Source organism: Triticum aestivum, chromosome 5B (assembly GCF_018294505.1).
Source record: "Triticum aestivum cultivar Chinese Spring chromosome 5B, IWGSC CS RefSeq v2.1, whole genome shotgun sequence".
In the NCBI taxonomy this organism is placed as follows: domain Eukaryota; kingdom Viridiplantae; phylum Streptophyta; class Magnoliopsida; order Poales; family Poaceae; genus Triticum; species Triticum aestivum.
Genome location: NC_057807.1, coordinates 75,540,808 through 75,612,896, shown reverse-complemented (window position 1 = coordinate 75,612,896; position 72,089 = coordinate 75,540,808). Strand labels below are relative to the sequence as shown.

At 45.7% G+C, this 72,089-nt stretch overlaps 3 protein-coding genes across 5 annotated transcripts; 2 read left to right on the top strand and 1 right to left on the bottom strand.

The window, feature by feature from the left end:
- The first annotated feature begins 7,849 nt into the window (after positions 1 to 7,849).
- Positions 7,850 to 11,459, top strand: LOC123110494 (protein FAR1-RELATED SEQUENCE 5). Of its 3 annotated transcripts, XM_044531026.1 has the most exons (8): positions 7,850 to 7,966; positions 8,061 to 8,330; positions 8,415 to 8,679; positions 8,750 to 8,835; positions 8,917 to 9,440; positions 9,518 to 9,975; positions 10,072 to 10,359; positions 10,480 to 11,459. In XM_044531026.1, the coding sequence occupies exons 1-6, from the start codon at positions 7,938 to 7,940 to the stop codon at positions 9,868 to 9,870; spliced, it is 1,527 nt and encodes a 508-aa protein (XP_044386961.1). In that variant the 5' UTR covers positions 7,850 to 7,937; the 3' UTR covers positions 9,871 to 9,975; positions 10,072 to 10,359; positions 10,480 to 11,459. The 3 variants fall into 3 exon arrangements, with proteins under 3 accessions (XP_044386961.1, XP_044386960.1, XP_044386962.1); XM_044531025.1 differs by having other exon boundaries at positions 8,750 to 9,440; XM_044531027.1 differs by lacking the exon at positions 8,061 to 8,330 and having other exon boundaries at positions 7,870 to 7,966; positions 8,750 to 9,440.
- Positions 11,460 to 36,524: 25,065 nt separating this feature from the next.
- LOC123115718 (uncharacterized) lies at positions 36,525 to 37,612 on the bottom strand. Its single transcript, XM_044536820.1, has one exon. The coding sequence runs from the start codon at positions 37,285 to 37,287 to the stop codon at positions 36,733 to 36,735; it is 555 nt and encodes a 184-aa protein (XP_044392755.1). The 5' UTR covers positions 37,288 to 37,612; the 3' UTR covers positions 36,525 to 36,732.
- A 189-nt stretch (positions 37,613 to 37,801) lies between these two features.
- On the top strand, positions 37,802 to 38,674 carry LOC123115717 (uncharacterized). Its single transcript, XM_044536818.1, has one exon. The coding sequence runs from the start codon at positions 37,939 to 37,941 to the stop codon at positions 38,512 to 38,514; it is 576 nt and encodes a 191-aa protein (XP_044392753.1). The 5' UTR covers positions 37,802 to 37,938; the 3' UTR covers positions 38,515 to 38,674.
- Positions 38,675 to 72,089: the final 33,415 nt, after the last annotated feature.

Sequence of the window (72,089 nt, the reverse complement as noted above, 5' to 3'; positions counted from 1 at the left end):
GTCAATCATCAACACTTGATGCTCTTTCTTGATTTCTACCTTCGTCGATTTCAACATCACGAAGAGCTCGGGAATCGTTTTCGTCATCCCTTGCATACTATAGTTCATCACGAAGTTCTAGTAACTTGGTGATGGTGACTAGAGAACTCTGTCAATCACTATCCTATCTGGAAGATTAACTCCCAGTTGATTCAAGCGATTGTAGTACCCAGACAATCTGAGCACATGCTCACTAGTTGAGCGATTCTCCTCCATCTTTTAGCTATAGAACTTGTTGGAGACTTCATATCTCTCAACTCGGGTATTTGCTTGAAATATTAACTTCAATTCCTGGAACATCTCATATGGTCCATGACGTTCAAAACGTCTTTGAAGTCCCGATTCTAAGCCGTTAAGCATGGTGCACTAAACTATCAAGTAGTCATCATATTGAGCTAGCCAAACGTTCATAACGTCTGATCTGCTCCTGCAATAGGTCTTTCACCTAGCGGTGCATTAAGGACATAATTCTTCTGTGCGGCAAAGAGGATAAACCTCAGATCATGGACCCAATCCGCATCATTGCTACTAACATCTTTCAACACAATTTTCTCTAGGAACATATCAAAATAAACATATGAAAGCAACAACGCGAGCTATTGATCTACAACATAATTTGCAAAATACTACCAGGACTAAGTTCATGATAAATTTTAGTTCAATTAATCATATTACTTAAGAACTCCCACTTAGACAGACATCTCTCTAGTCATCTAAGTGATCACGTGATCCAAATCAACTAAACCATAATCGATCATCACGTGAGATGGAGTAGTTTTCAATGGTGAACATCACTATGTTGATCATATCTACTATATGATTCACGCTCGACCTTTCGGTCTCCGTGTTCCGAGGCCATATCTGCATATGCTAGGCTCGTCAAGTTTAACCTGAGTATTCTGCGTGTGAAAAACTGGCTTGTACCCGTTGTAGATGGACGTAGAGCTTATCACACTCGATCATCACGTGGTGTCTGGGCACGACGAACTTTGGCAACGGTGCATACTCAGGGAGAACACTTCTTGATAATTTTAGTGAGAGATCATCTTAAAATGCTACCGTCAATCAAAGCAAAATAAGATGCATAAAGGATAAACATGACATGCAATCAATATAAGTGATATGATATGGCCATCATCATCTTGTGCTTGTGATCTCCATCTCCGAAGCACCGTTGTGATCACCATCATCACCGGCGAGACACCTTGATCTCCATCGTAGCATCATTGTCGTTTATGCCATCTATTGCTTCTATGACTATCGCTACCGCTTAGTGATAAAGTAAAGCAATTACAGGGCGTTTGCATTTCATACAATAAAGCGACAACCATATGGCTCCTGCCAGTTGCCGATAACTTCGGTTACAAAACATGATCATCTCATACAATAAAATATAGCATCACGTCTTGACCATATCACATCACAACATGCCCTGCAAAAACAAGTTAGACGTCCTCTACTTTGTTGTTGCAAGTTTTACGTGGCTGCTACGGGCTTAGCAAGAACCGTTCTTACCTATGCATCAAAACCACAACGCTAGTTCGTCAAGTTAGTGTTGTTTTAACCTTCGCAAGGACTGGGCGTAGCCACACTCGGTTCAACTAAAGTTGGAGAAACTGACACCCGCTAGCCACCTGTGTGCAAAGCACGTCGGTAGAACCAGTCTCGCGTAAGCGTACGCGTAATGTCGGTCCGGGCCGCTTCATCCAACAATACCGCCGAACCAAAGTATGACATGCTGGTAAGCAGTATGACTTGTATCGCCCACAACTCACTTGTGTTCTACTCGTGCATATAACATCAACGCATAAAACCTAGGCTCGGATGCCACTGTTGGGGAACGTAGTAATTTCAAAAAAATTCCTACGCACACGCAAGATCATGGTGATGGCATAGCAACAAGAGGGGAGAGTGTGTCCACGTACCCTCGTAGACCGTAAGCTGAAGCGTTATGACAACGCGGTTGATGTAGTCGTACGTCTTCAAGATCCGACCGATCCAAGCACCGAACGTACGGCACCTCCGTGTTCAGCACATGTTTAGCTCGATGACGTTCCCCGGGCTCCGATCCAGCAAAGCGTTAGGGATGAGTTCCATCAGCACGACGGCGTGGTGACGATGATGATGTTCTACCGGCGCAGGGCTTCGCCTAAACTCCGCGACGATATGACCGAGGTGGAATATGGTGGAGGGGGGCACCGCACACGGCTAAGGAACGATCCGTAGATCAACTTGTGTGTCTTAGGGGTGCCCCCTCCCCCGTATATAAAGGGGGAGAGGAGGAGGGGGCCGGCCAAGGGGAGAGGCGCGCCCTAGGGGGGCAATCCTACTCCCAGTAGGTTTGGCCCCCCTTTCCTATTAGGAGTAGGAGAGGGAAGGAAGAGAGGGGAGGGAAGAAGGAAAGGGGGGGCCGGCCCCCCTCCCAATTCGGATTGGGCTTGGGGGGGCGCGCCCCCTCCTTTGCTCCTTCTCCTTCCTTTCCACTAAGGCCCAATACGGTCCATATACTTACCGGGGGGTTCCGGTAACCTCCCGGAGCTCCGGTATAGTCCCAATCTCATCCGGAACCTTTCCGGTATCCAAATATATCCGTCCAATATATCAATCTTTATGTCTCGACCATTTCGAGACTCCTCGTCATGTCCGTGATCACATCACGGGACTCCAAACAAACTTCGGTACATCAAAACTTATAAACTCATAAGAAAACTGTCATCGTAACATTAAGCGTGCAGACCGGGTTCAAGAACTATGTAGACATGACCTAGAACTGTTTCTGATCAATAACCAATAGTGGAACCTGGATGTTCATATTGGTTCCTACATATTCTACGAAGATCTTTATCGGTCAAACTGCATAACAACATACGTTGTTCCCTTTGTCATCGATATGTTACTTGCCCGAGATTCGATCGTCGGTATCCAATACCTAGTTCAATCTCGCTACCGGCAAGTCTCTTTACTCGTTCCGTAATACATCATTTCGTAACTAACTCATTAGTTACAATGCTTGCAAGGCTTAAGTGATGTGTATTACCGAGAGGGCCCAGAGATACCTCTCCGACAATCGGAGTGACAAAACCTAATCCCGAATTATGCCAACTCAACATGTACCTTTGGAGACACCTGTAGAGCACCTTTATAATCACCCAGTTAAGTTGTGACGTTTGGTAGCACACAAAGTGTTACTCCGGTAAACGGGAGTTGCATAATCTCATAGTTGTAGGAACTTTGTATAAGTCATGAAGAAAGCAATAACAACATATTAGACGATCAAGTGCTAAGCTAACGGAATGGGTCAAGTCAATCACATCATTCTCCTAATGATGTGATCCCGTTAATCAAATGACAACTCATGTCTATGGTTAGGAAACATAACCATCTTTAATTAACGAGCTAGTCAAGTAGAGGCATACTAGTGACACTCTGTTTGTCTATGTATTCACACATGTATTATGTTTCCGGTTAATACAATTCTAGCATGAATAATAAACATTTATCATGAAATAAAGAAATAAATAATAACTTTATTATTGCCTCTAGGGCATATTTCCTTCACCGGTTAGTGGGACGAACCGGGACCAATGACCCTCGCTCCTGGCCCACCACCATTGGTCCCGGTTTGTGGCTCGAACCGGGACCAAAGGCTTCCCTTTAGTCCCGGTTCATGCCACAACCGGGACTAAAAGGTTGGTCCTCGTCGCGGCCAGAGTTTAGTCCCACCTCACCAACCGAAGGGGAATCAGACCGGTTTATAAGCCCCTCCCTCTCTGCCTTATTGAGCTCCTCTAAAAATGAAAATAGATGCCCTTATATAGGGAATTTAGCCTAAACTCATACGAATTTCTCTTGAAATTTGTTATGAATTTAAGTTGAATTTCCTCTATAAGCGCATCTATGCTCATTCTGAGTAGTTTTTTATATAGTTTTTTTTCTTTTCTGCTATATTTATTTTTTATTTTTATTTATGAGTTGTAATAAGTCATTAAAAATAAGCATATATGCTCATTTTTTAGTTAAGTTAATCGTAACTATTTTTTCTTCTATTTATTTTTGAATTGTAATAAGTCATTAATAATAAGCATCTATGCTCATTTTTTAGTAAAGTTAATCACAACTATTTTTTTTCTTTTTATTTCTGAGTTGTAATAAGTCATTAAAAATAAGCATCTATGCTCCTTTTTTAGTACAGTTAATCACAACTATTTTTTCTTCTATTCATTTTTGAGTAGTTTTTTATATTGTTTTTTTCTTTTCTGCTATATTTATTTTTTTCTTTTTATTTCTGAGTTGTAATAAGCCATTAAAAATAAGCATATATGCTTTAGTACAGTTAATCACAACTATTTTTTGCTTCTATTCATTTCTGAGTAGTTTTCTATATAGTTTTTTTTCTTTTCTGCTATATTTATTTTTTCTTTTTATTTCTGAGTTGTAATAAGTCATTAAAAATAAGCATCTATGCTCATTTTTTAGTACAGTTAATCACAACTATTTTTTGCTTCTATTCATTTCAGAGTAGTTTTTTATATAGTTTTTTCTCTATTCTGCTATATTTATTTTTTTATTTTTATTTCTGAGTTGTAATAAGTCATTAAAAATAAGCACCTATGCTCATTTTTAGTAAAGTTAATCACAACTATTTTTTCTTCTATTCATTTCTGAGTAGTTTTTTATATAGTTTTTTTCTTTTCTGCTATATTTATTTTTTAATTTTTATTTCTGAGTTGTAATAGTCATTAAAAATAAGCATATATGCTCCTTTTTTAGTACAGTTAATCACAACTATTAAAAATAAGTCATTAAAAATACAAAAGAGGCGCAATGCTCGTTAATTTGCTTCAAGCCTTTCGGAATAGTGTCAACTGCACTGCACATAGCTCTATGCAGTCTACCGTATTCCTCAAGGCTTGAAGCTAACCAATGTGCAGGAGCAATGAGCCTCTTTGTCATCGTCTCTGCACTCAGGGCTTATAAACAGCTGCGAGTGCCTCTCGCTTGGCGAGGTGGGACTAAAAAACAGCTGCATGAAGAAACAACAAAAAAACAGCTGCAGAAAATAAAAAAAGTAGTTAGACGGGTCCATTGGTATCGGTTCATGGTACCAACCGGTACCAATACCACTCTTTGGTCCCGGTTCATGGCACCAACCGGGATGAATGCCGCTCTTTAGTCCCGGTTGAAGCCACCAACCGGGACCAAAGGTCTTCGTTTCACGCCCTTTGGGCTGCTGAAAACAGGCCTTTGGTCCCGGTTGGTGGCACCAACCGGGACTAAAGGGGGCATTAGTCCCGGTTTGTGCCACGAACCGGGACCAAAGCCTTTGCTATATATACATCACTTAGCGCGACTTCGATCTCTCCTGCTCCACTCCCGTCGCCACGCGTCTCCCTTCACCTCGCCGTCGCAGCCCCGCCCCGACGGCGTCGCCGCCCCGCCCCGACGTCGTCGCTGTCCCGCCCCGCCCTGCCATGCCCCGACGCCGTCGCCGCCCCGCCCAGCCTCGCCACGCGTGCCGTCGCCGCCCGCGCGCCCCGTCCAGCCCGACCGCGCCGCCCCGATCGACGTCGCCGCCCCGGCCCGCGCCGCCTCGACGCCGTCGCCGCCCCGCTCCGCACCTCGCCGTCGCCGTCGCCGGTCGTACGTGAGCATTTTTTTATTTTTGTTAGATTTTTTAGATTTTTTTTGTAGTTCATAGATTTTTTTTGTTAGGTTTGATGTGAAGTAGATATGTAGTTCATAGATTTTTTTTGTTAGATTAGATTTTTTTTGTTAGATTGCATGTGTAGTAATTAATTTGTTCATATTATGTTATATTTTTTTGTTAGATTAATTAGATTTTTTTGTTAGATTAGATGTGTAGTAATTAATTTGTTCATATTATGTTAGATTTTTTTAATAGATTTTTTTGGTGATATTATTATTGAATATGCATGTTTGGTGATATTATTGTTAATAGATTTTTTTGGTGATATTTAGATTGTGTAATTAATTTTGTTCATAGAATTTTAATGATTTTTTTATCATAGTATTTAGAAAAAGGAAAAAAATAAGTAGTTTATATATAGTTGAACTAGCTAGTTGGTTTAATAAACTAATTTATTTTACTATATATAGAAGTAGTTTGTTTTTAGTAAGTACTACTTATTTATATTTATAGTAAGTGCTTAGTAGTTGAACTAGATAGTTGATTTAATTAATAAAACTACTTTTATTTAACTATATATAGAAGTAGTTCCCGCGTCGACGTCGGCGATGCCTATCCCGCATCCTCGTCGTCGTCGACTCGGCGGTGGAGGCCTGCTTGATCAGGGCCATGTTCGGGACTGGGCTCCACCGGGCTGGTATTGGGAGGTGCTACCTTTCGGGGGACGTAGGTTGGTGAGGAGGCAACCCGTTGTTGACCCGATCCTTGTTTGGTGGCGGTCGAGTGGGCCAGTGACGGTGGTGAGGCATCCGAACACCGCGGAGGTGGTACGTCACCGTGTCAGCGAGGAGGACGAGCACGTCCGTCGCTACATGGTTGCATTGGAGGGGAGGTTCGACAATATCTGGCAGGTTCTTCAGGGATCTCACTGGAGCTATGATCCTGTGATGGTTCCTTATCTTTGGGTGTCCACCGCCTGCGTCGATACCCGTCGGGCGCTATGGTTCTAGTTGTATTAGTGATAATATTCAACGATGTACGGACACCAAGAGATGATGTACTTTTGCTTATAATTATTGAATGCATGCTAATTTGAATACTATAGTTTATTTTATGATTTGGTTTTGCTTATTTTATGATTTGGTTTTGCTTATTGAATGCTCATATTGGATAAGTTCTCCTTCATTCCCGTGTGCTAAACAATTTGGTATAATAATGCATTCGGGAATGAAAGGAGGCCTACGTACATCGATCATCGATAGTCAACCCGTGATTAATAATAATGATCTAGTTTAATATTTGAATTATGAACGTAGGCCGGAAATGTCATACTCATCGGACGATGAAAACCGCTCGGGGGAGTGCGACTGGTGCCACGATGACCGAGATATCTGCGACAGGTTCAATGAGCTGGACGAAGATCGGCGCTTCAGCATTAAGCTCGAGGAGACCTGCGATGTTCATACGGTACGCAACGACGACAATAGTTTTTTTCGTAATTAAGCACGACTTCAACTATTTTAACGTGTATTTTTCATCTTTTCCAATTCGACTAGCTTATCCCATGCTTTGCAAGACGCTATGTCTTGGAGAGGATGGGTTTTGAAGACCATGAAAGTTTCGAAACCAAAAAAATATCCTAAGTACCCATCATGGTGTGGATTTTCAAGTAAAGTTGTATAATGCTCAGAGTGTAACCCATTTTGGTTGCAAAAATTGGGAAGCACTTTGCAAGATGTATGGTCTTGATGAGGGTATGCTTGTCACCATGGATCTTGGTGATCCTACAATCGAGCAAGAGAGACCTTCGATTTGGGTCCTTGTGGATACACCTCCAATTCTTCCCCCATGTGAGCTTAACATAGTTATTAAGTAATTTATAATGTTTATTTCGGACACGAATTTTTAGGACATGCCCCCACGCAAGGTCTTTATCTCGTGCGTCCGTAACGCGCCGTGATTCGCAGTTAAATTAGCGCCACTCCCCCCTCCGCAAATACCGCACAGTGTTTTGCTTTTTTTGTCTGCGAATACGCCGGCTTTACATCCTGGTAAGAGGGCCACGAGCATTTATGCTCGTACAAATACGCGCTTGTCGTTTTGTGGATACACCGGTGCGGCACTGGGGTAATAACTGCCCTGACGTTGGGCGCGTCGTCATTTAGCACGCATGCTAACGCTTCCACCGGTGCGGCACTATACATCTTCTTGAAGCCTCACGCTCACAGGGCCGCAGGCGGAGCAGAGGGGCATGGCTTCAGCTGAAGCAGGGGAATCCAGGTTAGTCCGTGAGGATCTATATGTGACTTTGTTTTAGCAGGAAGATAGTATTAGACGCCCTCTAACAGATCTCCCCCGCGCCCTCCTTACATAGCATGGCTGCGTTTGTGGCGGAAAGGAACGAATCTGTCTCCTCGTGGGGCATTTCTAACTACCCTGATTCCGCTGTTTTTGGCATCGATTCGGAGAGGCTGAGCGTCCTACGAGAGGTTGTCGAGGACGACCCCAGCGGCGGATTCGCTGATTTGTTGGATTCTGTCGACGTTAGGACAGAAACAAACACCACGGATCTAGAGGAGAATAGGGCTTCGAGGATGGATAATAGATACGCGTCCCTTGATGACAAAGTCGGGTGGGTTACAAGGTAATTACTTGCTACCAGAAGTTATCAACTGCGTCCAAGTCACTCTGATTAATCATACAGTCTCGTTTTCTTTGCTGGTTTCAGGAACAGGAGGGTTGCAGTGCCAGACGAGAGAGCAACAAGTGCTGACAGGGTGACAGCCCTGGAAACAGCACTGACAGGATTTGCTGAAAGGAAAACAGACACCGTAGTGACGCCATCAGTTGGACTGACGTTCGATTCTATAAACGAGGCCTACGATTTTTACAATCTTTATTCCTGGGAGACAGGGTTTGGCATAAGATACGCAAAGAGCAGAACCAATGTAAAAGGCACGAGATGCATGCAGGAGTTCGTGTGTTGCTGCTCGGTGAGTAACCACCATGTAATTGATTCGTGCTCTTTGATGTTTACAAATTTTAATCTTCGTTACGAAACAGGGCAAGCCAAAAGAGGCGAACTCAACATCATCACGTTGTCAATGCCAAGCTATGATAAGACTTTTGCGGACAGAGGACAATGGATGGTACATCAACGAATTCAGGTCAAACCACAATCACCAGATGTTAAATACATGTGCTGAGAAGCTGCATTTCCCTTTGCATAGGCATATCGACAAATATACAAGAGAGCTAGTATCTCAGCTTAGAGAGAACAATGTGAACCTGAGCAAAGTTTACAACATTCTTGCAACTTTTTTTGGGAGGGTTGAAAATGTGCCATTCACCAAAAGGTGCCTGAGGACACTGTGTGGCAAGCTGAGCAGGGAGCAGGCCGACGACGATGTACGGAAGACGATGGCAATTTTTTCAGAGATGAAAGTACAAGACAGCGATTTCACCTACAATGTTCAGGTGGATGAAGAAAGTAGAATACGCACTCTCATGTGGACGAATGGGCGTAGCAAAAAGCAGTACCACCATTTTGGCGATGTGGTGACGTTCGACACCACATACAAGACTAATCTGTACGATATGCCATTCGGTATTTTTGTTGGCGTGAATAACCACTTTCAAAGCGTGTTGTATGCTGGTGTGCTCATGCGAGACGAGACGGTCGACACTTTCAAATGGATTTTTGATGAGTTTGTTAAGATGATGGGAGGAAAAAGACCAATTACCATTTTGACAGGTAAATAACAATGCATCTGATCTAGCAATTCAAGCTGTGTACAGATGGATAATTAACTTGTGCACCATTCCGTGCAGACCAAGCCAGGGCAATGGAGGTCGCTATTGCGGACGTATATCCAGATGCGACACACAGATGGTGCAAGTGGCACATCCTCAAGAAGGCCAAAGAGAGCCTGGGGTCTAATTACACCAAGAAGTCTGATTTCAGGGCAGAATTTCACAAGCTGGTTCACGAAATGCTCACTATCGAGGAGTTTGAGGACGGGTGGGCAGCGTTGCTTGAGAAGTATTCACTGAAGAATAACACATACCTGATGCAAATTTACAAGACAAGACAGAAATGGGCCAAGCCATACTTTGCAGGGAAATTCTGTGCGAGGCAAACCAGCACCGGGAGGAGTGAGAGCGCAAATCACATGTTGAAATAGTATGTTCCACCTTCTTGCTCAATGAATCTGTTTGTAAAACAGTACAACAAGCTGCAGTTTGACCGTGAGCAAGAAGAGGGGTACCAGGAAAAACGAACTAGGCTGGTATGGTATATTGCACAGACTATGAGCACACCTAGCAAAATTTCCCAAGGGATTTAACTGACGACTTTGTTCTCTCTTGTTATTCCTTTCTCGCAGAGTGGAGCTGTCTTGAAGGCCAACACCCCACTTGAAGTGCATGCTAGCAAAATGTACACAAGAAAGATGTTTGAGATTTTCGGGGGAATATTGTACGAATCCGGAAGCTATGATGTAGAAGAGATCATACCAAAAAAGAAATACGTAGTAACACATGTGAAAGCTGAAAAGCGAGAAAAATGGTTCAAATGCCGCTACGAGGTCAATGTCTCTGACAATCTGGGATATTTCTCCTGCATATGCGGACTTTTCGAGCACATGGGGATGGTTTGCTGTCACTCGCTGCAGGTTAGTGGTGGTGGCAATGCCACACGCATGTAGCCTCATACGTAGGTTTGTTCCTCGTGTGTATGTAGCGTCACCTGCTGTCTGGGCAATGCACCTTCTGATATAATGTGTTCTTCACAGGTCATGAATGTCCTCCGGCTTAAGGAGATTCCCTCCAGGCACATCCTGAAGAGATGGAGCATACACGGGAGAGACAATCTGCCAGATCATCTTAAGCATTATCAACAAGACATGGGGCCGCCAGACGCGCCAACTTATAGACATTCTGCTCTGTACATCACTGCCCTGGAAGTGGTTAAAATGGGTGACAGAAATCTAGAATCATACAAATTCATGTTGGATGGCTTGGTGGATCTGCGGGAGAGAGGAGCAGAAATTAGCACACCAAATGATGGACTAGGCATTGCCGAGCAGCAGGTTTCGAAGACTGGAGTTGATGGTGGTTCGAACAAGAAAACAAAATCTTGTAAGGCGGCGTGCTCTGTTAGGAGTGTTGAAGGGAATCACATGACCATCGGAGGAGCGACATCGGTGTCAGTTCATCCACCGCCAAGCCAGTGCCAGGAGTGTACAGCATCCCAAGGACTGGCATCAGAAGGATCTTGTGCAAATGCAGGTAGCTACAATTCGGACTTCTCTGAAACTGCATCGAGGCTTGCTGTCAGTTAGGACGAAAATCTGCTTGCGTCGGAGAGGGACAAGAAATGTGGCAGGCCAACAACAAGCAGGGACAAGGCTCCATATGAGAAGGGGAGCAACAAAAGATCAAGGTTCTGCTCGATTTGCAGGGGCAAAGGGCACAAGTCGAGCACCTGCCCCGATCGTGGTGACGCCCCTAAGAAGGAAAGGAAAGTTGGCACATGCAGCAAGTGTGGGTTGCCTGGGCATAGGAAAACTACGTGCAGCAAGCCATTGGTGTCGTCGATGCCTGGCGTTCCTCCGTCTCATTAGATTGCACGAACGTTTGTCTGAATTTCCGCCCTGTATTTGGCTGTTGTCTTAATAACTGTTTTCGTACCGGGTCGTCCTAAAAATGTATCTCAGTAACTTGACTTGCATAATTTTTTTCCGAACGCACTTGATGGAACTTGCTTTAGCTACGGATTGTTATTTTGCCAACATGTTGTATCTGTCCATGCACGCAAAACGCAAATGCACCGGCCAGCCGTGAGTTGGTGCGCCCTGGGTAATTTTGAAAATGATGCACGGTGGAGTAAATGAAGCATTTACGCTGCCTGCTACGTGGGGTCTGAAATTTTCAAAATTCAAACATGTCGAGCTGCCTGCTATCCGCCCAGGAGCCTATATATACACATACGGCATGGGCTGGAGGGGCGCACGAAGCATCATGTCGAGCTCGTCTTCAGCTGGTTTGGAGGAAGGAGGTAGCACCGAAACAATTCAGGTGCTCGTTTGCATCTTTGTTGCTTCTTTCAGCGCCAACATTTCCCCCCCCCCCCCCCCCCCTACTCATGCCTTTCTGTCTTTTCATGTATTACAGCATGAGGTGCGTCAAGTTAGTACAGAAGGATAGTTTGCGCGACAGGCAGTCACACCAGCTAAGAAGGATGTAAGCTTTCCGCTCATTCCATTTTCATCGAACGTACTGCTGTAGTTCGTGAACTCTCACTCAAGGGATGCGAGGGAATGGCTGGTTTCAGTGTAAAGCGTGCCCCGAAGACGTCGGAGGTGATGCTGAAGACGGCGTGGCAGCCGAATATGCAGAACTTTACGATTTAACTGAAGGGTGGGGCGAGAACGATCCTGCTGAATGTGCAGAGCTGGTGGAGAAGATAGAAGTTGAACATGCTGGGAAACGACTGTTCGAAGCCGTAGTATACAGGTGTCCTTGGGCTTCATGGGACGACGACGACGAAGTTGACAGCGTTGCATGTAAAAGGCCGAAACTGTATTGAGGCCCAATGGGCCTGCGCTGGTGTTCGGTTTGCATGTGCCGAGATGTATGCTGCTTGAGTTGGTCTGAAAAAAAGTTGTATGGCGTTGTTAAGAGAGGGGAATAAATGAATTTTGGGGTTGATTCTAGATCACATTCTTAGCTTGTTTGTGAATGAGAGCGTGGTGATCTCCTTGACATGCTAAGAATAGCAAATGGTAAGGATTATGAATGGAAGTGTGTTGCATGCAAGTTGAGGCTTTTTAGAACAAAAAACAAGATGGACATTTGAAGGTTTTGAAAAAATAAACAAAGGTTTTTTTTTAAGTTTTCAAGAACATAATACATTTTGGGAGTCTGTTATGCAAACATGGTTTGGTGTTTTCAACATCCTAGAATGCAAATTTTAGGGAGAAATTGGGTAATAGGCTATACAAATGCAAGTGTGGGACAAAAACGGATTTTAGAAGTTTTCAAAAGACAAAGGAGATGCACTTGTCATAGAACATAAAATTAACAAAAAGGGATAGGAGTTTTCACAAAAAAAAAATTGAAGTTTTGAAAAAACATATACAATTTGGAAAATTAGTATGCAAAAATGAAATTGTGTTTTCAACATCGTAGGCGTAAGAGGGAAATTGGTGCACAAAGTAGAATGCAAATTTTAAGAAGAAATCGGATACTAGGCTTTGAAAAATGCAAGTGTGTGACAAGGACGGATTTTAGAAGTTTTCAAAAACCAAACAAGAGGGGCTTATCATACAACATGGAATTAATTGTAAGAAAAAATTTTGGTTTTCAGTTGTAAAACGAACGAACCGAAGTTTCTACTCGACTACCGGAAACTAATATATCAACAATTAAAAAAAGAGAACTATGTATAGATCAAGCATGGGACGGACGATAAAGACCCCGATCAGGAAAGTACATTTGGTAGGCAGGGGGTGAACAGTGCTCGACCATCGGGGGGATCATGCGCTCCGTTCGCGTGAGCTGCCTCCGTCAGCAGAACAGTGGCTTTGCTTATTCAAAAACTAGCGGGGGTACGGGGGGTTATGGGTGGGCATGCTTCATCCGATTCGCAATGTCTTCGGCTGCATACCAATTTATTCTGCGGTTGTCATCCTGCAGTCGATTGCCGGATGGGTTGTTTCCGTTCATAAAGAGAGGTAGAACTGCATGGCTCTGCGGGAATTGATTAGAGCAAATTTGCCGGTAATTCTTTTTTTCTGAAATGACGAATGGTGGGAACGATTTTCAAACTGGCAGCAGCGGTGCTAAATGCGTGCATGTGTGGCCGGATCACGTGTGGCCGCATGTGTAGTGGCCCTGGAGACCCGGCTACGTGCGCGCAAAAGAATTGCTCGTACCGTGCGTGTAGTTTTATTTAGTACATAGACGAGGTACGCTAGGGGATCCGGACTGGATAGACGAGGTACTGCGCCTTGAAGACGTGCTGAGCGCGCGCGCACAGGCCATCATCACACTTTGCCAGCGATTTGACGCGAGTGCATAGAGCTCGCCATTACTCTTGCGTACTATCCTCCCTTCCCTCTGCGTGCATAAGAAAGAGGCCGCCCGACGCCGAGTCGTCTCAGCGACGCCATTCTCTCCAAGAACCAGAGCAGCAGAGCACTGCGACGACTCTGCTTCTAGAGGCAGCGCCTCGCCGGAGCGGCGCCCAGCGACGAGGTAAGCGCGTATCCCCTTGCTCGTCGTATTGGTTTCTCCAACGTATCGAATGCATACTGATGGAGAGTTCTTGGTTCTTGTCCCGTTTTTCCTTTCTTTGTTCTTGCTTCTTGGAGCTTAGATGTCTAGTCGTCCACGTTGTAGCAAGGTTTATGAGTCTAGGAAGAAAGGCTTGTACCTGAAAAGTGCAGTAGACAGTAGCTTCGCTCCAAAGGATGTGTACGAGGTAGCTACTCTTTTTACTGATGCACAGAGAGATGCAGTAGCCGAGATTGGCCTCGGGGGGATGCTAGAAGTAGCCAACATAACTCATGTCGATCGGGAGTATTGCTGGAGTTTATTCCTAGATGTAGATGTTGAGCGCGGCGCGCTAAAGGTAGATGATGATGTTTACGTCACGTTCAACGAGGTTGACATCCACAACATCTTAGGGATTGCACTAGGTGGAGACATAGAAATAGAGAGATCACTTGTTGCGCCTTCAACAGCCCAGTTAACGCAGATCAGAGAGTATCTGGGGTTAGCCCAGTCGACCTTTTACATAACCATAAGTGACATTAGGTGGGCTCTGAAGAAGGCATGTCAAACCCCATTCTCCGAATCGGACAAGATCAGGACACAGGTTGGTTTTGCTATGCTTTGCATGGCAACTTGTTTCAGTCCTAGGGAAAACAGGCAAAGTGTGCCAACGGAAGCGTATGCTATTTGCACGGACCCGGCTATCCTGCAGAGGGTGAATTGGGGTAGATATGTGCATTGTGAGCTCATCGGCGCAGCCGAGAAGGCCCATGATATACACAGGGAAGGGAAGAGGCCGCAGCTGTACGGGTGCCCACTAGTGTTGCAGGTGAGGCGTTTGTTTCCATCGTCCATAGGAGTCTAATTTATGTTTGGCCAGAGTAGAGTTTTATCTTAAACGAGTCATATTGTTTTGGTCGCAGGCATTGCGTTTCGACTCGATCGACACTGGTACAGCTGTCGAGCCTGAACCGCTTGTGCGTCCCAGGATAAAGTTCTACACTGCCTTTATTTTGTCAAGACTAATACACAAAGATACCGCCGTTGGTAGCGTTCCGAAGAGATACGGTGTGATGAAGGTGAGCACATGCCTGCATCGCATGTTTTTTGTTGTGTGCACGCCCGTTGTTCTGACACATGCATCCATGGAACAGGCCAAGCGCATGGCAGATCAAAGCTTGCCATGGAACAGTGAAAATCTTAGGAGCAAGATCGAGGAGGTGATTTAGTTAAATGAAGTTTTCTGTTTTAAGCAGTCTGCATAACTGACGGGCACTAAGCATTTGTACTGTCTTTCAGGCCAAGGCTTTCATAGATAGATCACTAAAAGAGCACGGGCTGGCTAGTGCGGAGCGCAACACCTTGTTCTTTCGTAACTTAAGTGCACTTAACGACGGGACAATCACCTGCATGAATGAAAACATGCACAGAGAGATTGAAAGGCACCTTGCAAACGAGAGGGTGATGACCATGCGGCACATGCAAGCTTTGCTACAGTATGTGGAGGGGTTGGGCCTGGGTGATTCAGTAATTGAGCTTAAAAACCAAGTGATTGCAAGCGCTGCACAATCAGGTAAGCAGAAGCATGCACGTACTCTGTATGTAGTACTTCGTTAATTCACTGTCTGCTCGTTTTTGGCAAAAAACAAATGATTGTTGTCTTTAATGCGCAGGCGCCTACCAGGGGAGCGGTTCCGGGGAAGGCTGCAGTGGAGCGCAAGCAGGAGAACCTGACGAAATGATCCCCATGGCTGGCGTCCTTCGTCCTGGTAAGTTTTCCTTTTGCAGCATGATATATGCGGTCCTGATAGATGTTTCCAATTTATTGATGCCTGCTGAACATGGAGTACGCGGTGCAGTTGCCGTCCGTCCAGCGTCAGAGGCGCCCGCTAGCTCTGCCCACGGCAACATTGAGCACGTCGACACAGGTGAGGTCGAACATAAATGCTGAAACCTACACAGCAGATGCTTACTTCAGTGAATTTAATGAAAATCTGGTTGCTTGCCCTCCAGGTTCATTCTTTTTGCTGCCTGGCCAATCACACGCCAACAACCGCAGCGGTCCAGTTTTGCAGGGTATGCCAATATACATGTCCATGGGGTCTTTTGGCCAGTTATATCTAGATGGTGGCTTGGAGAATGTGGTGCAGCCTGCTCGGGGTGGCCAGCACGATCTAGGAGCTGGGGTGCGGGCTGGTGATAATATGGGTTTTGTGCACCTGGGGAAGAGGAAGGAAAGGGACCGGAAGTGGCTGGCGTGGTGATGATGCATGGAACCGATCGCAGGCTGCAGCATATGCACCCCTCGCCGAGCTCATTCACAAGATCGTTAAGAAATTTTGTATTCTCATCTATCAGGTCAGTCTTCAGGGTGTTTGCGATCCTAAAAGTGGTGGCATTGTGACGCTTCATCAGCATCCCGACCCTCGAGCTTGCCTGGACAGGTGGCAAAGACATGCTTGTCATATACAGTGCGTTTTGCAAAGACAAACGATGCACGTGGCGTGGCAGAAAAATTGTGCGGGGACGGAGAAAAAATGATCGGGATTAAGATATGTTGATTGCCATACCAGTTTTGGGTAGTTGTTCTTTAGATACGTAGAAAAGTCGCCTCTGGTCGGCATGCGTGTTCTATAAATAGTAGATGGTGTGTTTGGCGTAGGTGAGGCTGCATGCGGCACTTGGGGCAGCCTGAAGGAGATCGGTTGCGGATTTGCGGTTGGGTGGATTCCGTGTGGCCCAGCTGATGCGTGTAATCTGTTGCATTGAATGCCGGTTAAGCTGGGAGCGGCACGGCCGACAGGATCTGGTGGGGTGTCCCACGCACTCCTTGTGTAGCACACCTGATCGGCCTCGCGGATCTGTACAGTTGAATTAATTGTCATTTGCACGTGGGTTCTTAATCAAAACGTGCTATTTAGACGTGAATAACTGCAAACGAAAAACAAGAACAGGACCATTGCTCTGAAGAAGTCTGTACTGCCTTTCCCCCCCACGCTGCACTGTAAAAGCATACGTCTGAACTGCGTGTCGTCGAACACAGCTATTCGAGGGAATGTAGTGTGCGGTAGGTTGAAAATCCCAAGACCGAGGTTGTCTAGGTAAAAGACCTATTTACAGAAAATAAAATGTTAAATGTGCGTATGGGGATAAATTGATTCTAGCGGGTGAAATCCCAAGACTGACCTACAAGAATAAATGGCAGGCGTGCAGATATGTGACAGGCCGTCCTGCCTTGAGATCTGTTTTTACTCTTGAGCATGCAGCCATCAACTCTTCTATCACATACTCACACCAATCAAACTCGCTAACATGATCTATCTGGACGAGTGCCCCCCAGTAATGCGTGTTCGTGTGGTCATGGCTAGTCGACGGGGCAAGCAGATGACCCATTACGAAAATGACAAATGCCATTTTGAAACGGTCTAGCTCGAGTTTAGGACTTGACTCATCTATTGATCTAACTAATATTTTCTCGACAGCAGATAATAGGTTTTTGCCGCTCTGGTTTATCATTAACACATCGCGCACATGGTTGGTCTCAGCGACCGAGGCTTTCTGTATGTGTACGGGGCCGGAGGGTACTCCAAAAACTTTGAACACGTCCGGTGCCCTGAACGACATTTGTCTTCCAGGGCGAATGTAAATAGTTCTAGACAACTCGTCAACTCTAGCCATGATCCATATACTTAATTTCAGGCTAATCCTTGGCAAATGTGGCAACTCGAGAAGGCCTTGAAAACACATCTCGTCGACAAGAGATTGTTTGAACTCATCAAATGAGTCTAGCATGGCACGTACTTTGGTTGGAGAGCAGCGTGACGTTGGAGATGGGTTGCTTGTGTCGTTCGTGCCGATGAGCTGCATGGGTTCATCCATCTGCGTAGGCACACACACACAAACACCATGTTCAATGTTTGCACCGTCACTAAACTGAATAATGAACGGCAGGCCCAACGATAAGAAGCTGATTGCCTTTGGCAGGCGATACGAGACCGCGGTGATGTCGGTGCTGTTTGCAAAGACGGGCACTCGATGGTGGCTGTGTGTTGCCGGAGGAAGGAGGTGTGTGTGTTGCTTGAGTGTCCAGCCGCGAGAGCTCAATTTATAGAGCAAGAGTGCCCTGTCGTCTTCTGTTACACTTCACGCAATATTAATTGGATCATTGAATTTTACATGGGTGGCGTTACTCTGTGCAGGTGGGCTGGGCGTATTGATGGCGCACATCGCCCTCTATTATTGCTGCATGTGTGAATGGCGGCCGGCGACTTAAATCAGAATTCACTCTCCTGTCGCTAAGTACGTGTTTGGATCTGTTTCCGGTGGAGGCCTGCTTGATCAGGGCCATGTTCGGGACTGGGCTCCACCGGGCTGGTATTGGGAGGTGCTACCTTTCGGGGGACGTAGGTTGGTGAGGAGGCAACCCGTTGTTGACCCGATCCTTGTTTGGTGGCGGTCGAGTGGGCCAGTGACGGTGGTGAGGCATCCGAACACCGCGGAGGTGGTACGTCACCGTGTCAGCGAGGAGGACGAGCACGTCCGTTGCTACATGGTTGCATTGGAGGGGAGGTTCGACAATATCTGGCAGGTTCTTCAGGGATCTCACTGGAGCTATGATCCTGTGATGGTTCCTTATCTTTGGGTGTCCACCGCCTGCGTCGATACCCGTCGGGCGCTACGGTTCTAGTTGTATTAGTGATAATATTCGACGATGTACGGACACCAAGAGATGATGTACTTTTGCTTATAATTATTGAATGCATGCTAATTTGAATACTATAGTTTATTTTATGATTTGGTTTTGCTTATTTTATAATTTGGTTTTGCTTATTGAATGCTCATATTGGATAAGTTCTCCTTCATTCCCGTGTGCTAAACAATTTGGTATAATAATGCATTCAGGAATGAAAGGAGGCCTACGTACATCGATCATCGATAGTCAACCCGTGATTAATAATAATGATCTAGTTTAATATTTGAATTATGAACGTAGGCCGGAAATGTCATACTCATCGGATGACGAAAACCGCTCGGGGGAGTGCGACTGGTGCCACGATGACCGAGATATCTGCGACAGGTTCAATGAGCTGGACGAAGATCGGCGCTTCAGCATTAAGCTCGAGGAGACCTGCGATGTTCATACGGTACGCAACGACGACAATAGTTTTTTTCGTAATTAAGCACGACTTCAACTATTTTAACGTGTATTTTTCATCTTTTCCAATTCGACTAGCTTATCCCATGCTTTGCAAGACGCTATGTCTTGGAGAGGATGGGTTTTGAAGACCATGAAAGTTTCGAAACCGAAAAAATATCCTAAGTACCCATCATGGTGTGGATTTTCAAGTAAAGTTGTATAATGCTCAGAGTGTAACCCATTTTGGTTGCAAAAATTGGGAAGCACTTTGCAAGATGTATGGTCTTGATGAGGGTATGCTTGTCACCATGGATCTTGGTGATCCTACAATCGAGCAAGAGAGACCTTCGATTTGGGTCCTTGTGGATACACCTCCAATTCTTCCCCCATGTGAGCTTAACATAGTTATTAAGTAATTTATAATGTTTATTTCAAAATATATAGTTGACAACTTCTCTCCATTGACAGCTTATTTTCATTCTTCAAAGAATGTGCGGAAGATGGTAGACAGAACGTACTACACCGAAGGCTCCGAATTAACTTATCAGGAGAAAAATCATCTGGTCGGATTTTGTACTGATCTTGAGAATTACAATATCTACAATCAAACTCCTCAACATTATGGTCAATACGTGCCACTAGTGCACGTGTTGAACTACGGTAACTACCATGGAGATACCCTGGTAAGATTATTTTTTACTATTACAACATCCATGCATCTTTTTGCACACTTCTAAAACTAGTACATCATTGCTAACTACGAAGTTATTACTATGTTTTTCAATAGATAATCCCGAATGATTGTGTGCCTCATCTGATGTATACGCATGGTAGCCTTCATGTTTTGAACATACAACCAGGTCGTCCTACGAATCTCAACTGTCCATACCGGGTTTCTAAAAGTAGTGGAGACATAACAATCAAAGAATGGAAAAAATGTATGGACAGTCGTAAGGAGCTTCTTGGAAGCAATAAGCAGCGAAGGGAAAGAATTAGAGACATGATGATCGCCATTCTTCATAATGGAGAGTCAGGGCCTATATTGTTTTATGCTATTTTACCTTAAGGGTGTTTAGGTCCTACCTGATACTGATGATCATGTGCTAAGAACAATTATGTAGGGTTGGGTTCGATGATTATGAGGATGATGATCGTATGACTTATTATTAATAACGAGTAGAAGTTGTATGATGATGCATGATTAGTAGGACTTGTTATTATATATATATGATGATGTATGATGCAAGCATGCATGAACATGTTATATCTACGGGTGCAATGAGCATAGCAGCAGCGTTGATAAACCAATGACGAAGATATAAGAGAGGACACTTCTCTCTATTAGCTAGCTATAATAACAACCTAAAAATAACCCCCAAAACCCCTAAAGCAGCCACTTTTGCAAAAAAAAATTGACTTTTGGTCCCGGTTGGAGCCACCAACCGGGACCAAAGGCCCCCTGACTGGGCTCGGCGCACAGGGCCACGTGGAGGCACATTGGTCCTGGTTCGTGTTTGAACCGGGACTAATGGGTGGAGGTATTAGTAACGATCCATTAGTCCCGGTTCATGAACCGGGACTAAAGGCCCTTACGAACCGGGACTAATGGGTGGTTTTCTACTAGTGTTAGGAGCCTTTTGTCATTTCCAACTACATTATTAGCATATGCTTCACCAAAAAAAACTAGACAAAAACCAAAAAGCTCCAAAAACAGAAGAAAACATCTAAAAGCGGAAAATGCTTGGAGAGAAAAAAAAGAAACCCAGAAGGAGCGACCAACATATGACACGTGGCATACTAGTGACACTCTGTTTGTCTATGTATTGACACATGTATTATGTTTCCGGTTAATACAATTCTAGCATGAATAATAAACATTTATCATGAAATAAAGAAATAAATAATAACTTTATTATTGCCTCTAGGGCATATTTCCTTCACCGGTTAGTGGGACGAACCGGGACCAATGACCCTCGCTCCTGGCCCACCACCATTGGTCCCGGTTTGTGGCTCGAACCGGGACCAAAGGCTTCCCTTTAGTCCCGGTTCATGCCACAACCGGGACTAAAAGGTTGGTCCTCGTCGCGGCCAGAGTTTAGTCCCACCTCACCAACCGAAGGGGAATCAGACCGGTTTATAAGCCCCTCCCTCTCTGCCTTATTGAGCTCCTCTAAAAATGAAAATAGATGCCCTTATATAGGGAATTTAGCCTAAACTCATACGAATTTCTCTTGAAATTTGTTATGAATTTAAGTTGAATTTCCTCTATAAGCGCATCTATGCTCATTCTGAGTAGTTTTTTATATAGTTTTTTTTCTTTTCTGCTATATTTATTTTTTTATTTTTATTTATGAGTTGTAATAAGTCATTAAAAATAAGCATCTATGCTCATTTTTTTAGTTAAGTTAATCGTAATTATTTTTTCTTCTATTTATTTTTGAATTGTAATAAGTCATTAATAATAAGCATCTATGCTCATTTTTTAGTAAAGTTCATCACAACTATTTTTTTTCTTTTTATTTCTGAGTTGTAATAAGTCATTAAAAATAAGCATCTATGCTCCTTTTTTAGTACAGTTAATCACAACTATTTTTTCTTCTATTCATTTTTGAGTAGTTTTTTATATTGTTTTTTTCTTTTCTGCTATATTTATTTTTTTCTTTTTATTTCTGAGTTGTAATAAGCCATTAAAAATAAGCATATATGCTTTAGTACAGTTAATCACAACTATTTTTTGCTTCTATTCATTGCTGAGTAGTTTTCTATATAGTTTTTTTTCTTTTCTGCTATATTTATTTTTTCTTTTTATTTCTGAGTTGTAATAAGTCATTAAAAATAAGCATCTATGCTCATTTTTTAGTACAGTTAATCACAACTATTTTTTGCTTCTATTCATTTCAGAGTAGTTTTTTATATAGTTTTTTTTTCTATTCTGCTATATTTATTTTTTTATTTTTATTTCTGAGTTGTAATAAGTCATTAAAAATAAGCACCTATGCTCATTTTTAGTAAAGTTAATCACAACTATTTTTTCTTCTATTCATTTCTGAGTAGTTTTTTATATAGTTTTTTTTCTTTTCTGCTATATTTATTTTTTAATTTTTATTTCTGAGTTGTAATAGTCATTAAAAATAAGCATATATGCTCCTTTTTTAGTACAGTTAATCACAATTATTAAAAATAAGTCATTAAAAATAAAAAAGAGGCGCAATGCTCGTTAATTTGCTTCAAGCCTTTCGGAATAGTGTCAACTGCACTGCACATAGCTCTATGCAGTCTACCGTATTCCTCAAGGCTTGAAGCTAACCAATGTGCAGGAGCAATGAGCCTCTTTGTCATTGTCTCTGCACTCAGGGCTTATAAACAGCTGTGAGTGCCTCTCGCTTCGCGAGGTGGGACTAAAAAAACAGCTGCAGGAAGAAACAATAAAAAAAACAGCTGCAGAAAATAAAAAAAGTAGTTAGACGGGTCCATTGGTATCGGTTCATGGTACCAACCGGTACCAATGCCACTCTTTGGTCCCGGTTCATGGCACCAACCGGGATGAATGCCGCTCTTTAGTCCCGGTTGGAGCCACCAACCGGGACCAAAGGTCTTCGTTTCACGCCCTTTGGGCTGCTGAAAACAGGCCTTTGGTCCCGGTTGGTGGCACCAACCGGGACTAAAGGGGGCATTAGTCCCGGTTTGTGCCACGAACCGGGACCAAAGCCTTTGCTATATATACATCACTTAGCGCGACTTCGATCTCTCCTACTCCACTCCCGTCGCCACGCGTCTCCCTCCACCTCGCCGTCGCAGCCCCGCCCCGACGGCATCGCCGCCCCGCCCCGACGCTGTCGCTGTCCCGCCCCGCCCTGCCATGCCCCGACGCCGTCGCCGCCCCGCCCAGCCTCGCCACGCGTGCCGTCGCCGCCCGCGCGCCCCGCCCAGCCCGCCCGCGCCGCCCCGATCGACGTCGCCGCCCCGGCCCGCGCCGCCTCGACGCCGTCGCCGCCCCGCTCCGCACCTCGCCGTCGCCGTCGCCGGTCGTACGTGAGCATTTTTTTTATTTTTTTTAGATTTTTTTAGATTTTTTTTGTAGTTCATAGATTTTTTTGTTAGGTTTGATGTGTAGTAGATATGTAGTTCATAGATTTTTTTTGTTAGATTAGATTTTTTTTGTTAGATTACATGTGTAGTAATTAATTTGTTCATATTATGTTATATTTTTTTGTTAGATTAATTAGATTTTTTTGTTAGATTAGATGTGTAGTAATTAATTTGTTCATATTATGTTAGATTTTTTTTTGTTAATAGATTTTTTTGGTGATATTATTATTGAATATGCATGTTTGGTGATATTATTGTTAATAGATTTTTTTGGTGATATTTAGATTGTGTAATTAATTTTGTTCATAGAATTTTAATGATTTTTTATCATAGTATTTAGAAAAAGGAAAAAAATAAGTAGTTTATATATAGTTGAACTAGCTAGTTGATTTAATAAACTAATTTATTTTACTATATATAGAAGTAGTTTGTTTTTAGTAAGTACTACTTATTTATATTTATAGTAAGTGCTTAGTAGTTGAACTAGATAGTTGATTTAATTAATAAAACTACTTTTATTTAACTATATATAGAAGTAGTTCCCGCGTCAACGTCGGCGATGCCTATCCCGCATCCTCGTCGTCGTCGACTCGGCGGTGGAGGCCTGCTTGATCAGGGCCATGTTCGGGACTGGGCTCCACCGGGCTGGTATTGGGAGGTGCTACCTTTCGGGGGACGTAGGTTGGTGAGGAGGCAACCCGTTGTTGACCCGATCCTTGTTTGGTGGCGGTCGAGTGGGCCAGTGACGGTGGTGAGGCATCCGAACACCGCGGAGGTGGTACGTCACCGTGTCAGCGAGGAGGACGAGCACGTCCGTCGCTACATGGTTGCATTGGAGGGGAGGTTCGACAATATCTGGCAGGTTCTTCAGGGATCTCACTGGAGCTATGATCCTGTGATGGTTCCTTATCTTTGGGTGTCCACCGCCTGCGTCGATACCCGTCGGGCGCTACGGTTCTAGTTGTATTAGTGATAATATTCGACGATGTACGGACACCAAGAGATGATGTACTTTTGCTTATAATTATTGAATGCATGCTAATTTGAATACTATAGTTTATTTTATGATTTGGTTTTGCTTATTTTATAATTTGGTTTTGCTTATTGAATGCTCATATTGGATAAGTTCTCCTTCATTCCCGTGTGCTAAACAATTTGGTATAATAATGCATTCAGGAATGAAAGGAGGCCTACGTACATCGATCATCGATAGTCAACCCGTGATTAATAATAATGATCTAGTTTAATATTTGAATTATGAACGTAGGCCGGAAATGTCATACTCATCGGACGACGAAAACCGCTCGGGGGAGTGCGACTGGTGCCACGATGACCGAGATATCTGCGACAGGTTCAATGAGCTGGACGAAGATCGGCGCTTCAGCATTAAGCTCGAGGAGACCTGCGATGTTCATACGGTACGCAACGACGACAATAGTTTTTTTCGTAATTAAGCACGACTTCAACTATTTTAACGTGTATTTTTCATCTTTTCCAATTCGACTAGCTTATCCCATGCTTTGCAAGACGCTATGTCTTGGAGAGGATGGGTTTTGAAGACCATGAAAGTTTCGAAACCAAAAAAATATCCTAAGTACCCATCATGGTGTGGATTTTCAAGTAAAGTTGTATAATGCTCAGAGTGTAACCCATTTTGGTTGCAAAAATTGGGAAGCACTTTGCAAGATGTATGGTCTTGATGAGGGTATGCTTGTCACCATGGATCTTGGTGATCCTACAATCGAGCAAGAGAGACCTTCGATTTGGGTCCTTGTGGATACACCTCCAATTCTTCCCCCATGTGAGCTTAACATAGTTATTAAGTAATTTATAATGTTTATTTCAAAATATATAGTTGACAACTTCTCTCCATTGACAGCTTATTTTCATTCTTCAAAGAATGTGCGGAAGATGGTAGACAGAACGTACTACACCGAAGGCTCCGAATTAACTTATCAGGAGAAAAATCATCTGGTCGGATTTTGTACTGATCTTGAGAATTACAATATCTACAATCAAACTCCTCAACATTATGGTCAATACGTGCCACTAGTGCACGTGTTGAACTACGGTAACTACCATGGAGATACCCTGGTAAGATTATTTTTTACTATTACAACATCCGTGCATTTTTTTGCACACTTCTAAAACTAGTACATCATTGCTAACTACGAAGTTATTACTATGTTTTTCAATAGATAATCCCGAATGATTGTGTGCCTCATCTGATGTATACGCATGGTAGCCTTCATGTTTTGAACATACAACCAGGTCGTCCTACGAATCTCAACTGTCCATACCGGGTTTCTAAAAGAAGTGGAGACATAACAATCAAAGAATGGAAAAAATGTATGGACAGTCGTAAGGAGCTTCTTGGAAGCAATAAGCAGCGAAGGGCAAGAATTAGAGACATGATGATCGCCATTCTTCATAATGGAGAGTCAGGGCCTATATTGTTTTATGCTATTTTACCTTAAGGGTGTTTAGGTCCTACCTGATATTGATGATCATGTGCTAAGAACAATTATGTAGGGTTGGGTTCGATGATTATGAGGATGATGATCGTATGACTTATTATTAATAACGAGTAGAAGTTGTATGATGATGCATGATTAGTAGGACTTGTTATTATATATATATGATGATGTATGATGCAAGCATGCATGAACATGTTATATCTACGGGTGCAATGAGCATAGCAGCAGCGTTGATAAACCAAGGACGAAGATATAAGAGAGGACACTTCTCTCTATTAGCTAGCTATAATAACAACCTAAAAATAACCCCCAAAACCCCTAAAGAAGCCACTTTTGTAAAAAAAAATTGACTTTTGGTCCCGGTTGGAGCCACCAACCGGGACCAAAGGCCCCCTGACTGGGCTCGGCGCACAGGGCCACGTGGAGGCACATTGGTCCCGGTTCGTGTTTGAACCGGGACTAATGGGTGGAGGTATTAGTAACGATCCATTAGTCCCGGTTCATGAACCGGGACTAAAGGCCCTTACGAACCGGGACTAATGGGTGGTTTCCTACTAGTGTTAGGAGCCTTTTGTCATTTCCAACTACATTATTAGCATATGCTTCACCAAAAAAAACTAGACAAAAACCAAAAAGCTCCAAAAACAGAAGAAAACATCTAAAAGCGGAAAATGCTTGGAGAGAAAAAAAAGAAACCCAGAAGGAGCGACCAACATATGACACGTGGCGACGACTGGACACACCATTTGACGCACTCCCAAATCACAAAAAATAACTCTTGCGAGAGGCTCCCGGAATGGGTAATCGTTTGTTAGCTAGTCCATGCCTTCTCTATTTTGATCCTTCATGCCACCGACATTAGGCATTCGCTACCTTGCCACGACGTCATCTTTGACATACTCACTCAAACCAACTCTAGCACAACAGTCGTACCGTCCCGGCTCATAAAATATGACAATTTTAATCTGAGTAACAACCTAACATAGTCCTCATATGCTTCCAGATCAACATAATTTATGAAGCCCGCTCCATAAACAAGCTCCTAACTCCAAACATGGAGTTTGTGGGGGTCCGTTTGGAGCTCGCTTCATTTCCAACCGCCAAAGCGGGACAGCCACTTTCTTCCTCCTCGCACCACGGTCAGGTTTTGAAGCTGCACGACCTCCTGTTGGCGATAGAAAATACAAGGTCCCCGGGGCTTTCTAAAGATGTTGGTTTGGTTAGCTCCAGGTGAAACCTAGCAGCAACTTTGTGTTGGGGAACGTTGCAAAAAATTAAATTTTTTCCTACGGTTTCACCAAGATCCATCTATGAGTTCATCTAAGCAACGAGTGAAAGGAGAGATGCATCTACATACCACTTTGTCGATCGCGTGCAGAAGCGTTCAAATGAACGGGGTTGAGGTAGTCGTTCTCGTCGCGATCCTATCACCGGAGATCCTAGCGCCGAACTGACGGCACCTCCGCGTTCAACACACGTATGGTCAGCGTGACGTCTCCTTCGTCTTGGTCCAGCAAGGGGGAAGGAGAGGTTGATGATGATCCAGCAGCACGACAGCGTGGTGGTGGATGCAGCAGAACTCCGGCAGGGCTTCGCCAAGCAACTGTGGGAGGAGGAAGAGGTGTAGCAGGGGGAGGGAGGCGCCAAGACTCAGGGGTGCGGCTGCCCCTCCCTCCCCTCCCTTTATATAGGCCCTCAAGGGGGGGCGCCGGCCCTTGGAGATCTGATCTCCCAGGGGGGCGGCGGCCAGGGGGGTGGAGTGCCCCCCCAAGGCAAGTGGGGCGCCCCCCCCCTCACCCTAGGGTTTCAACCCTAGGCGCAGGGGGTGGACCAAGGGGGGCGCACTAGCCCACTATGGGCTGGTTCCCCTCCCCACTTCAGCCCATGGGGCCCTCCGGGATGGGTGGCCCCACCCGGTGGACCCCCGGGACACTTCTGGTGGTCCCGGTACAATACCGGGTGACCCCGAAACTTTCCCGATGGCCGAAACAGCACTTCCTATATATAATTCTTTACCTCCAGACCATTCCGAAACTCCTCGTGACGTCCGGGATATCATCCGGGACTCCGAACAACATTCGGTTTGCTGCATACTCATATTCATACAACCCTAGCATCACCGAACCTTAAGTGTGTAGACCCTACGGGTTCGGGAGACACGTAGACATGACCGAGACGGCTCTCGGGCAATAACCAATAGCGGGATCTGGATACCCGTGTTGGCTCCCACATGCTCCTCAATGATCTCATCGGATGAACCACGATGTCGAGGATTCAAACAACCCCGTATTCAATTCCCTTTGTCAATCGGTACGTTACTTGCCCGAGACTCGATCGTCGATATCCGAATACCTCGTTCAGTCTCATTACCGGCAAGTCACTTTACTCGTACCATAATGCACGACCCCGTGACCAAACACTTGGTCACTTTGAGCTCATTATGATGATGCATTACCGAGTGGGCCCAGAGATACCTCTCCGTCATACGGAGTGACAAATCCAGTCTCGATCCGTGTCAAACCAACAGACACTTTCGGAGATACCTGTAGTGCACCTTTATAGTCACCCAGTTACATTGTGATGTTTGGTACACCCAAAGCACTCCTACGGCATCCGGGAGTTACACGATCTCATGGTCTAAGGAAAAGATACTTGACATTGGAAAAGCTCTAGCAAACGAACTACACGATCTTGTGCTATGCTTAGGATTGGGTCCATCTTGAACATTTTCACGAATGGAGTTGAAGCGACGCTTGATGTGTCTGGTCTTCTTGTGAAACCTGGGCTCCTTGGCAAGTGCAATAGCTCCAGTGCTGTCACAGAAGAGTTTGATCGGCCCCGACGCATTGGGTATGACTCCTAGGTCGGTGATGAACTCCTTCACCCAAATTGCTTCATGCGCTGCCTCCGAGGCTGCCATGTACTCCGCTTCACATGTAGATCCCGGCACGACGCTCTGCTTGTAGCTGCACCAGCTTACTGCTCCTCCAACATATACACGTATCCGGTTTGTGACTTAGAGTCATCCAGATCTGTGTCGAAGCTAGCGTCGATGTAACCCATTATGATGAGCTCCTTGTCACCTCCATAAACGAGAAACATGTCCTTTGTCCTTTTCAGGTACTTTAGGATATTCTTGACCGCTGTCCAGTGTTCCTTGCCGGGATTACTTTGGTACCTTCCTACCAAACTTACGGCAAGGTTTACATCAGGTCTGGTACACAACATGGCATACATAATAGATCCTATGGCTGAAGCATAGGGGATGACACTCATCTCTTCTTTATCTTTTGCCGTGGTCGGGCATTGAGCTGAGCTCAATCTCACACCTTGCAACACAGGCAAGAACCCTTTCTTGGACTGATCCATTTTGAACTTCTTCAAAATCTTATCAAGGTATGTGCTTTGTGAAAGACCTATGAGGCATCTCGATCTATCCCTATAGATCTTGATGCCTAATATGTAAGCAGCTTCTCCAAGGTCCTTCATTGAAAAACACTTGTTCAAGTAGGCCTTAATGCTGTCCAAAAGTTCTATATCATTTCCCATCAAAAGTATGTCATCTACATATAATATGAGAAATGCTACAGAGCTCCCACTCACTTTCTTGTAAACGCAGGCTTCTCCATAAGTCTGCATAAACACAAACGCTTTGATCATCTCATCAAAGTGAATGTTCCAACTCCGAGATGCTTGCACCAGCCCATAAATGGATCGCTGGAGCTTGCATACTTTGTTAGCATTATTAGGATCGACAAAACCTTCCGGCTGCATCATATACAGTTCTTCCTTAAGATGTCCGTTAAGGAATGCCTTTTTGATGTCCATCTGCCATATCTCATAATCATAGTATGCGGCAATTGCTAACATGATTCGGACGGACTTCAGCTTCGCTACGGGAGAGAATGTCTCATCGTAGTCAATCCCTTGAACTTGTCGATAACCCTTAGCGACAAGTCGAGCTTTATAGATGGTAACATTTCCATCCGCGTCCGTCTTCTTCTTAAAGATCCATTTGTTTTCTATCGCTCGCCGATCATCGGGCAAGTCTGTCAAAGTCCATACTTTGTTTTCATACATGGATTCTATCTCGGATCACATGGCTTCAAGCCATTTGTTGGAATCTGGGCCTGCCATCGCTTCTTCATAGTTGGAAGGTTCACTGTTGTCTAACAACATGATTTCCAGGACAGGGTTGTCGTACCACTCTGGTGCGGAACGTGTCCTTGTGGACCTACGAAGTTCGGTAGCAACTTGATCCAAAGTACTTTGATCATCATCATTATTTTCCTCTCCAGTCGGTGTAGGCATCACAGGAACATTTTCCTGAGCTGCACTACATTCCTGTTCAAGAGGTAGTACTTCATCGAGTTCTACTTTCCTCCCACTTACTTCTTTCGAGAGAAACTCTTTTTCCAGAAAGGATCCGTTCTTGGCAACAAAGATCTTGCCCTCGGATCTTAAGTAGAAGGTATACCCAATGGTTTCCTTAGGGTATCCTATGAAGACGCATTTTTCCGACTTGGGTTCGAGCTTTTCAGGTTGAAGTTTCTTGACATAAGCATCGCATCCCCAAACTTTTAGAAACGACAGCTTAGGTTTCTTCCCAAACCATAATTCATACGGTGTTGTCTCAACGGATTTAGACGGTGCCCTATTTAAAGTGAATGTAGCTGTCTCTAGAGCGTATCCCCAAAATGATAGCGGTAAATCGGTAAGAGACATCATAGACCGCACCATATCCAATAGAGTGCGATTACGACGTTCGGACACACCGTTACGCTGAGGTGTTCCAGGCGGCATGAGTTGTGAAACGATTCCACATTTCCTTAAGTGTGTACCAAATTCATGACTTAAATATTCTCCTCCACAATCTGATCGTTGGAACTTTATCTTTCGGTCACGTTGATTCTCTACCTCATTCTGAAATTCCTTGAACTTTTCAAAGGTCTCAGACTTGTGTTTCATTAAGTAGACATATCCATATCTACTCAAGTCATCAGTGAGAGTGAGAACATAACGATATCCTCCGCGAGCCTCAACGCTCATTGGACCGCACACATCGGTATGTATGATTTCCAATAAGTTGGTTGCTCGCTCCATTGTTCCGGAGAACGGAGTCTTGGTCATTTTGCCCATGAGGCATGGTTCGCATGTGTCAAATGATTCATAATCGAGAGACTCTAAAAGTCCATCAGCATGGAGCTTCTTCATGCGCTTGACACCAATGTGACCAAGGCGGCAATGCCACAAGTATGTGGGACTATCGTTATCAACTTTACATCTTTTGGTATTCACACTATGAATATGTGTAATATTACGTTTGAGATTCATCAAGAGTAAACCATTGACCATCGGGGCATGACCATAAAACATATCTCTCATATAAATAGAACAACCATTATTCTCGAATTTAAATGAGTAGCCATCTCGTATCAAACGAGATCCAGATACAATGTTCATGCTCAAACTTGGCACTAAATAACAATTATTAAGGTTTAAAACTAATCCCGTAGGTAAATGTAGAGGTAGCGTGCCGACATCGATCACATCGACCTTGGAACCATTCCCGACGCGCATCGTCACCTCGTCCTTCGCCAGTCTCCGCTTATTCCGCAACTCCTGCTGTGAGTTACAAATATGAGCAACGACACCGGTATCAAATACCCAGGAGTTACTATGAGTACTGGTAAGGTACACATCAATTACATGTATATCAAATATACCTTTAGTGTTGCCGGCCTTCTTGTCCGCTAAGTATTTGGGGCAGTTCCGCTTCCAGTGACCCTTCCCGTTGCAATAAAAGCACTCAGTCTCAGGCTTGGGTCCATTGCTTGACTTCTTCCTGGCAACTGGTTTACCAGGCGCGGCAACATCCTTGTCGTCTTTCTTGAAGTTCTTCTTGCCCTTGCCCTTCTTGAACTTAGTGGTTTTATTGACCATCAACACTTGATGTTCCTTCTTGATTTCTACCTCTGCTGACTTCAGCATTGAAAATACTTCAGGAATGGTTTTCACCATCCCTTACATATTGTAGTTCATCACAAAGATCTTGTAGCTTGGTGGGAGCGACTGAAGGATTCTGTCAATGACCGCCTCGTCCGGGAGGTTAATGTCCAGCTGGGACAGGCGGTTGTGCAACCCAGACATTTTGAGTATGTGCTCACTGACAGAACTATTTTCCTCCATCTTACAACTATAGAACTTGTCGGAGACTTCATATCTCTCGACCCGGGCATGAGCTTGGAAAACTAGTTTCAGCTCCTCGAACATCTCATATGCTCCGTGTTGCTCAAAACGCTTTTGGAGCCCCGGTTCTAAGCTGTAAAGCATGTCGTACTGAACGAGGGAGTAATCATCAGCACGAGACTGCCAAGTATTCATAATGTCTTGGTTCTCTGGAATGGGTGCATCACCTAGCGGTCCTTCTAGGACATATTGTTTCCTGGCAGCTATGAGGATGATCCTCAGGTTCCGGACCCAGTCCGTATAGTTGCTGCCATCATCTTTCAGCTTGGTTTTCTCTAGGAACGCGTTGAAGTTCATGTTGACATGAGCGGCGGCCATTTGATCTACAAGACATATTTGCAAAGGTTTTAGACTAAGTTCATGATAATTAAGTTCATCTAATCAAATTATTACAATGAACTCCCACTCAGATTAGACATCCCTCTAGTCATCTAAGTGTTACACGATCCGAGTCGACTAGGCCGTGTCCGATCATCACGTGAGACGGACTAGTCATCGTCGGTGAACATCTCCATGTTGATTGTATCTTCCATACGACTCGTGTTCGACCTTTCGGTCTCTGTGTTCCGAGGCCATGTCTGTACATGCTAGGCTCGTCAAGTTAACCCTAAGTGTTTTTGCATGTGTAAAACTGTCTTACACCCGTTGTATGTGAACGTAAGAATCTATCACACCCGATCATCACGTGGTGCTTCGAAACGACGAACTTTAGCAGCGGCGCACAGTTAGGGGAGAACACTTTCTTGAAATTGTTATAAGGGATCATCTTATTTACTACCGTCGTTCTAAGTAAACAAGATGCATAAACATAATAAACATCACATGCAATTATATAGTAGTGACATGATATGGCCAATATCATATAGCTCCTTTGATCTCCATCTTCGGGGCTCCATGATCATCTTCGTCACCGGCATGACACCATGATCTCCATCATCATGATCTCCATCATCGTGTCTTCATGAAGTTGTCACGCCAACGACTACTTCTACTTCTATGGCTAACGCGTTTAGCAATAAAGTAAAGTAATTTACATGGCGTTCTTCAATGACACGCAGGTCATACAAAAATAAAGACAACTCCTATGGCTCCTGCCGGTTGTCATACTCATCGACATGCAAGTCGTGATTCCTATTACAAGAACATGATCTCATACATCACAATATATCATTCATCATTCATCACAACTTTTGGCCATATCACATCACAAGACACTTGCTGCAAAAACAAGTTAGACGTCCTCTAATTGTTGTTGCAAGTTTTTACGTGGCTCTATAGGTGATCTAGCAAGAACGTTTTCTTACCTACGTTAAAGCCACAACGTGATTTGTCAACTTCTATTTACCCTTCATAAGGACCCTTTTCGTCGAATCCTCTCCAACTAATGTGGGAGAGACAGACACCCGCTAGCCACCTTATGCAACTAGTGCATGTCAGTCGGTGGAACCTGTCTCATGTAAGCGTACGTGTAAGGTCGGCCCGGGACGCTTCATCCCACAATACCGCTGAAGCAAAATAAGACTAGTAGCGGCAAGAGAGTTGACAACATCTACGCCCACAACAAAATTGTGTTCTACTCGTGCAATAGAGAACTACGCATAGACCTAGCTCATGATGCCACTGTTGGTGAACGTTGCAGAAAATTAAAAATTTTCCTACGGTTTCACCAAGATCCATCTATGAGTTCATCTAAGCAACGAGTGAAAGGAGAGATGCATCTACATACCACTTTGTAGATCGCGTGCGGAAGCGTTCAAATGAACGGGGTTGAGGTAGTCGTTCTCGTCGTGATCCTATCACCGGAGATCCTAGCGCCGAACTGACGGCACCTCCGCGTTCAACACACGTACGGTCAGCGTGACGTCTCCTTTGTCTTGATCTAGCAAGGGGGAAGGAGAGGTTTATGATGATCCAGCAGCACGACGGCGTGGTGGTGGATGCAGCAGAACTCCGGCAGGGCTTCGCCAAGCAACTGTGGGAGGGGGAAGAGGTGTAGCAGGGGGAGGAAGGCGCCAAGACTCAAGGGTGCGGCTGCCCCTCCCTCCCCTCCCTTTATATAGGCCCCCAAGGGGGGCGCCGGCCCCTGGAGATCTGATCTCCCAGGGGGGCGGCGGCCAGGGGGGTGGAGTGCCCCCCAAGGCAAGTGGGGCGCCCCTCCCCCCACCCTAGGGTTTCAACCCTAGGTGCAGGGGGTGGGCCAAGGGGGGCGCACCAGCCCACTATGGGCTGGTTCCCCTCCCCACTTCAGCCCATGGGGCCCTCCGGGATGGGTGGCCCCACCCGGTGGACCCCCGGGACACTTCCGGTGGTCCCGGTACAATACCGGGTGACCCCAAAACGTTCCGATGGCCGAAACAACACTTCCTATATATAATTCTTTACCTCCGGACCATTCCGAAACTCCTCGTGACGTCCGGGATCTCATCCGGGACTCCGAACAACATTCGGTTTGCTGCATACTCATATTCATACAACCCTAGCGTCACCGAACCTTAAGTGTGTAGACCCTACGGGTTCGGGAGACACGTAGACATGACCGAGACGGCTCTCGGGCAATAACCAACAGCGGGATCTGGATACCCATGTTGGCTCCCACATGCTCCTCGATGATCTCATCGGATGAACCACGATGTCGAGGATTAAACAACCCCGTATTCAATTCCCTTTGTCAATCGGTACGTTACTTGCCCGAGACTCGATCGTCGGTATCTCAATACCTCGTTCAGTCTCGTTACCGGCAAGTCACTTTACTCGTACCGTAATGCATTATCCCGTGACCAAACACTTGGTCACTTTGAGCTCATTATGATGATGCATTACCGAGTGGGCCCAGAGATACCTCTCCGTCATACGGAGTGACAAATCCAGTCTTGATCCGTGTCAACCCAACAGACACTTCCGGAGATACCTGTAGTGCACCTTTATAGTCACCCAGTTACGTTGTGACGTTTGGTACACCCAAAGCACTCCTACGGTATCCGGGAGTTACACGATCTCATGGTCTAAGGAAAAGATACTTGACATTGGAAAAGCTCTAGCAAACGAACTACACGATCTTGTGCTATGCTTAGGATTGGGTCTTGTCCATCACATCATTCTCCTAATGATGTGACCCCGTTATCAACGACATCTAATGTCCATAGCCAGGAAACCATGACTATCTGTTGATCAACGAGCTAGTCAACTAGAGGCTTACTAGGGACATATTATGGTCTATGTATTCACATGTGTATTACGATTTCCTGATAATACAGTTATAGCATGAATAAAGACAATTATCATGAACAAGGAAATATAATAATAATCCTTTTATTATTGCCTCTAGGGCATATTTCCAACACTTTGATCGATGCAAATGAATGGCAGTGTCTTCGGGCGCTTTTGTCCTCCTGTGAAGCGTCGTCATGGAGCTCCTTCACCGCTCTTGTCTTCTGCACCTTGATTTCTCGAGGTGAAAACCCAAGTCATTGGTCGAAGCGGGTGTCGGAAATGTATCGTCGCTTCTCAATGGGGGTGTTGCCTTAGAGGTCCTATCTTTTGACCGACAATAGTATGTTGTGTTGTCCTGCAAGTCTGCCTCAGGGCTAGTGTGAACCTCGGAGGGGCGATTTTGTTGTTGTATGGTGCCGGGTTTGGGCACTTGGATGCCAAAGTCAATTAGTTGGCGGGTGCTTGGTCATGGGTCTGCCACCCATGTTGAGTGTCGGATCTAGTCGTTCGGGTGGCAGTCTTCAACTCGGCGGGTACACGGCCTTGGGGTCGGTGTGTCTGTGTTAATAACACTTTCTAAGGTGACTCTGGGACGTGTTGTAGGGTGCCGATTTTGGTCGCTTGTGTGGCAAAGTCATTGATCCGTTGCGTATGCAGTCTCAGGGCAGGTGTTTATTGAGATATATGGTTTTGGGCCGGACGCATACTATAGCTTGAGCTCAAATGAACAGTAAAGTCCAAAAAATTTGCATTGTTTTTGCAACACACATTGATAAGTTTTTTACACTAGTCAATGTGTACCTGCAACGCACGTTAATTTGGAAGTATATTAAGTGCATGCGGATATTAAGTAGGATATACATGTTATTATGTGATTATCACTATATTTGACATGAAATTAACTGCACGTTAAACGTGTTGAGCGCTCGACATTGAAGTAGTCTATGTCATTGGATTGACATGATTCGATGGCCGAGATTAATTGGATCTGTCCCTTTGGGTCTTTTTATATTGGTATAGATGTGTGCAAAATTTTGTGACGAAATCATATTCCTGAGAGTTAAAAAAAAAACAATGCTAAAAAGAGACCCTTTTTGGAACATCAATTTTTGCAGAGCATCGCTTTTGTTTTTCCGCATCTCTATGAATGCGAATCCATCACAAAAATTTGCATACATGTGAAACTTTTCTCAATATCTGTTGCAAAATAAAAATCTTATTTTACATACTTTTTTGGATTTTATTGTTCACCGAGCTCATTTGAGCTCGAGCTGAGAAGGGTAGCTTCGTTTTGGGCCACTTTTCTTTATTAATTTATCCTTTCTCTTCTTCTTCTTTTATCATCTGATCCTTTCTCTTCTTAATGAAAAATGAAAAGGCAAAGTTGCTCACAAAAGAAAAACTGCCGAGTATATGGATGTACTCCAAGCCAGTTCACGCGATTAGAAAAGGTAGTTTCATGTGAATTCAAACTGTGAGCCTTGAGTGTTCATTCATAATCTAAACTTTACATGCGCGCTTACTAGTTTGATCAAGGCTAACTAGGAGTACGTAATAATCAACACAAGGACTCTGGTTATTAACAAAGAACTGCGGTGCGCCGGTCGTCATCCCACATGATCGACCCTGTTGAGCAGCGCGGTGGCCATGGTGGTGAGCTGGTCGAACTCGCGGTTGGCCGCGGCCATCCTCCCCTTGGCCGCCGGCGCGCCGGCGAGCGCCGCCTCGCAGCCGATCCCGGCCTGCCCCGTGAGCGACAGCAGCGAGCGCGCCCGGTCCCACGCCCGCGCCGCCGCGTAGCCGCGCATGAACTGCAGCGCCGGGACGGAGGTGGCCCCGTAGAGGATCCCGCACGCCTCCAACCCGTCGCGCGCGCCCGGGTCCCGCTCGTCGCGCGCCATGGCGGTGGCGGCGTCCCGCGCCGACGTGCCGCGCGCCGCGGCGAGGTCCGCCGCGACGAGGAGGTGCGCGTGGCGGTCCGCCGTGGAGGCGCCCGGCCCGCTGGACCGCAGCGCCGCGGCGCAGAAGGCGTAGTCCACGAAGTCGCGGATCGCGTTGCACGAGTCCGCCACCGTGTCGGCGACCGGCGCGCCGGCGGAGGGAGCGGCTTGGACGGCCAGCGCTAGCGCAAGGACGAGGAGGAATGAGGTCCGGGTCGTCATGGTTTACTGGTGGTGGTTGTTGGCCTGACGCTAACGCTCGTGAAGACTGAAGTGTGATCAAGCTCGCTCGCTCGCTCGTATTTGTTTCCTGGTGTGGTTGTGGTGGGTAGGTGAGCTGATGAATGAATGGGAGCATATGCATGCATGCATGCGAGGCTTGTGTTTGTCCCATCGGATTTGCGTTTCTCTTCTTCCGGTGGTTGATCCGCCTGCACGGCACGAGCCATGAGTGATTGCGCTTGCATGCGGCTGCGGGGCAGGCGGAGCACGGTGCGCCCCGGTGTCGCCATTAACTCATGGACGAGGCGACGGATGGGTCACATTATTCTGGCGCGCTCCATTACTGCGCGTCTCTTCGTAGGTGGCATTCAATGGGACTTTATACGTATCGATGGATAGATGATCAGCAGTGCATGTACGGTGTACCAGCAGTAATTAGTGTGTGACATTTCGAGCGACCTGAGCCCAGGCCCCAGATCATCTCGTCTCAACTCATGTTACTCAACTGGCAGCAGCATCTTCTGATGAAATGGAAAGAGGGCAGAGAGAACGTGACGCTGGTTAAGACCGTACCGGGCGTGGTCACTCACGTTAGTATCATCATTTAAGAGGGCCGAGGGGAGGGACGATACAGAGACGTCCACCACCATCATGGCCGTGGCCACCACCTCTCCTATGCTCGGCGCTCTCCTCCTCCTCGCCCTCTTCTCGGCGGCCGGCGTCCACGGCGCCGCGCCTTCTTCACCGCTGGACCAGCTGTGCGGCAGCCTGGGCAGCTTCTACGTCACGCCGGAGCTCTGCGCGTCCGCGCTCTGCGTCGACGCATCCTCCTGCCGCTCCGCGCGCGGCGCGCCGGAGCTCGCGGCGCTCGCGACTAGGCTGGCGGCGGCCAACGCCACGGCGGCGAAGGCCAGCATCGAGTCCGCGCTCGCCCTCGACGCGGAGCGCGTCCCGGCGCCGGCCTCGGCGGCGGACGCCGACGCCAGGAAGGGCATGCGGTCGTGCCTGCAGCTCTACGCCGGCGCCGTCCCGGCGCTGCAGTGGGCGGCGCGGTCCGTCGCCGCGGGGCGATACAGCGGCGCGCGGGAGGTGCTGGAGGCGGCGCAGTACGTCGCGTCCGGGTGCGCCGGCATGGCTGGCGAGGCGACGCTGCCCAAGGAGAACGACCGGTTCAGCTCCATGGCCATCGTCGCGCACGCCGTCGTTGCATCCATGTCTACCACCTGACCACTCGATCAACCGGTCACCGAATTCATTAGCCTGCCACAATGTTTTAATGGTGTATTTGTGCCATTGTGTTTGTGGGTAACAATGGGTCGGTGAGATGTAGCTAAACTCTCGTGCTGTTTACGCAATTGTTATATGAAGCTTGTGTACATTTTTGTTTTGGTTCGCGGGGGCATGTGTACATTGCTAACTTGTGATCTAACCGATCGGTTGCCATTGATGATCCAAGTAGGCACTGTACGTCGTCTAAACATCACTTTAAAATGGTCAAACCCACTTTCAGATAGCGTAAGGGGGTTAGGAATTGGTACTAGATGTTTAGATGAGATGCATCATACATTTTTCATGGGGGCTGGAAGTGACGGTTAACGATGAGGAAGTAGGTAGTTGAAGGAAGAGGATGAAGTCATGCCTACGATAAACAATGTTTACTACACCTCTTTCATTAATATAAAATGTTTTAGATGTTTTAATATAAACTACATACGAATTGAAATGAATGAACAAATAATCTTAAACTGGTCGCCCGTGAATTTCACTGGGGTGGGCCCCTTCCTTCCCTGCTTCCAATCTCAATACTCCATATCAGCAAGCACTAGGGTGGGCCCCTTCCTTCCCTGCTTCCAATCTCAATACTCCATATCAGCAAGTACGTAAAATCCTTAATTAACTTTTAATAGGTTTAGCATTCCTTAAATAACTTTTAATAGGTCTACCATTGCTCGTCTTCTAAGACTAGCCACAATGAAGAATAACATACACTAGTAACATACACATATCCTTAAACTATGTTACTACCTTCATAGTGGTTAGTAAACATAAATATGGTGTCATGCAAAGCTTCATTTATTAGGTTATCACTACTGAAATCAGAAGATTTGCCATCAGCTACTTCTTTACCGTCTGCTTGCCGTCAGCTTCCAGAAAACAGAAGACAAAGCTGTGGCTGATGGCAAAGATCATTATTTGCCATCAGCCACTTCTTTGCCGTCTGCTGGCAGACGGCAAAGAGGGAGGTTGGCCCACTAATTAGCAAACCCTAACGGGCCCCCTCTTTCCCGTCTGCTAGCAGATGAAAAAGAGCAAAACGGCAGACGGCAAAGGTGTGGCAGAAAGCAAACGTGTAATTTGACTAACGGCCGCGCCCCACCCCGTCCCCTGCTCTCTCTATTTCTCTCCCTCTTCCTCCCCGACGACCACCGCCGCCCCACCACCCGCCGTCGCCCCACCACCCACACCGGCCACCTCCCCGTCACCACCGCGGCCTCGTCGCCCCCGCCGCCCTGCCGGCTCGGCGCCGCCGCGCCCAGGCCCCCCGCCCCGTCGCCCTGCCGCTCCGAAGCCCCGGCCGACGCCCTCTTCGGTGAGCCAATTTTTCCTGTTTTTTTGCTGTTTAATTGTTAGATTAGATATGTTAGTTGTAGGTTTAGTGCTAGATTAGATTAGTGCTAGGTTTTAGTTAAATAGTCATAATTAAAGGAAGTAAAAAAAGAAGAAAAAAGAATAAGAAAAGTAGAATAAGTAGAAGGGGGAAGAAGAAGAAGAAGAAGAAGAAGAAGAGGAGGAGGAGGAGGAGGAGGAGGAGGAGGAGGAGGAGGAGGAGGAAGAGGAGAAGAAGAAAAAGAGGAGAAGATGAGAAGAAAAGAGGAAAAAAGGAAAAGAAGGAAGAAGAAGAAGAATAATAAGAATAAGAATAAGAATAAGAAGAAGAATAAGAAGAAGAAGAAGAAGAAGAAGAAGAAGAAGAAGAAGAAGAAGAAGAAGAAGAGAAGGAAAGAAGAAGAAGAAGAAGAGAAGGAAAGAAGAAGAAGAAGAAGAAGAAGAAGAAGAAGAAGAAGAAGAAGAAGAAGAAGAAGAAGAAGAAGAAGAAGAAGAAGAAGAAGAAGAAGAAGTGCTCGACACGGCACGCCGACAACCCGACAACCCGACTTTCATCACTGTTCTTAAATCAATCCGTGTCAGGCAACCGAACCATAGATCCTGCTTTGGCCAACCCTCAATTACCAATTTCTTACTATCTAACCTAGCTTTTTTCCATCTATCTAACCTTTGTCTATGAAACCTCGAATGCCTCTATACAGTGACAAAAATAGCTTCGAACCTTGATTGTGTGTGTTCGTGCCAACTCCAATAGAGCATTTGGCCCTGTGAGACACAACCGATCCTTTGCTTCCTTCTCACTCAGCTTTTTGACTCAACAGTCCCCTTTAGGGTGTTTGTCAGTGGCGTCACCCGATAGGGTGTGTGCCCGACAACCTGACAACCCGACACCCCGAAACCCCGACACCCCGACACCCCTACACCACGACACCCAGACAGGACACCCCCGAAACCCCGACCCCGACACGACACCCCTACCCCGACACGACACCCCGACACCACGACACCCAGACACGACACCCCGACACCCCCGACCCCGGACACCTCTTCGGCCTCCAGTTGACCGAAAAGGTGCTCTTCGTCCTTCTAGAGGCTGACCGGGTCATATATTGGTGAATTATGAGTTAGGTCATATATTTTTCGATTTTGTTATAAAACATCATATTTGTGTTGGACGGGTGGATTTAAATGTGCAGTTGTTTCGTCGTTGCGAGGGTCTGGTGTTCGACGACCTCCCCGTGCATTCGACGAGCTCCGCCCCTGCGTTCGTGGGTGAGCACAAATGACATCTCCTCCTTCCCCCTTCATTTGCTCTGTTCCGGTCTTCGTGCTGATGAAACTTGCTAGCTATAAGTGTTTTCAATCATCAGTATGTGTGACCACTATGCGTCTCCCGTTTGAAAGGGTTACATCTATAAATATGCATGCATTTGCATATTTATAACCGTGATTCTTTCGAGTTGTCCAACTTTATCCATGGACAACCTGAGTATGTGTAGATTGGGTTCATTTTCCCATATGCTCTGCTCCGGATTCGATGCAGAATTTCGCCAATGCCTCCCTGTTGTTCTCTGGGTACACATCCTCTCTGCTTATTGCCGAGACATGTATCAGGAGAACAACGGGGAGGTGCTGCCGAAATTTTGCATCGGATCCGGAGCAGAGCATGGGAAAACGAACCCAATCTACACATTCTCGGGTGGGATTAGGGCCTATCTTTACCTATTAGCGTCTAGGTTGCATGGACATAATAAAACTCACAAACTCCATTAACTGATGAATATGTTTTGCTGAATTATGTATATATTTTTTGTCTATCCAGTAGCTAGGCAAGATGAGTGATCGTGCGTGGATGTACACCGGTCGCACTAGTCAGGAAGACATGACCGGTGAATGGTTAACAAAAACCAAGGGGTTTGTGAGAGCCGCATTTGCAAATGGCCAAAGAAAAACCTGGTGCCCCTGTGTCCGGTGCAACAACTATCATAGGAGGAACGAGCTTGAAATGAGTAAACACATGCAGAAGTTTGGTTTTACGCCTGCTTATATGGTCTGGACATTTTATGGTGAGTCTGCCCAACGAGCCAGAGCCGAGGTGGTTCGTCGTTGCACCGACGAGCATGGTACCGGGATGGAAGACATGGTGCAAAAATTTGATGATGCTCGGGACTCGGACGATGAGATGGAGGAATTTGCAAAGGCCTTCAATGAAATGTTGGAGTCTTCAAAACGTCCTCTCCACGAGCACACTGAGCTTTTTCAGCTGGATGCCATCTCACAAATAATGGCTCTGAAGGCTTAATTCAACTTGGGCAGAGAATGCTACGACGCGATGAGGATAGTATTTGGACGTTTTCTGCCCAAAGGCCATGTACTACCTGCAAACCTGTACCAGTCAGACAAAATCCTCCATGCTCTTAAGATGCCCTATGAGAAGATACATGCATGTGAGAAAGGATGTGCCTTATTTAGGCTTCAGTATGCGGACTTGAACTATTGCCCCATTTGCAAGTCATCCAGGTATGTTGTGGTAGACACCGGTACAGATGAGAAGACGCAGACAATCCCCGTTAATGTTCTTCTGTATATGCCAATCATACCAAGACTTCAATGTCTTTTCATGGTCGAAGAGACGGCCAAACGGAGGACATGGCACAACACGGGCAAAAGAACCCAACTAGATGCATATGGGAATCTGATGATGGTGCAAACATCGGATGGTGAAGCGTGGAAGCGCTTTGATGCATTACATGCGGAAAAAGTGGCAGATCCAAGGCATCCTCGAGTTTCCATCAGCATGGATGGGTTCAGTGTGTTTGGTCTGACGGCAGCCCAATACAGTTGTTGGCCCGTATTTGTCATTCCACTCAATCCCCCCGGACAGATTATGCAAAGAAAGAACATTTTCCTGACATTGATAATTCCAGGGCCCAACTATCCGGGGAAGAATATGAATGTGTACATGCAGCCGCTTAAGGACGAATTGCAAGAAGCTTGGGATAATTGGTTCAAGACATACGACGCCTTTAGCAAACAGAACTTCATAATGCATGTCTAGTACATGTACTCCATGCATGACTTGCCGGTGTATGCGCTATTCTGTGATGACTGGTGTGTGCATGGAAGGTTCCCGTGCCCCACATGCAAGGCAGCTCTTGAGTTTCGTTAGCTGCAGGCCGGTCAGAAGTTTTCTTTCTTAGACTTGCATAGATAGTGTGACGCTCGGATAATTAGGCTACAGTAGTCCCATGTTAATGATGCCACATCACCACAGTTACTGTTGTTAATCTCGCGTTATTTCAAAACCGATTCAAATTCAAATTTGAATTTAAGTCAAACAATAAAAGTTTCCAAACATTAAACTAAAATGCTTTAAACGTGTCAAATAATTCATGAGTAATAATGGTGGAGAAACCACATTTTTAAAACATGTTTAAATGCTCAAAAGTAATTAACACAGTGGCTTGGGCGATTAAATAAATGCCTTTTGTAATTGATAAAACATTAAACTATTTTATTTGGAAGTCAAACTTTTTATGCCAGAGGCTTAATTTACAACACTATTTAACGTGAATGCACCCGTCTCTAAAGCATAACCCCAAAATGATAGCGATAAATCAGTAAGAGACATCATAGATCGCACCATATCCATTAAAGTACGGTTACGACGTTCGGACACACCATTATATTGTGGTGTTCCAGGTGGCGTGAGTTGCGAAACTATTCCACATTGTTTAATGAAGACCAAACTCGTAACTCAAATATTCTCCTCCACGATCAGATCGCAAAAACTTTATTTTCTTGTTACGATGATTTTCCACTTCACTCTGAAATTCTTTGAACTTTTCAAACGCTTTAGACTTATGCTTCATTAAGTAGATATACCCATATCTGCTCAAATCATCTATGAAGGTAAGAAAATAATGATACCCGCCATGTGCCTCAACTCTCATTGGACCGCATACATCGGTATGTATTATTTCCAATAAGTCAGTAGCTCGTTCCATTGTTCCAGAGAATGGAGTTTTAGTCATCTTGCCCATGAGGCATGGTTCGCAAGCACCAAGTGATTCACAATCAAGTGATTCCAAAAGCCCATCAGCATGGAGTTTCTTCATGTGCTTTACACCAATATGACCTAAATGGCAGTGCCACAAATAAGTTGCACTATCGTTATCAACTTTGCATCTTTTGGCTTCAATATTATGAACATGTTTATCACCACGATCGAGATTCAACAAAAATAGACCACTCAGCAAGGGTGCATGACCATAAAGGATATTACTCATATAAATAGAACAACCATTATTCTCTGATTTAAATGAATAACCGTCTCGCATCAAACAAGATCCAGATATAATGTTCATGCTCAATGCTGGCACCAAATAACAATTATTCAGGTCTAAAACTAATCCCGAAGGTAGATGTAGAGGTAGCGTGCCGACGGCGATCATATCGACCTTGGAACCATTTCCGACGCGCATCGTCACCTCATCCTTAGCCAATCTTCATTCAATCCGTAGCCCTTGTTTCGAGTTGCAAATATGCGCAAGAAAACCAGTATCAAATACCCAGGCGCTACTACGAGCATTAGTAAGGTACACATCAATAACATGTATATCAAATATACCATTCACATTGCCATCCTTCTTATCCGCCAAATACTTGGGGCAGTTCCGCTTCCAGTGACCAGTCCCTTTGCAGTAGAAGCACCCAGTTTCAGGCTTAGGTCTAGACTTGGGTTTCTTCTCCCGAGCGGCAACATTCTTGCCGTTCTTCTTGAAGTTCCCCTTCTTTCCTTTGCCATTTTTCTTGAAACTAGTGGTCTTGTTGACCATCAACACTTGATGCTCCTTTTTGATTTCTACCTCCGCAACCTTTACACTACTAGGGAAAACCCTAGCAGTAGCACGGGTATTTTGCCTATCAGTAGTGCGGGACGATGCGCTACTGATAAGGCGCTACAGATAATGTGTAGCAGTAACGCGCTTTAGTGCAGAGCGCTGCTGCTAATATGTGCAGCGCTTTTTAGCAGGAAGCGCTATGGTAAGGGAACGCTACTGCTAACTTTGTTCCCCTCGCTGCTGCTAGTTTTATTAGTTTCTATTTTTTTTCTGCATATTTGTTTCGTATTTGAATAGGCTTTATACAATAATCTTTAGCATATCATACACATACAAATGTAATCATAGCATATACATAAAAATAGTCTCATCAAATCATGTCATCATCATAATCACCATCCAACACAAAGTGGTCTCTTGTCATCATCTTGAAAATAGCGATACAAGTCTCGATTACTTGCAACTACATCGTCATCCATCTAAACAATGATATACGCGAGAAGAGCTATCACTATGAGTGAGAGAGGAACTATGAAGTACATGAGTTCGTATACCTCACTCGCATTAGCGTGAACCTAAACTAACTACAGACTGTCGCTCGGAAACCGGAAACCGGTACACCTGGGCCTGACACTCCGGCCACTCGTCGTATATTCCTGGTGTAGCACTTCTTCGCCATCGGTGATCTATGCACCTGCATCATCACATGATTTGATGATATGCAACATATATAGTTGAGCAACAAAAAGAGTCAGACTTGGCAAAAATAGAAGCAACATATCATAAGCATAAATAACAAAGTTCATCGTACCCAAAATGCCCTAACTAGAGTGATCTTCGCTAGTCGAGGAGGAGGACAGTTTAATTACATCACAAATAAAGTTTCGCCGTGCATAACTCAAAGTTTTGTCATACATAAAGTATGGACTAAACAGACACATTGTCATATATCGACAATCACTCCAACATGTCGTGCCATCCATCCATGTCAGGGAGATAGTCCTCGAGCTTAGTGAAAGGCTTCATGTCGAGACGCTGAGAGGCTACGCGTGTTCGGACGTCTTCCCGCGACATTTTTCCTTCTTCGTAGAACATCCCTGTTTTTTCGAGGACCTCCTTCATGATGATTTGGGCAAGTTCGCGCTGGATGTGATAGAACTCAGCTCGAAGTCGATGATCCTCGATATCTCCTAAGTCCTTTGCCAATTGCAGAATATGGGCATCGCCGGATTTAGGTGACATGCGAAGGTTCTGGTGATCCCGTCTGTACTCCAGCATGTGGTGTAGGACATAGAATCCATCATTAAGAGAATCACTCGGTTGCTGGATGCATCAGGAGTTGGTCTTATGGCTGAAGGCGGGCCTGTCGTTCCTTGTCTTCTTGTCGTTGACCTCTCCACCCCGTTTGCCATAGTAAAAGATAGCACTGTCGAGAACAGACTTGATGTGGGTGTAATCCTTTTTGGTAATGTTCTTCGACGAGTCCAAGTAAACTGCGTGGGAGTATCAGGGGTAGAGGATGATGAGGACGACGCGCCCACCGCTGCGCAAAATAAGTACACCTCAAATTTATTAGCCTCCACCGTATAAATGAATGATTGAAATCGAAGGAAGGATATCCGCGCGGATGATTTACAGGGGATGATAAGGCACGAGAATTGCCTCCTTGTCCTTATTGGCGAGCATGAAATTGACGAGGTAGTCCCTCGCGTATTCATAGTGCTTTGCGCAGACTACCAAGAAGCCCTCGTGCATGAAGTACGGGTCAGTGACACAGATAAAAGGTATCTGCTCAACCCCGATGAGGTAGTTCATGTGCAAGGCATAAAGGCGAACAAATGTAAAATCCAGCTTCTTCCAGTGAAACATGTCGAAGATGTAATCGAATCGAAGGAAGAACTTCTCCGCGGGGAATGTGTCGACGTACGACAATTGCCGCGGCACGTTAACCATGTAGAGTGGGTATCCTGGATTTTCCAAGGCAAGGAGGCCTTTCTCTCTCCACAACACATCATCATGAAGTCTCCTTACATCGCCAAATCTGGCCCCTATCGCTGCATTAGGTAGGATTGGTTCACCGGTGATATGTGTTATGTCTTGAGCTTGCGTTGGTTTTTCCTTGAAGAGGAAAGGGTGATGCAGCAATAGTAGCGTAAGTATTTCCCTCAGTTTTTGAGAACCAAGGTATCAATCCAGTAGGAGGCTCCTCAAAAGTCCCACGCACCTACACAAACAAACAAAGAACTCGCAACCAACACAATAAAGGGGTTGTCAATCCCTTCACAGACACTTGCGAAAGTGAGATCTAATAAAGATAGTATGATAAGATAAATATATTTTTGGTATTTTATAATATATATACAAAAAGTAAAGATGCAAATAAAGGTAGATTGGAAGCAAATATGATAAGAGATAGACCCGAGGGCCATAGGTTTCACTAGTGGCTTCTCTCAAGATAGCATAAGTATTACGGTGGGTGAACAAATTACTGTCGAGCAATTGATAGAAAAGCGAATAATTATGAGATTATCTAGGCATGATCATGTATATAGGCATCACGTCCGTAACAAGTAGACCAACTCCTGCCTGCATCTACTACTATTACTCCACACATCGACCGACTCCTGCCTGCATCTAGAGTATTAAGTTCACAAGAACAGAGTAACACATTAAGCAAGATGACATGATGTAGAGGGATAAACTCAAGCAATATAATATAAACCCCATCTTTTTATCCTCGATGGCAACAATACAATACGTGCCTTGCAACCCTTTCTGTCACTGGGTAAGGACACCGCAAGATTGAACCCAAAGCTAAGCACTTCTCCCATGGCAAGAAAGATCAATCTAGTAGGCCAAACCAAACTGATAATTCGAAGAGACTTGCAAAGATAACTCAATCATACATAAAAGAATTCAGAGAAGATTCAAATATTATTCATAGATAAACTTGATCATAAACCCACAATTCATCGGATCTCGACAAACACACCGCAAAAGGAGTTTACATCGAATAGATCTCCATGAGAGAGGGGGAGAACATTGTATTGAGATCCAAAAAGAGAGAAGAAGCCATCTAGCTAATAACTATGGACCCGTAGGTCTGTGGTAAACTACTCACAACTCATCGGAGGGGCAAGGATGTTGATGTAGAAGCCCTCCGTGGTCGATTCCCCCTCCGGCGGAGCGCCGACGAAGGCTCCAAGATGGGATCTCGTGGATACAGAAGGTTACGACGGTGGAAATTGTGTTCCGGTTGCTCCCTGGATGTTTTTGGGGTACGTAGGCTTATATAGGAGGAAGAAGTACGTCGGTGGACGCCCGAGGGGCCCACAAGACAGGGGCGCGCCCTATAGGGGGGGGGGGCGCCCTCCTATCTCGTGGGAGCCTTGGCTGCTTCTTGACTTGCACTCCAAGTCCTCTGGATCACGTTCGTTCCAAAAATCACGCTCCCGAAGGTTTCATTCCATTTGGACTCCGTTTGATATTACTTTTCTTCGAAATACTGAAGTAGGCAAAAAAACCAGCAATACGGGTTGGGCCTCCGGTTAGTAGGTTAGTCCCAAAAATGATATAAATGTGTAAAATAAATCCCATAAACATCCAAAAGGGGTAATATAATAGCATGGAACAATCAAAAATTATAGATACGTTGGAGGCGTATCAATATGCCATTTTGCCGCACCGGGGATATCTATACGGTCTTGAACCCGAGGCTGCTGAGGGGGCTGGATCATAGAAGCAGTTTTTTTGCCTTTCCTCGGTATCTTCCTAGACTACTTTGGTACCGGAAGGTTGTCCATAATACGTTCAAACTCCCGAGGCGGCAATTCAGGCACCGAGTCATGACGCTCAAACCCTAAGTAGGCGCCAGGATTGACATACTGTTGGGTGTCATCGTCATCCTCATCCTCATCTATGGCGACGTCACCAGTGACTAATGGAGCCTCTTCCTCATCCCCTCCGCTATCACCCAGCACGATAGCCGACGCTAATTGAGTAGGTGAGGTGTTGATGTTCAGACCTAACTGCATGCTCGTGGGTGTGCTCCCGGCCGCCTCCAGACGAAGCACACTCTTTGGCCACAACAGGACCCACCCATTGCAACAATCATCAAGCCGCCGCGGGTCTCATCGTCATCCCCCACTAGTACCAGAAGAGCCAAATTCTCGTGGCCCGGTTTGACACTGGCCATGGAAGCCTTGAAGACGTCCGGGGGGATCGGCTGGATGTGGAACAATGGTTCCTTCGGCTCCATTATCATCGCCTTCCCCACGTCCACCTTCTAGTCGTCGATGGTGTACAATATGGTGCACGGGGTTTCGTCGGCCTGCAAAGAAAAGTCTGAGACGTGAGACATCCGAAAGGCAACGAAAATGGGAGATTATACATTTATTGAAGAGGACCGGTGTGACAGATACCGTGAGGGCGTCGAGCTCAGCCAAAGATGAAGCACCATTGAGCATGTCCGGTGCCGGAGACGGCGCCAGAGCAGGTGCGGGAGCTGGTGCGGGAGCAGGTACAGGAGCCGGTGCGGGAGCCGGTGCGGGAGCAGGTGCAGCTGCAGGTGCTAGTGCATCGCTAGTCGAGCTGCTCCCCAAGAAGTCAGCAAGGGGAAAGTTCATTGCATTTTTTTTCTGGATTTTTCTTGCTCCAATTGGAAACGGCTGGAACCAAGGTAGTAGACATATCTACAAGCACCTGTTTTGCGGCAGCTACCGCTGTTGCGACTGTCTCAGATGATTTCTTCTCAACCGCAATCTCAACTTTCTTGTCGATGTTTTCTTCAGTTAACCTCCGTCTTTCCTTTCTCTCCTCCTGGTCTCACGGTAGTACTTCTTCCATGTGGCGCCGTCTCCGACACCATGCACGCGTCCATATGACGGTCGAGTCTCCACCGGGAGTCCTTTCAATATGTTCAATGCCTGGTTGAATGGAGTGTCCCACTTGGGCCTCGCCAGCGCCTCAGACAGTGAGTCGCTTTCGGCTGCAATCCTGTGCTGCTCTCTCTGCAAAAGGCGCAAGGATCATTTACAAATATGACTAACGTGTAGTCAAATTGATCAGAAACTAAAATTACCAGCAGTTTCATGAACTCCGTCATGACTGCGTTCGTCTCGAAAACCTTCTTCACTAGGTCCCAACGGTGCCGGGCCCTGAGGATGTCATGCTCCTGCGGGACGGTGAACTCTGCCAATGGGTCTGGGATGCCCAGACTCGCGGCTTCCGCGTCCTGCTTGGCCCATATGGACCTCTTCCCGCCGTAACCACGGCTTCCCAGGTGGTGGCACCCAATGTTCCTCTATTGAAGCCCCTTCATGTACTTCGACTCTTTTTTGGCAGCTTCAGCCTCGCAAGCCGCCTTGAATATTTGAAAGTTCTCTGCCGTGATTGTCGAATTATCCTTTACAATTTCGGAGTAGGCTTCCTTTTTGTTGACGATCCGATATTTCCCCCTTGATTTCCAGGTGGCCAACGCGTCGCTAAACTTGGTCATGGCATGTTTGTTTATCTTCTTCATTGTCGGGTCCTTATCTGGATCTTTATAATCCATTTCATTCCGGCCCGGGAACAAGAATATCTGGTGCAACTTCTTTAGGAGGGAGGGCCTCATATTATCTATCTTCTTTAGTTTCTCATCGTTGATGGTGGCAGTTGTCTGTATGATGCAGCCTATTTGATTGCCGTAGCACGCGCGCGCTTCCTCGGGCGTGGTTGGCTCAAAATTACCGTCGTCCACCTTCGTGACCACCAGTCTAGTAGTCCTGAGTTTGTTAGGAAACCGTTGCCTCCTTGCTTTCGGTTCTATACCGGCTCCGCTAGTCTCGGCGCCGGTCTCAGTCTCAGCGCCGGTCTCGATGCCGGTCTCAGTCTCAGCGCCGGTCTTGATGTCGGTCTCAATCTCCGATGTGACAGGTGGACCCACCAACATAACCTCTTGATCGTCGGATTCCCTCAAAAATTCTTATGCCACCAGGAAGACATTGTCGCAGTCACCAGAACCCTGTCCTTCATCGTTGCTAGCCATGTTTCCTACGATTAAATCTAGTCAATTAATTCTAGACCTAATAAAATGAATAATGAAGTAAAAAAAGGCCTATGCTTTGCAGGAACGTTGACTCCTTCCCGGTGCGGCAAATCCCGGGCACTCAATATGTCCTAGTTTGTAGCACAAGTCATGCCAAAATTCACGGAAAATTTCGACATGACTTTTGCTAAAAAGTGGACAAATCGAGAACCTGAAATTTGCCGGAATGGAAATGAATCAACATTCCAGCAAAACATAGGCCACTCAGCTTCATTCCCTGGAAACAACAAAGCCACTTGGGCACAATTGAAACATGTGCAAACACAATTGATGTTTTGCATATATCCTGACCACTTCAAATTTGCATGTCCTAGCATTTGACACTTCAAGAAAATCTACACAAATCTCATGCTCTCTCAAACTCAATTCAAAAACCAAATATAGATTATATTTAGTTAACTACTGAACTAAACTTTACTCTAAACTAAACCCTACTACCCTAATTAACATCTAGTTAAACAAACTCAATTCAAAAACTAAACTCTACTGAACTAATTAACATCTACATTATCTACTACTTAACATCTATTATTACCCTAACTAAAAAATATCTACTATTAACCATCCTGCCCTAGTTAACTAGTACCATCACTACTACTAATTAACATCTACTACTACTACTAAAAATAATTATGTATGAACCCTATTACCAATTAACATCTACTACTACTCCTAATTAACATGGCAGAGGAAGAAAAAGCAGATAGAGAGGGGGTGGGGGAGGGGTGGGGGGCTTATAGAGAGGGGAGAGACGGTGGCGGGGAGGTGCTCGGCGATGGAGGTAGGGGCGGCGAGGGTGGCCTCGGGATCGGGAGGCAGCGGTCTTGGGCGGGCTCGGGGGCGATGAGGTTGAGGGCGGCGGTGGTGAGGTCAAGGGCGGCCCAGGAGGCGGCGGCGGTGAGGCTGGGCGGCCTCGGGCGGCGGCGGTGAGGATGAGCGCGGCGTCGACGCCGGCAGGAGATGACGGTGAAGTGGGGGCGACGATGAAGTGGGGGAGACAACGGCGAAGTGGGGCGAGGGATTTGGGGGAGAAGTGGTGGCCGGGTGGAAAACGTTTTTGGGTTAAGTCAAAAATAACGGTAGCGCATTACGGAAAACGCGCTATAGCGCATTTTAGCAAACGCGCTACTGCTATGCCTTCATCCTTTTTTCCCTTTTTCATTTATTTTTCTTTACATTTTATATTTTTCCTTTTTCCTTTTTCTATTTCTTTCATTTTCATTTACTTTTCTATTTGTTTTTCATTTTATTTTCTTTTTGTTAGCAGTAGCTCTTTACACATAAACGCGTTGCTATAAGAATATTAGCGGTAGCGCGGTTTATGAAAGATCGCTACTAGTATGTGTAGCCCATCGGCTTAGTGGTTGGAATTTTAGTAGTAGCAAGTTTTCAGAGATATGCGCTACTAATATATATATATATATATATATATAATAGTTCTATTTCGCACGAGCTACTGCTGTCTAGCAGTAGCGGGCTTTTTTAACAAGCGCTAATGCTAAAGTTCTGTGTATAACGTTTTCCCTAGTAGTGTTAGCATCGCAAAGAGCTTGGGAATTGTCTGGTTCATCCCTCGCATATTATAGTTCATCGCGAAGCCTTTATAGCTTGGTGACAGTGATTGAAGAACTCTTTCAATGACATTATCATCAGGAAGATTAACTCCCAGCTGAATGAAGTGGTTATGGTACCCATACATTCTGAGTATGTGTTCACTGACAAAACTATTCTCCTCCATTTTGTAGCTATAGAACTTGTTGGAGACTTCATATCTCTCAACTCGGGCATTTTCTTGAAATATTAACTTCAACTCTTAGAACATATCATATGCTCCATGACGTTCAAAACGTCTTTAAAGTACCGATTCTAAGCCGTAAAGCATGGCACACTGAACTATCGAGTAGTCATCAGCTTTGCTCTGCCAGATGTTCCTAACGTCCGCAGTTGCATCTGCAGCAGGTCTTGCACCTGGCGGTGCTTCCAGGATGTAATTCTTCTGTGCAGCAATGATGATAATCCTCAATTTACGGACCCAGTCCGTGTAATTGCTACCATCATCTTTCAACTTAGCTTTCTCTAGGAACGCATTAAAATTCAAAGGAACAGTAGCATGGGCCATTGATCTACAATAACATAGACATGGAAAATAACTATCAGGACTAATTTCATGATAAATTAAAGTTCAATTAATCATATTACTTAAGAACTCACACTTAGATAGACATCCCTCTAGTCATCTAAATGATCACGTGATCCAAATCAACTAAACCATGTCCGATCATCACGTGAGATGGAGTAGTTTTCAATGGTGAACATCACTATGTTGACCATATCTACTATATGATTCACATTCGACCTTTCAGTCTCAGTGTTTCGATACCATATCTGCATATGCTAGGTTGGTCAAGTTTAACCCGAGTATTCTGCATGTGCAAAACTGGCTTGTACCCGTTGTATGTGAACGTAGAGCTTATCACACCCGATCATCACGTGGTGTCTTGGCACGACAAACTGTAGCAATGGTGCATACTCAGGGAGAACACTTATACCTTGAAATTAAGTAAGGGATCGTCTTATAATGCTATCGTCGTACTAAGCAAAATAAGATGCATAAAAGATAAACATCACATGCAATCAAAATATGTGAGATGATATGGCCATCATCATCTTGTGCTCATGATCTCCATCACCAAAGCATCGTCATGATCTCCATCGTCACCGGCGCGACACCCTAATCTCCATCGTAGCATCGTTATCGTCTCGCCAACTATTGCATCTACGACTATCGCTACCGCTTAGTGATAAAGTAAAGCAATTACATGGTTATTGCATTGCATACAAGGACAACCATATGGCTCCTGCCGGTTGCTGATAACTCTGTTACAAAACGTGATCATCTCATACAACAATTTATATCACATCATGGCTTGACCATATCACATCACAGCAAGCCCTAGAAAAACAAGTTAGACGTCCTCTACTTTGTTGCTGCAAATTTTACGTGGCTGCTACGGGCTTCTAGCAAGAACCATTCTTACCTATGCATCAAAACCACAACGATTTTTCATCAAGTGTGATGTTTTAACCTTCATCAAGGACAGGCTGTAGTCAAACTCGATTCAACTAAAGTTGGAGAAACAGACACTCACCAGCCACCCATGTGCAAAAGCACGTCGGTAGAACCAGTTTCATGAACACGGTCATGTAATGTCGGTCTGGGCCGCTTCATCCAACAATACTGCCGAATCAAAGTAAGATGTTGGTGGTAAGGAGTATGACTATATCGCCCACAACTCTTTGTGTTCTACTCATGCATATAACATCTACGCATAGACCATGCTCGGATGCCACTATTGGGGAACGTAGTATTTCAAAATTTTCCTACGATCACGCAAGATCTATCTAGGATATGCATAGCAACGAGACGGGAGAGTGTGTCCACGTACCCTCATAGACCAAAAGCGGAAGCGTTTAGTAACACGGTTGATGTAGTCGAACGTCTCCGCGATCCAACCGATCCAAGTACCGAACGTACGACACCTCCACGTTCAGATCGATGACGTCCCTCGTGCTCTTGATCCAGTTGAGGATGAGGGTGAGTTCTGTCAGCACGATAGCATGGCAACGACGATGATGATGTTACTGGCGCAGGGCTTTGCCTAAGCACTACAGAGATATGATCGAGGTGTGTAACTGTGGACGGGGGCACCGCACACGGCTAAGGCAAAACTTGGTGTGTCCTAGGGTGCCCCCTGCCCTCGTATATAAAGGAGGGAGGGGAGGCCGGCTGGTCAAGCTAGGCGCGCCGGGAGAAGGGGAATCCTACTAAGACTCCAAGTCCTAGTAGGTTTCCACCTAAAGGAGAAGGGGGAAGGAAAGGAGAGGGGGGGCCGCGCCCCAAACCCCTTGTCCAATTTGGACTGGGCTTGGCGGGGGAGCACGCCACCTCCTAGCCGCTGCCTTTCCTTCCCACTAAGGCCCACTAAGGCCCATCAACTCCCTGGGGGCTTTCGGTAACCTCCCGGTACTCCGGAAAATACCCGAACTTCTCTGGAACCATTCCGATGTCTGAATATAGCCTTCCAATATATCAATCTTTATGTCTCGACCATTTCGAGACTCCTCATCATGTCTGTGACCTCATCCGGGACACCGAACAAACTTCTGTCATTAAAACACATAACTCATAATACAAATCATCATCAAACGTTAAGCGCGTGGACCCTATGGGTTTGAGAACTATGTAGACATGATCGAGACACATCTCCGAGACCAATGGCGGAACCTGGATGCTCATATTGGCTCCTACATATTCTATGAAGATTTTTATCGGTCAAACCGCATAACAACATATGTTGTTCCCTTTGTCATCGACATGTTACTTGCCTGAGATTTGATCGTCGGTATCATCATACCTAGTTCAATCTTGTTACCGGCAAGTCTCTTTACTCGTTTGGTAATGCTTCATCCCGCAACTAACTCATTAGTCAGATTGCTTGCAAGGCTTATAGTGATGAGCATTACCGAGAGGGCCTAGAGATACCTCTCCGATACATGGAGTGACAAATCCTAATCTCGATCTATGCCAACCCAAAAAACACCTTCGGAGACACATGTAGAGCATCTTTATAATCACCCACTTATGTTGTCACATTTGATAGCACACAAGGTGTTCCTCCGGTATTCGGGAGTTGCATAATCTCATAGTCTGCGGAACATGTATAAGTCATGAAGAAAGTAGTAGCAATGAAACTGTAACGATCATAATGCTAAGCTAACGGATGGGTCTTGTGCATCACATCATTCTCCTAATGATGTGATCCCGTTTATCAAATGACAACACATATCTATGGTTAGGAAACATAACCATCTTTGATCAACGAGCTAGTCATGTAGAGGCATACTAGGGATCTATGTTTTGTCTATGTATTCACACATGTACTAAGTTTCCGGTTAATACAATTGTAGCATGAATAATAAACATTTATCATGATATAAGGAAATTTAAATAACAACTTTATTATTGTCTCTAGGGCATATTTCCTTCAATGATAGCTATAGCAAGGGCGAGCTAGTTGAGGGGGGCAAGGTCTACCAGCGTGGTGGTACAAAGCTCCCGCCCGTGCCGTCGACCCGCGAGCAAAGGTGGGTGATTGCGCCTAATGGGGAGAAGTAAGTGCATTTACTATTTTCTAACCTTTTGCCTTCACGTTTCTTCAAATTAATATCGAATGTGTTGGCCTTGTCATACTGCAGAGGTTGGAAACACATCCCTATTGTCCGCAAGCCCAACCAGGTTCTTGGTGTGATTTGCCGGCATAACTTCCCAGGGTGGGTCACATTGCCCAGTGAGGGTCAGGTTCCACAGCTAACACTGAGCTGGGAGCTATACTTGGCTGCCCCGGCCCCGCTGGAGGAGAGGGTCGACGGTGTCTTGTGCGAGACGGTAGCCGACATTGTGATCCAGACGTTTTGGGTAAATTTCTCCTTTATAGAATTACAAATCAATTGTACCTAGTGATTGTACTAATTAGTGCTGTCTTGTTTGATTGCAGACCTTCTACAGGTGTCTTGAGGGACAGGAGGAGGCCGCGGCTAAGGTTATCGAAGCAGAGTGCAAGCGCCAACTTCAAAACTTACGTCACAAGGCTCGGTTGCAGGCTGTTCAAGACTACTACGCCTCAACTAGTATTAAGAGGTCCAAGACGAAGTGCCGTGGCAAGTTTCTGAGTAAGGAGAAGTACATGAAGGTAATTACCTATTCTTAAGGCCTTGTACTTAGTTTCCTTGATTTGATTTGTAGGTGTAGCACTGAAATTTCTCTTGACCAACTTAGGTGCCCCCGAGATGGTGTGCAGATAGGATGGACTGTTGGGAGGCGTTGGTGGATGAATGGTGCTCTCCCCAATGGCTAGCCGTCCACAAGAAGGTCAAGGATAAGCCTGCCCAAATGGTTGGTGTGCCACACTATCAAGGGTGCTCCAACTATATGAGTACGGGGATAACTGGGTATGGGGTTTGCTTCATGATTCATGCAATTTCATTCTTCATGCTAGCTTGAGCCCTTAACTAATATTTTGTTCCTCTCTTTTAGGTGTGATACAACAAGAAGGAGGTGCCATGGGTGTTCGACCTCTATGCCATGGCCCATACTGCCCCGTACAAGAAGGCCAAGGCATTCTCTGAGTCTAACCTCGATCATCCAAAGAGCTTCACCAACATCTCCTCCCACCACAAGCTCATGAAGTACAGAGACGAGGGGGAGACGAGGAAAGGGAAGGACTTTAACCCGAGCCAGTGTCCTTTTGATCTAGAGCTGGTGATGATATCTGGTGGTGGGAGGTCCCATGGCTCGATAGCCAATGGGGATGGACTGATATGTTGTCCTAGCACTCTCCCGGAGATTAAGAAGCGCCAGACGAGCTCCGATCCTGAGATAAGGCCTCGCCCACAACCAATGGAGCTCGCCATCGAGTTTAGTTATACGGACTCAGATACCTTTCCTCCATTACATTGTGTGTGCGGCCGTCGATGATTACAGTGCTAACAAGGAGTGGTGTTGCAGGCTGTTCTTCAGAAAGAGAGATTGAACACACAGACGCTTTTGGCGGAAGCAAACAGGCAGGCGGAGGAGAGGGAGAGGGACCTGGAGGAGAGGACGGCTAGCATGTTGGATGAGGAGAGGAACTGGAACGACGCGTCTCACCGGGTCCTATACAAGCTCCTCGTGGTAAGTTTCTCCTGCATATTAGCCAAATCATGCATGTAATGTTCGTTTCATTACTAACTAATATGACTAACTCGTGAAAACCAAATGTGCAGTTCGTGCGCCAGGACAACAGTCAGACCCCTCCGCCGATGCCTCGGATTGCTCCGGCGACCACGGTGAGTTTCATTTGAATGTTCATTACTTACTAGTATTCACATTTGAGTTGCATCATGCTAACGAGACATTGCAAATGATCTTTGGTGCAGCGTGCCTCCCGACAAGCATTGACCGATCCTTCTCCGTCTGCCACTGGCGCGACTGGTCCTTCACCTATGTGATGACGGTAAGTTTTCCCAAGTGTTTTGCTTAACAAATGCATACTTATCTTAAGAAATGACCTATTTATCTCCAAAATGACCTATACTTAGCTTATTTTCCTCCAAAATGACATAATAACCTTACTTACACTAGTACCGTAAGGTGCTATACAAACGGTTTTTAACCCCTATCCGCGACGGCATTTGGAACCGTCGCCAAGTGAGTATGGGCGATAGGGGGGTCCCTCCCACACGACCCAGAAACCGACGAGGATGGGCGAGCGGCTACTGACGATCTCCATAGAATAAACATATGAGCAGCCGCCCCAGTCCCACGTGTTACATCTTGATGTTACATTTCTGATGAGAGAGACATCCCAAACGATTACGCCGCCATAGTCGTGTGAAAAAGGTGGACATTAACATTTAATCCGCCGATATGTTTGTGATAGGTACGTTATCACACACGTTTCAAGAATATAAAATGTGTGCGATGCCTCTACTAACGCCAACATGTTCATTTTCATAACTGTGTGTGCGACTGGTATTCCTATCACACACGCACACTGGTTTGAAATGTTTGCCGTATTATGATGAATCGCAAACGCATATGATACAAAACCGTGTGTGCTTCCGTCGGGCATCGCAAACATTTCACATCAAAGAACCGTCTGTTTTCTTTTTTTCATCGCGCACGTTGTTTTCTTTCTAACCGTGTGCATATTATTTTATTCGCTCCTGTACATTTATTTGGCTGTAATTTATTATTTGAATTGGAAATTTTGAAATATGAAACGTGCAATTCAAATTCTCAGCACAATGGTTCAACAACGAATCCATAAATAAAATTGTCAGTACAATATGTTCAGTAATTACAGGATTAGACATCAATTAACTATGCACTACTAGGAAAAACCTTATACACAGAAACGTACTAGTAGCGTGTGTCAAAAAGAATCGCTACTACTACTTACCACTAGCGCCCGGAAAATAAACGCGCTGCAGCTAAGATTATAGCAGTAGCGCGCCAGGCAAAAGAAGCGCTACTACTATAATTCCGACACTATTCTCCGCAGGCTAGGAATAGTAGCAGCGAGCTCACAGAAAGCGCGCTGCTGCTATGATGGTTGTAGCAGCGTGTTTTGCTCAGAAAGCGCTACTGGTAATGAAAATAAAATAAAATAAAAAATATATGCAAAAGTAAATGAAAATGAAAGAAATAGAAAAAGGGGAAAGGAAACAAAGAAAATGTGAAGGAAAATAAAATAAAAATAAAAATAAAGGAGAAAGGCGTGGTAGCAGCGTGTTTTCAGTACAAGCGCTATAGCTAACATATCACTAGCGCGTTCTGTTAGCCCGCTCTATAGCTATGTTAGCTATAGCTAATGTAGCAGCAGTGCTTTTTCGCGAACGCGCTACTGCTCTTTTTTACTTAACCGCGCGGTTCTTCTTCCCCCCGGCCACTTCCCCCAAATTCCACCTCAGTCTGCTGTCTCCGCCGTTGTTGCCCTGCATCGCCGTTGGCCGCTGCACGCTCTCCCGTCACCCTCCGCATGCCCTCTGCTGCCCTCGACCCCGACCTCGATGCCGACCCTGACCCCGACCTCGATCTCGACACCGACCCCGACCCCGACCTCGACGCCGCGTGACCCTCCCTCGGCCGCTCCCTAACTCCGTTGGCGCCCGAGGTGAGCACGCTTACACCTCCTCCCCTACCTCTGCCTAGCTAGGGTTCCTAGGGTTCATCAAATTTTAGGGTTCATCTAATTAGTTAGGGTTCATCAAATTAGCTACTACTTTTAGATGCTTAAGTAGTTATATAGTTGTTGTGCACCCAATGTAGTTAAGTAAATATAATTTTAAACTAGATGTTAATTAGGGCAGTAGTTGTAGATGCATAAGTAGTTTTTAGGACAAATTCCTAGGGTTCATCAATGGTGCTTAAGTAGTTGTAGATGGTTAGTACTTGTAGATGCTTAAGAACTAGGGTGGTAGGGTTTAACTAGATGTTAATTAGGACAGTAGTGTTTAGTTTAGAGGAAAAAAATCAATATAGTTTTTTTACTCTTTTTTAGTAAGTGTTTAATAGAATTAGTAAGTAAATTAATAGAACTAGTTGAACTAGTTTATTTTTAGTTAGAACTAGTTGAATTAATAGAACTAGTTTATTTTTAGTAAAAAAATTAATAGAACTAGTTGAACTAGTTTATTTTTAGTAAGAACTAGTTGAATTAATAGAACTAGTTTTTCTAGTAATAAAATTAATAGAACTAGTTGGACTAGTTTATTTTTAGTAAGAACTAGTTTATTTTTATTTATAATAAGTCCTTGTTGAGCTATTTGAATTAATACAACTATTTTATTTTTAGTACGAAAATTAATAGATATAGTTCATTTTTTTAGTTAAAGCAATTATTCTCGCATCAACGTCCACGATGCCTATCCCGCATCCTCGTCGTCGACTCGGCGGAGGAGGCATGCTTGATCAGAGGGGCCATGTCCGGGACGAGGCTCCGCGGGGCTGGTACCGGGATGTGATACCTTTCGGGAGGCGCAGCTTGGCGAGGAGCTAGCCCGTCGTTGACCCGAACCTTCTTTGGTGGCGGTCGCGTTGGCCAGTGATGGTGCGGAGGCTTGAGGACCCCATGGAGGTGATACGTCACCGTGTCAGTGAGGAGGACGAGCACGTCCATTGATATATGGTTGCATTGGAGGGCAGGTTCTCCAATACCTGGCAGGTTCTTTAGGGATCTCACTGGAGCTATGATCCTGTGATGGTTCCTTCTCTTTGGGTGTCCACCGCCCGGGTTGATAGCTTATAGGGTTTCACTAAGTCGTAGATGAGGATAATAATGTTTTTATTTATATTTTGTTTTGCAGCCAAATCTCCATGTCGTCTCCCCGTCACGGACCCCTCTGGCCTCAAGGTGAGACCAGCCAAATCTCCATGCCAATATGAGTCCTATAAGATATCTTGAAATGTTTTTGTTCATATTTTCAACCATTGAAATGCAATGACCATCAAGTTTGAAAGCAAATAGGATATGTGCTTGCCCAAGTGGCATGTTTGCAGGTAACACCTCCGAGTGGCCTATGTTTTGCCGGGGTGTTGATTAATTTTTCTGTTCAGGAAAATTTCAGGCGCCCGATATGTCCTTTTTTAGCAAACATTGTTACGCGTCGGTGCTATAAAAACGGTTTTTAACCCCTTTCCGCGACAGCATTTGGAACCGTCGCCAAGTGAGTGTAGGCAATAGGGGGTCCTTCCCACATGACCCAGAAACCATCGGGGATCGGGAGCCAAGATGCATGTACATTACTCCATTCATTTGTGCTTGCATTGCCATCGCAGTCGGTATTCTGTGGTGCTACGTTTATGATGCACGGCCCATCACAAATGGTTCACTATTATAGAACGTGTATGATAAGCATACAATCACACACATTCGCTTTTCACAAACCGTATGTGATAACTAATTAAGAAGATTAGCTAATCATTGTACGAGTGTCAGATAGGATTACGAAACGTCGGACCATTGTAACATTGTCATACACGACAACTATCGCACATGCTATTCTGTGGTGCAACGTTTACGATGCATACTTCATCAGAAAGAGCTCATGATTGCGAATCGTGTACGATAAGGCAACTATCGCACATGCTATTCTATGGTGCAATGTTTACGATGCATACTTAATCAGAAACAGTTAATGGTTGTGAATTGTGTATGATAAGACAACTATCACAAATGGTTAGTTTGCCAGCATCGTTTGTGATATTTTCCGACATTGCACACGTTTTGCAAACGGCAATTGTGTGCACGCTTGCACACGTTTCCTCTGTGAACCGTCTCAGATTATGGTGTATATGGCAAACATTTGTGTTTTACCAACCGTGTGTGCCGTAACAACCTGGAGAGCGTAAACCGTAATTTAATTGCTGCTATATGAAATTGAAATTGAATTTGAATTTGAATTTGAATGTATGCTGTAGCTTTATTCATATCCACCAGGTTCAGACAACCAATGCATTATTCGATTCATAGGTACACATCAAGAATTACATAAGAACCAAGTAAAGAATGATGAACCACAGTTGCATACTTGTACTATTAAAGACGGTAATGAAAGAGGTGAAATACATTCTGGTTGCTGAATAAGGTGAAGTGGAATGCCCATATTGTGCCCTCCTCCATGTAGAAGGCACGCACGACTCTTGTCCAACCCCTTGTGATGGCCGACAGCCCATCCTTCACGGTCTTCATGAAAACATCTAGATAATCATCGCGTTCTTGTAGAAATACTTTAACCTTTGCATTCCCACCAATCATGTAGTTTGAGAGGTAATCTTTAGTAAACTGCTTTGGGAACCACTGCAAAGGAAAAAAGATTCAGACATTGTCATCTAACACAACTCATTATGGGTAGTAAAAAGAAGGTTGCAGAGTTCTTTCTTACCATCCTGCAGTTTGTTGTTGTATTGGATAAAGTGTAAACAAATAGTTAAATTGCCATCTTTTGACCCATTTTACTAACAATCTTTATCAGCTTCCTCACTTGATGCTGGTTCATCGATATCTCATTTCCCCATACGCAGAAAGGGTTGAAGCGCGGATCTTTACCAATGACATATGTACCTAAAAGCACCAAGTTAATATTAGAAGCTAAACACCAATTGCACAATGATGTAGTACAACACTCTTTCATAATATCTTATAACATCCAATATACTCACATATTAGATGAATTAACATCTTATATTATGGGCCGAAAGGAGTTTATTGCATTCTTACAAATTATCGGCTGATTAACCGTTATTGTATCCATGGGTTAGAGTTAGTTTGAGCTAGTTCGGGCTCAAATAGCCCTAAAGTATATCTAAACATGAGGGCTAGTTTGAGCTAGTTGCATCTATAACCCACCCAAAAAAACTACCCAAAGCAAGAGGTGCTAATTGGAGCTAGTTCTCCTAGTGCATTTATTGTCAATCTAAGTATCTAACCCTGTCATCCAAACACGTCTTTGGATGGAGTTAGTTCAGGGTTAGTCATGAACTAGAAACTAACTCTAACCTCTAAGCTAAGTTGAGTATCCAAACAAGACTGTGTTGTTGTTGTTGTTGCTGCTGCTCTTCTACGTGTAGCTAGACATCGTCAGAGCATTAAGGTAAAACTCTTCCTTGTTGCATATGTAGACATTAAGTACAGTGCATGTTGCTATGTTGCCTCAGAAATATTACATATGGCCCTAGTTAACCTAACGATAAATGAGTTGCAGATATATTCAGTTAAAAGTCCGATTCATCGATTAGTCCCTTATCAGCCCCCAGCCTATATGGTAACAGCTACTGATATCCTGAACAGTGAGCATATATAAGCCATGGGATGAAACTAACCTCGATGGAAAACAACTATCGTTCCCAAAATTGTCCTGTGTAGGTACATCGAGAAGCATGTTAAGCACAACAGGCTAAACATCAACCAAAATTATCCATGGCAGACAAAATAATCTCCAAAAGATAGCTTCAGTGTGCAGGTTTAAGCATGCTAGTAAAGCAAAACAAGTGAGAAGGTGTGTTATCTGCAACAGGCCTAACATTTAACAACAAGCAAACATAGTCATTCAAACTTGTATTGTGCCGGTCTAAGTACACTGGTTATTGTTAAATAAAAATGGAAAGGCGTGTTTAACTACAAGATGCAGCAACCAAATGTAGTCATTCATGCCCTGTTTGTTTCAGCTTTGCTTGGATTTTAATCACCTATGGATTCACTTCAGTGGCAAAGTTGTTTCTGCGAATCAGCTTCACCATCGAAGTACACTTTGAGGTGCTACAGGAAATTGCACTAAAAATGACCCAAATCTAGATTCAGCTTCACTGGCAAAGTTGATTCCAAATAGTTGTTTGTTTCGGATTCCAGATTCGGCTTCACTAGCAAAGCTGAATCTGGTCCCAGAATCCTAAAGAAACAAGTCCATAGTGGTATTGTTGAAACTGGTACTGATGAAATTGAACTGCATAGTTCATACTTGCACATATAGAACATCACGTTGTGAATAACTGGAATAAACAAGGCATACTATGAACAACCAAACATATCATTTGAAACTGTACATATGCTAACTGCAAACAACAAAACAATCAAAAAACTTTACAAGAGGCATATGCTAGCTATAACAGGCTTAACAACAGGCAAATATATGCATTCCTATTGGTATGTTTAAAACTGGATTGATGAAATGTACTACACAGTAAATAATTACACATACAGAGCATCGCATTGTGAACAACTGAAATAAACAAGGCATACTGCAAACAACCAGATATAGCAATTAAAACTGGACATATTCTCACTACACTACAAAAGGGACTCAACAAAACAAATCATGGGTTTCCTCTGTGAAGAGGTACGGCAAAACAAATCATGGGTATCCTCACTTTTCACAGATGGGCTCGTTCCCGTGGGAAGAGCATGGACCCTGGATGCGCTCCATGTTGTCGCAGATGGGCTCCTTCCCCTTGGAAGAGCACGACTGTAGGGGTGCCCTCCCTGATGTCGCAGACAAGCTCTTTCCCCTTGGAAGAGCAGATGCGCTCTTTTCCCCCTGGAAGAGCCGGAGAGGGTGCCCTCCTCGTGGTCGTCGCCGATGATGTCTGACTTGGAAGCTGTGGATCCCAAGCCAACGTCGCAGAACGTGTCTGAGGGAGTCCTGGACTAGGGGGTGTCCAGACAGCCGGACTATCATCGTCCGCCGGACTCCAAGACTACGAAGATACAAGATTGAAGACTCCGTCCCATGTCCGGATGGGACTTTCCTTGGCGTGGAAGGCAAGCTTGGCGATACGGATATGTAGATCTCCTACCATTGTAACCGACTCTGTGTAACCCTAGCCTCCTCCGGTGTCTATATAAACCGGAGGGCTTTAGTCCGTAGGACACAACATACATTACAACAATCATACCATATGCTAGCTTTAGGGTTTAGCCTCCTTGATCTCGTGGTAGATCCACTCTTGTACTACCCATATCATCAATATTAATCAAGCAGGACGTAGGGTTTTACCTCCATCAAGAGGGCCCGAACCTGGGTAAAACATCGTGTCCCTTGTCTCCTGTTACCATCCGCCTAGACGCACAGTTCGGGACCCCCTACCCGAGATCCGCCGGTTTTGACACCGACATTGGTGCTTTCATTGAGAGTTCCTCTGTGTCGTCACCGATAGGAAGGATGCCTCCACCCGTCTTCAAGGACGGTATTTTCGCCAAAGGGGCCTTGGACCGCCGGCCAAACTATCCGGCTAGGCGGTTTTCTTATGACCGCCTGTCCGGCCACTACTTCGACAATGACTTCTCAAGTCGTCAAAAGCAATCTCCACGTCAGCTCGGAATTCGCCGAGCGGCTGGATCCGATAGAGCTCTCGTCTGTCAACGAACTCTTGGATCGCATCGCCGCCCTGGGAGTCGCTACGGACTACAATCAAATTGGGCTTAAAACCAATCTGAGAGAGATTAACTCTCCCCAGGTTACCCACCACATCGCTGTGGTAGAGGAACAATGCGGCGACCTTCCTCCTGTATTAAAAACTAGACATGTCTGGGCTCCCGAACCCTCCACGCCGGATTTCCGCGGAGGAACGGACTTCGATCGAGCACTGGACTTAAAGTCAGTCATCGGACCAGACTCGTTGTACAACGTCCAGCAATCAAAGCTTCCAAAATTGGAAACTTCACGGCCTTTAAGCCCCAAGATGGGTAGGGATCCGGATTTTATTCCACCCACCCGCCCAGACATATGCGGTCTATCTCTAATATGGCAAGAGCCCGCTGAAACAGTACGTCACTACTGGGCCAGATTCCTCCTGGTTATGGACAGGATAAAGGACTGCCGAGAGGAAAACGCAATCTCAATCTTTTGCAATAATTGCACATACAAGGGAATATTGAACGCCATCGGCCGTCGTAAAATCACACGCTTCACCGATCTGGCGTCCATAGTACGAAAGTACTGTGCGATGGAGAGTTTCCGGAAAACCGAAAACCAGTTTTGGGACAATCCGGCCCCGAATACAACCCTAGTCCGCAACAAAAGGGTGCATTATATTCAGGCCCCAGATACAAAAACCAAAAAACAAAAACCCCATAGAGGGCACGGAACCGTACTGGAGGGATGGCTCAGCGGACCCTGTAAGCTTCATAGTACAGAGGGCGCCGTCCCAACACATAGCCTTCGAGCATGTTGGATATTACGGCAGGTGGCCAAAAGTGGCGAGGATCTTCTAGCTCCAGAAAACCACTCCAACAATACCGGTACGGTATCAACAGTCTTCGAGACCTTTGCATCAAATAATATGCGAAAACGAACAATCCGCGGCCTCGCCGAAGTCTACCAAGTAGCAACAGCAAATCCATGGAGCGACACAGCCATCACCTTCAACGCCAGCGACGAACCTAAATTCCGAACAGCCCGAGCACCAGCTGCACTGGTGCTTAGTCCCATAGTGGACGGCTTTCGACTTACAAAGGTCCTCATGGACGGCGGCAGCGGACTAAACCTCATCTACGAGGAAACTCTTCAAAAAATGGAAATAGACTGGAGCCGTATTGAGCGAAGCAGCACAACCTTCAGAGGAATAATCTCTAGCCAGGAAGCGCGCTGCACCAGAAAAATCACACTCGATGTGGTGTTCGGCTCGCCGGACAACTACAGATCCGAAGAAGTCACGTTCCAAGTGGCCCCGTTCAATAGCGGATATCACGCTATATTAGGACGAGAGGCGTTCACAATTTTTCAAGCCGTACCCCATTACGGGTACATGAAGCTCAAAATGCCCGGGCCCGGTGGAATAATCACTCTCGCTAGTGATCCGGACATAGCACTCCACGCCGAAAACAAGACAGCCGCACTAGCCCTGGAGGCACTATCCGAAGCCTTAGCGGCAGAAGAACTCACCTCGCTGCGCTCTACGGTGAATAGGGACGATGTGATACTCGATAAAAGATCCAAGTCCACATCCTTCAAACCAGCAGATGAAATAATAAAATTCCAGGTCCATCCAACGGACCCAACAAAGACGGCCTCCATTGGGGCACAATTGAACCCCGAGGTAGATGCCGCACTGCGAGAATTCCTTCGGGAAAATTGGGACATTTTTGCCTGGCATCCTTCGGACATGCCCGGAATCCCACGCAGATTGGCAGAACACAGCCTAAACATCCTAAAAGGATTCAAGCCGGTCAAACAGGCTCTTCGACGATTTTCCGAACCCAAAAGACAGGCAATGGGAGAAGAGCTAGCCAAACTATTGGAAGCCGGATTCATCAGAGATATCAAACATCCGGATTGGCTAGCAAATCTGGTAATGGTACCAAAGAAGGACAAATCCTGGCGCCTATGCGTCGATTTTAAAGACCTCAATAAGGCTTGCCCAAAGGATCCCTTCCCCCTCCCCCGCATCGACCAAATTATCGATGCTACCGCAGGGCACGATTCGTTGTGCTTCCTCGACGCATACTCTGGCTACCATCAAATCAAGATGGCGGAAGCAGACCAAGCCGCAACGGCATTCATCACTCCATACGGACCATTCTGCTTCAACACGATGCCCTTCGGACTTAAAAACGCCGGCGCAACATATCAGCGCATGATTCAAACATGTCTGGCTACCCAGATCGGCAAAACAGTCGAGGCATACGTAGACGACGTAGTCGTCAAAACAAAACACGTCGAAACTCTAGTAGACGATTTGAGGCTCACATTCGACAACCTCAGAGCATATGACATCAAGCTGAATCCGGAAAAATGCGTTTTCGGCGTACCAGCCGGAAAGCTGCTGGGCTTCATTGTATCCGGTAGAGGAATTGAAGCAAACCCGGCTAAAATCCGAGCTCTGTCACAGTTGGATATTCCAAAAGACCTCAAACAGATACAAAAATTGACATGATGCGTGGCAGCCCTAAGCCGTTTTATCTCCCGCTTGGGAGAAAAGGCACTGCCCCTTTATCGCCTCCTTAGGCGCACCGAACACTTCGAGTGGACGGATGCTGCCACTGCCGGACTCGAAGAAATAAAGGCCATATTGGCAACAAATCCGGTCCTAGCCGCGCCAAACTTAGGCGAACCTATGTTGTTATACATCGCAGCAACACATCAGGTTGTAAGTGCGGTACTCGTCGTTGAACGAGAGACAGAAGGGCATAAATTCCCTCTTCAAAAACCAGTGTACTATGTATCCACTGTGTTAACACCCTGCAAGTCCCGTTACCCGCACTATCAAAAGATAGCATATGCGGTGTTCATGGCATCCCGGAAGCTCCGACACTACTTTCAAGAGTGTTCGATAATAGTGGCCTCCGAAGTACCACTCAATGACATTATAAACAACCGCGACGCAACGGGCAGGATTGCAAAATGGGCCATTGAGCTCCTACCATTCGATATAACCTACAAGCCTCGGCGAGCTATAAAGTCACAAGTTTTGGCTGACTTCGTCGCTGAATGGACAGAAGCCGAACTCCCTAAAGAGTATGGCGCATACTCCAATTGGACTATGCACTTCGACGGCTCCAAAATGTTGGCCGGACTGGGGGCTGGCGTCGTCTTGACGTCCCCAACCGGGGACACAGTCCAATACGTACGTCAAATAATGTACACGGACTCCAACAACGCAGCCGAATACGAGGCCCTCCTACATGGTCTCCGGATGGCAATCTCCATGGGCATTCAACGCCTAGAGGTGCGCGGGGATTCAAACCTTGCAATATCCCAAATAAACGGAGACTTTGACGCCAAGGATCCGAAAATGGCAGCATATCGCAACGCTGTCCTAAAAATGTCGGCTCGGTTTGAAGGACTTGAATTCCATCACGTAGCCCGAGAAAATAACCAAGCAGCCGACATACTGGCACGCAATGGCGCAAAACGTGACGCTGTCCCTCCAAATATCTTCCTGGAACGGCTCTTCAAGCCATCCGTACTATGGGAAGGGGAGTCCGGAAATGACAAACCGGAAACAACCGCGCCAACCGGCGATTCAGCCGATGACATAACACCTTCAGCCCACGACATAATGGCAGTAATCGCCCCGTGGACGGAATCATTCCTAGCCTATTTGCTTAGACAGGAACTTCCCGAAGACCAAAATGAGGCCCGCTGCATAGTCCGGCGATCGAAAGCCTACAAGGTCCATGAGGGAGAACTTTATAAGAAAAGTACAACCGGAGTCCTTCAAAGGTGTATCTCCGAAGAGGAAGGGCGAAACCTCCTGGCTGAAATTCATGCCGGACTAGGAGGACACCACGCAGCAGCCCGGGCCCTTGTAGGAAAGGCATTTCGTACATGATTTTATTGGCCGACGGCCCGGGCAGATGCCCAGGACTTAGTCCAGAGATGCGTCGGTTGTCAGCTCTTTGCTAATCAGAGCCATATGCCACCCACCGCCCTCAAAACTATACCCATTACTTGGCCGTTCGCGGTCTGGGGGCTTGATATGGTTGGACCCCTTAAAGGGGGAACCCACAAGCAAAGGTACCTATTGGTCATGGTGGATAAATTCACCAAATGGATAGAGGCCAAACCGGTCAAAACGGTAGAGTCCGGACCAGTGATAGACTTTATATCGGGGGTCGTACACCATTACGGTGTCCCCCACAGCATCATCACCGACAACGGCATGAACTTCACGGCCGACGAGGTTAAGTCATGGTGCAAAAACATGGGCATTAAGCTTGACTACGCCTCAGTCTATCACCCTCAAACCAACGGTCAAGTGGAACGAGCAAATGGTCTAATAATGAGCGGCATTAAACCCAGACTAGTGCGGTCACTTACAAAATCAGACACGCACTGGGTAGAGGAGCTCAACTCCGTACTCTGGGGGCTGCGGACAACACCCAACCGTACTACCGGATTTACACCATTCTTCATGGTATACGGCGCAGAGGCAGTCCTGCCCTACGGCATCATTCATGACTCACCTCGAGTGCGCATGTACGAGGAACAAGAAGCCGAGCTGGATCGGCAGGACAGCTTGGATGCATTGGAGGAGGAACGCGACGTCGCCAAGGCTCGTTCCGCATTTTATCAGCAGCAGGCTCGAAGATATCAAAGCAGAGAAGTACAGGCCAAGACTTACAACGTTGGCAAACTAGTTCTACGCCTGCCGGACAAGAAAAAGGACAAGCTCAAGCCCGAATGGGAGGGCCCCTTCATCATCGACCAAGTCCTAACCGGCGGGGCGTACCGTCTACGAAATGCGTCGGACAACCGACTCGAGCCGAATCCATGGAACGCAGCCCGCCTCCGAAGATTTTACGCCTAGTGCCGGACTAAGGGTTCGTCCCCTCCCCCGTTCAAATTTTTATACTGCAGCTGTCCTTTGTTTCCCTTTCTTTCTTAACCCTTCTACTAAAAGGTCCTCAAGGGCCTACTAGCATACACTTGATGTGCTATCCGCACTGATTATACCTGGGGGCTTCCTTTCCAGAAGCTCAACTATAAGGGCTTCATGCCGAACATGTGTCATGCTTCCACATGTACCTTTTACTCACCATTATATGCATCGATATGACTTAAGTTTTGGCCAAGCTGGGTTGCCTGGCTCCTGTGCTTACCCCTACGTTCCCGATTGTTCGGCTAGGAGGTAAAGGGAGCACCTCTGTGATTGTTACTGCCGGGTCAGCCGGACGTGTACCTCAGACTGGGTGAAGCCGAAAGCTAGCGTTCTTAAGGGAATATTCGGTCGGTGACTTAAAAGATGATTTTTTACCTACCTGTTTATCTGCCCCCAGATGTTTTTCTGCTTTTTTCGCAGTCCGGACATGCACTTTAGGGCATGCCTCCCAGGGAAAGGAACCCTTAACGGAACTATTCTCCCTGGAAGATGTTTCTTACTAACCATGTAATATAACATAACTAGTTGGGCACTTGTCTGATAAAGCACTAATGACCCCTACGCCTGGTCTCCATGCATACCCCGGTTGTTTTTTAACCAAAAAGGTATTCGGACACACTCCGGACTCTAGGGTCCCGAGGTCGAAGCGAAAAGGTCGGCAAAGACAAACGATCTACAATCCGGCTAGAAGGCATTTCACATGTCATTTTCAATACATTATCAAATTTACTGATTGTATTCCTCCTCAATCCCGTCTAACAGGCTGTCTAACTTACAGTCCCGTTGGGAAAATTTAGCAGCCACCTCTACTTGGCTGTATACTAAACTCACAGGGATCTCCTTCCCATCGGGCCCCACCGGTCCAACTTCGGCCATGTGGTTGGGATCCGCCTTCTTGTACCGCGTCTTCACCATGGCCCAAGCCTCCCTGGCACCCTGGCGGCAGGCCGAAATCTTCCAAAAACGGAAGCGCTGCCGCACTCCGTGGAGTTTCTCCGCAAGCTCCCCAAGGCCCTCGGGTAGGGAGACGGCTGGCCATAATGCCTGGACGACGCCGCTCATCGCCTGCCGAACTCGTTCGAGCAGTTGCAACAGCTCGGGAAGTTGATCACCCGTCGATACGGGCATCTCCTCTGCAGGGCGACCTGTGAGTATACCTACAAGACATATTCTGTCAATTGACTTCCTCGCCGAACTCTTCTTTTCAAAGGAGTTCGCTCAAGCACTTACTATAGATGCCGCGACGAAGCCGCTGATTCTCCTTAACGGAGCCGGACAGCTCGACCCGAACGCCTTTCAGCTCTTCTCCAAGCTGGGCGTGGGCATCTTGAAGCTTGTTCCTTTCCTGCTGTACTCTATTCAGCACCCTTTCGCCGGCCTTCAGCTGGCGCAACAGTTCCTGCCTGTCCGGATCTAGTCCGACAGCACCTGCAATGTCATTATTAGACTTACGCGCAAGCCGCACAGCGCTTATATTTACCAAACAAATGTGTTACCAGGAGGGGCCTCTGTGTTCCCTCCTACGGCAGCAAGTGCGGCCTCAAGTTGGGCCTTGCATTCTTGCAGCTCCTGAGACAGCTGGGCATTCTTCTCGGTAAGAGCCTGCGTTTCAAATGATCCTTAAATCAGTTAACATAACTACTTTAAGTCTCGGGGGCTACTGGCATATATAACCATTAAATTCCCTTACCCGTATGTCTTTTACATACTGCTCCGTGGCTCTGGTAAAACCATCTTGCGCAGCACGGAGGTGCGTGTCCCCCGTGTTAAAGGCGTCCAGCGCCTCAGGGGAGAAGCATGCTTCATGAAATACTGTCCGGCGGCGCCTATGGTTCATGGCGCTCTC

Coding starts and splice junctions, on each gene's coding strand:
- LOC123115718 (XM_044536820.1), bottom strand. CDS start 37,287: ATGACGACCCGGACCTCATTCCTCCTCGTCCTTGCGCTAGCGCTGGCC.
- LOC123110494 (XM_044531025.1), top strand. CDS start 7,938: ATGGCTTCAGCTGAAGCAGGGGAATCCAG. Junction 7,967..8,060: donor GCTGAAGCAGGGGAATCCAG/GTTAGTCCGTGA, acceptor CTCCTTACATAG/CATGGCTGCGTTTGTGGCGG. Junction 8,680..8,749: donor AGTTCGTGTGTTGCTGCTCG/GTGAGTAACCAC, acceptor GTTACGAAACAG/GGCAAGCCAAAAGAGGCGAA.
- LOC123115717 (XM_044536818.1), top strand. CDS start 37,939: ATGGCCGTGGCCACCACCTCTCCTATGCTCGGCGCTCTCCTCCTCCTC.